General features: G+C 44.0%; 2 protein-coding genes across 4 annotated transcripts in view; both read right to left on the bottom strand.

Annotated features, from left to right (window-relative positions):
• COQ7 (coenzyme Q7, hydroxylase) overlaps window positions 1-12,638 on the bottom strand; it is an 18,366-nt gene extending 5,728 nt beyond the window's left edge. For 2 of the 3 annotated variants that reach the window (XM_036279475.1, XM_036279474.1), the window contains exons 1-6: window positions 12,543-12,638; window positions 8,293-8,471; window positions 7,118-7,232; window positions 6,232-6,371; window positions 5,455-5,523; window positions 4,945-5,023 (exon numbers count right to left, since the gene is read on the bottom strand). In XM_036279475.1, the coding sequence (XP_036135368.1) occupies window positions 4,946-5,023; window positions 5,455-5,523; window positions 6,232-6,371; window positions 7,118-7,232; window positions 8,293-8,471; window positions 12,543-12,597 (636 nt within the window). In that variant the 5' untranslated portion in view covers window positions 12,598-12,638 and the 3' untranslated portion in view covers window position 4,945. Of the gene's footprint in view, window positions 1-485; window positions 772-4,944; window positions 5,024-5,454; window positions 5,524-6,231; window positions 6,372-7,117; window positions 7,233-8,292; window positions 8,472-12,542 lie in introns of those variants that run through there. The other variant, XM_036279472.1, reaches the window with a different exon arrangement.
• Window positions 12,639-20,076: 7,438 nt separating this feature from the next.
• TMC7 (transmembrane channel like 7) lies at window positions 20,077-70,110 on the bottom strand. The gene is made up of 16 exons (XM_036280162.1): window positions 69,983-70,110; window positions 53,843-54,086; window positions 52,144-52,292; window positions 48,981-49,148; window positions 45,922-46,004; window positions 40,988-41,133; window positions 37,250-37,397; window positions 36,154-36,327; window positions 34,246-34,403; window positions 31,917-32,034; window positions 31,499-31,596; window positions 29,463-29,649; window positions 26,873-27,003; window positions 24,129-24,284; window positions 21,074-21,152; window positions 20,077-20,258 (listed from the first exon to the last, which is right to left on the bottom strand). The coding sequence occupies exons 1-16, from the start codon at window positions 70,047-70,049 to the stop codon at window positions 20,193-20,195; spliced, it is 2,172 nt and encodes a 723-aa protein (XP_036136055.1). The 5' UTR covers window positions 70,050-70,110; the 3' UTR covers window positions 20,077-20,192.
• Between the last annotated feature and the right edge of the window lie 1,979 nt (window positions 70,111-72,089).

Here is a 72,089-nt window from a genome sequence, read left to right as displayed (position 1 = left end):
TTTCTTTTATATATATATGCAGTTTATAATGTTTGATTTTGAGGCAAGTATTACTTTTGGAAGGGGAAAAAAAAGAAAAAAATGTACTGTCTTATGTGGCAGATTGCTAATAGTTAAGCACAAAGTAAGGTCAGTTTCTTGTTAATCAACAAGCAGCCTACAGCAAGATGTATCTGTCACTGTAAATACATGTTGGCATTGTTGGAGTATTTTACCATATGCATACATATACATGCATTATTTATTACAAAAAAAGCTTTAATTTTTTAAAAACAGGGCACGTTAACTTTGTATTTAGTTTAAGAAACATTTACCGAGCGTCAGACACTATGCTAAGCTCTGAAGATATGAGAAGGACTAAGATAGTCTCTGCCTTCCAGTTCATGGTCTAGTTCAGTGCTTGTCAAACTTCACTGTGCTTCCAAATCACCTGCGAGTGTGCATATTGGTTATCTATTGCTATACAGCAAATCAGCCCAGAACTCTGCAGCTGAAAACAAACATTTATTATCCAACATAGCTGCTGAGTCAGGAATTCAGGACTGGCTCAGCTGGGTGATTCCAGCTCCGCGTCTCTCATGAGGCTGCAGTCAGACGTTGGCTGCAGTCATCTGAAGGCTTGACTGGGGCTGATGGATTCACTTCCAAGATGTTGCACAAACATGGCTGTAGGCAGGGGGCCTCTATTCTTGGCCACGTGACCCTCTCCACAGAGTAACTGCCTGAGTGTGCTCATCACATGGCGACTGGCTTCCCCCAGAGTGAGTGATCCTGAAAAGAAAGGTGGAAGCTGTCTTTTATGATCTACCAGCCTTGCAGTCACAGTCCATCATTTCCACTATATTCTGTTTGTTAGAAACAAGTCACTAAGGACAACACACACTTAAGGCAAGGAGAATTACATTCCACTGACCAGAGGAGTAGTAAGTAATTTGTGGACATACTTTAAAACCACCACATCTTGTTAAAATGCATATTCTGACTTAGTAGATTTGGGGAGGAGCCCAAAGTTCTGCATTTCCAACATGCTCACAGTTGATACCACTACTGTTGAGCCACAGACCACACTGAGTAGAGAGGGAATCACACATGCAAACAACAATAGCTCAGATCACATCTTTGGAACAAGACTGCTTGTAAAAATAATATCCTTTGTCCTGCTGGCATCATCTTTGGATGGTGTCCAATTTTAAAATCACATTTCCCCTACAAGGTCAGAGCAGTAGAGTAAGGGAAAGACAAGATTACCTTGTTAATACAATAGGACAAGCTGTAATGAAATAAAAACAATCAAAGGGGGATCCATAAAATCTCTCTGGTCTTGTTTTAGAAGCTCTCAGAAGCATACAACATCAGCCATCAATTCTGAAGGGGATGCTAAACAAACAGTAACAAATCTGGGCTTTTAATAAGGATTGTGCAAAGTGCCTTCATATGCCCAAGATTCCTGACTGCAATACTTACAAAATTAGCTTTGATACAAGAGGGCAACAAGTATCACCAGCATCTCAAAAGATCAAGGCTAGTATATGCTCTGTTGGCTTGAAGGATAATATATTAAAGAGAGTGTTTCCCCACTCAATAGCCTGGATGGAAATTTGTGTTCAGGTATCACATAAAACTATATATCCTGTATTGTTTTGTTGCTATGATTTACACACCATAAATTTCACCACTTTGAATTGTTTGATTCAGTGTTTTTTTAGTGTATTCACAAGGTTGTGCAACTATCACCATCATCTAATTCTAGAACCTTCATCACCTCCAAAAGAAACCCTATATCCATTAGCAGTTACTCTTCAATCCCTTAGCCAACCACATCTATTTTCTGTCTCCATGGATTTGCCTACTATTCTGGACATTTCATATAAATGTAATAATACCGTATGTGGCCTTTTGTGTCTGGCTTCCTTCACTTAGCATAATTTTAAAATTATTATTTGTGGTATAATATAAAATTTACAATTTTAACAATGTTCAGTGGCATTAAGAACATTACTGTGTAACCACCACCACCATCCATATCCAGAACTATTTTCATCTTTCCATACTAAAACCTTTAGCCAAGCATCATGTTTTTAGGTTTACCAATGTTACAGCATATATCAGTTCTTCGCTCCTTTTCATTGCTGAAACATATTCCATTATATAGATACAGCACTTTTGGTTATCTATCTATCATCATGTTTTTAGGTTTACCAATGTTACAGCATATATCAGTTCTTCGCTCCTTTTCATTGCTGAAACATATTCCATTATATAGATACAGCACTTTTGGTTATCTATTCATTAGCTGACCAGACGTTTAAGTTGTTTCCACTTTTTGGCTCTTATGAGTAATGTTGCTATGAATATTCATATACAAGTATTTGTTTGAACATGTTTTCATTCCTTTTGGGTTTATACCTAGGAGAGGAGTTACTGTATCATATGGTTAATTCTGTTTAACTGTCTGAGGAATGGCCAGGCTGTTTTCCAAAGGGGCTGCAACATTTTACATTCCCACCAGCAGTGTATGAGGATTCTAATTTCTCACATTCTCATCAACACTTATTTTCATTTTGATTTATTGTCTTTTTTATTCTAGTGGTGTGAAGTGGTATCTCACTGTGGTTTTCTCTAATGACTAATAGTATTAATCATCTTTTCAAATATTTATTGGCCATTTGTGTGCATCTTCTCTAGAGACATGTCTATTTAAATCCTTTGCCTGTTATTAACTGGGCTATTTGTTGAATTGTAAGAATTCTTTACACACTCTAGATACAAACCCCTTATAAATGATTTGCAAATATTTTCTCCCATTCTGTGGGTTGTCTTTTCACTTTCTTGATAGCGTTCTTCAAAGTACAAGTGTTTATTTAGATGAAGTTCAATTTATCTGTTTTTTTATTTTGTTGCATATGCTTTTGGTGTCATAGATACGAAACTGTTGTGTAATCCTAGGTAACATAGATTTACTCTGTTTTTTTCTAAGAACTTCAGAGTTTTAGCATTAAGATTTAGATTTTTGGTTCATTTTGAGTTAATATTTGTATATGCTGTGAAGCAGAGTTCTGAACTCATTCTTTTGCATGTGGATATCCAGCCTATATATTTTTTTTGTTTTGTTTCTAAGCATCAGCAAAAAGCATAGAGAATGGCCTTCTTCTGGTTTTCTAGTAGCATCTTTTCCTTCCTTCCTACCCCCACCCCCCCACTCAGCTGGAAGATTTCGAGTTTTATAGCAAAACAATCTGTACAGACCAGGGGCCCAGAGACTCAGTTCAGATGGGTAGCATCGTTTCAATAAATCTCCACTGAATTTTGCTGAGCAGCACACAGGAGTAGTCTTGAATAACATTATGTAAAAATAACTTCTAAAAAGAGAGTGCAATTTCTTCATTCATGTCCATCAGTAACTACTGAGCACCTATTATGTGTCAGCCATTAAAACAAGGATTCCTGCCCCATGGAGGTTACATTCTTGCAACAAGAAACAGACAAGAAACATAACAAGCAAGTACATTATAAAAATGCTAGACGGTGGCAAGTGCTATGGTGAGAAAAGAGCGCAGAGCAAGGGGGCAGGGAATGTAGTGGGGTAAGTTTGCGATTCTGATAAAGGTGGTAAGGGTGGGCCTTTTTTTTTTTTAATCCTCACCTGAGGACATTTTTCCATTTTTTTTGTTCAGGTAGAGTGGGAGGGAGAGAGAGAGAGAGAGAGAGAAATATCGATGTGAAAGGGACACATCGAGTGGCTGCCACCCGCACAACCCACCAGGGTGGGAGACAAACTGCAACCGAGGTACGTGCCCTTAGAGGGAACCAAACCCAGGTCTCTTGGGACCGCAGGCTTATGCTTCAATCGCTGAGCCAAACTGGCCAGGGCTGACTTAGGTTTTTCATAAATTATTTTAGAATTTGCAGATCATAAAAGATTTCAACACAGTATGAACAGTATAGCCCCTCCACCTTTTTTGGTAACAGACCTAAAGAAAATTATTATAATGCAAATTCACAAGTAATCCACAATTTAGTATAGTCACTAATGGAAGCAACCCACCCTCAATCCACAATTCCCAATAGAAACGATGAGTTTTCCACTTACCTGATGAACTTGCTTTGTGTCAAACTTAAACACCCTTGTGTTTTCAATACCCTTTTACCAGTAAACTCAACATTTTTTTTCTTTAGAGTCCTATTACTTTCTAAATGAGTCATTTTTGATGGTTTAAGAAAAATTAGCTACGGACCAAACAATGACCAGCTTTGCTGTAATCTGAATGCACCTGGTGAACTGTCAGCTTTATGGCATACACAGAAAAAAAAATCAACACTGAAGAATTTTATTTAGAAAAAACAAAAACAAAAAAAACCCTCTTTCACTTTAACAAAATTCACATAACAATAATGTAACCGTGAAACTAGCTAAACTGGCCTTGTTCTGTTCCTAATGAGATGCTACGTTGTTTTTCAGAGATGGCAGAATAAGGTGCAGATCATGCACTCCAACAGTAGGACAACACACTAGAGAAAAAAATTTACCCTAGAATAACCTTTCAAAGTCATCAGGTCAAAATCCATACCTATAAACCCTCACCCCCGAATTCAAACATTTGATGAATGAAAAGCTGTGATTCCCAAGCACCTGCGTACGAGACTCTCGTTTTGTTGAATCAATATAACTCTACAGACATGCATAACTTCCCTGCTTCTTCCTTTAAATGTAGCCCAAAACCCTCAGTGGGGGAGACAGATTTGAGCCTTGCCTTCTGTTTCATTGCTGGTGCACCTTGGAATTAAAGCCTTTTCTTTCCTCAAAAGACGATGCTACAGCATTGGCTTCTATGTGCATGGGGCAGTAAGCCCTTGCTCAGTAATGGTAACTGTACATTTCCTTTCCTGCCAATATCACTTGTTAAATTACTACCATCTTTTATAGACAGGGAAAAGTGCACATACCTTAATATCTTTCTGATAAGTATATCGCCATGCTGCATCCAGCCTGGATGACCCTCTTCAAAACGCCATATCCTATAGCCTGTTGAAGATGACAATAAGCAAACTAAAGGAACACATTCTACGTTCACTTTTAGTTGTGAGATACATGCTTGGCAGGGTTGAGACTTCTCTGGATAAGAAATAAAGTCTAAGAGACAATTCATTTTAATTTGGGGTAAAAAACACCTATTCAAAAGATTAGAATATGCCTCTGCTGCTGCCAAAACATGGAGTCATCTGGTTTCTCAGCAGGAAGGGAAAAGGGGCTGCTAGGGAAAAGGATAAGAAGGAAGCAAGAAATAAGATTCCCAACTGGGAGAATGCTCTTTGTCAAAACAGGGTGCTGGTTTTTTTTTTCCTTTGGCAGTCACTTTGAAATCGCTCTTTCTGGGAACAGAAACCTTTCCAGCCCTCAACCTTCCAAATAAGATGCTCAAAGCACCACAAGCAACAGTAAAGAGGGGTCCTCACCTGTTCTGCGCCGTGTTCAAGGCCTGTGTCATGGTGCTCAAGCTCGTCATCTCTAAATGTCTTTATCACCTGGTTAAATAAAAATAAATCAAAGCTCTCCTGATGTTCTGTCTTATTTTGGCAGCTAAAACTCATATTATTATCTAAGACAGGTAGGTAAACTTTTCCTATAAAGAGACAGAGTCAATACTTTAAGCTTTGTATGGTCCATGTCACATCTACTCAACTCTGCCAGTGTAGAGGGGAAAGCAGCCACGGACATGTGAACTAATGGGGAGAGCTATGTTCCAACAAAACTTTGTTTACAGAAACAAGTGGCCATAGTTTACCAACTTGATTTAGGCTTTAAAAAAGCCAGACCTGCATCTGTTCCTCATCTGTTGTGGAAAATTATCTGAGGGTATCTTTTTATTTTTATTTTAAAGATGTTTAATGGATATTTATTTATTTAATCTGGGGGTATCTTTTAGTTCATTTATTTAATCTGAAGGGTTCATGCTAACAGCATTTGCTCACGGCCTACCAATAATCAGGAAATGGAGAGAACACAGGCCCGGGCTCAGAAGACATGGATTCCTGACCTCTGCCCAAGCATGAGACCAGGGCACACAGCTTCAGCTCTCTGTGCTTTAGTTAACTTGCTTGCCCTTATAATGAGGTGCCAACCTAGATTTCTAAGATCCCATCATTCCCTAACATTCTACTTTTTTCTTCTTACCAAATTGCACGTCTGCCCCTTTCCCCCTTTATCACCCTTCTCAGAGTGTAGTCAAATACCTGAAGAAGCTCCTCATACTTTTCAGGATCCTCCTCCATCAATGTCCTGATCTGGTTGTTGTAGTGATGTGCTATGGACTCTTCCACAGCCACAGTGCAGACCATCGCTCCCTCTCTCCCAAGCAGGGCGGTTCCCACTCCTGGAATTGTCAAATCCAGAGCAGTAAAGGATGGGACTGATACCACTGGTAAGTGGGAGCATGTCAGGTCAGTGCTTGTTAACCTCGGCACTACAAATTTTGGGGCTGGATAATCCCTTGTTGTGGGGGCTGTACTGTGCATCGCAGGATGTTTAGCAGCATCCCTTGCCTCAACCCACTAGATGCGGGTAGCATCCCCAGAAGTGACACCAAAAATGTCTTTACATATTGTCAAGTGTCCTCATGAGCAACTTGACCCCGCTGAAAACCACTGTTTTAGATTGTACCAGGTCATAGTGTCAAACTTTAACTAACGTAGTGAAAAGGATATTCTCTTTTCAATGATCTCCCTAACCTGATTATGGCAAGGAGGAAGTCATCATTTGGGGTGAATATGTCTTTGATTTTCTATACCATTTACTTTTCTCCCTTTTTAAGAGTGAGCAGATCTCTGGTTCAGAACCTTTGTCAAGTAACATTACCTGGCTACAACTGAGTTCGTCTAGCACTTCCTCCCTTCTGTTGTATCTACTTTTACCATACATTTTATTTATAAAACTATGGATTTTAAGATCTATCTTAAATAAATTTAAGCCAAAAAAATGTTTTAGCCATTTTAACTTTAGAAAAATATTAAGTAAAAAAAGGCTGTAGAAGGACACAGCAAAAATTGTGAAGTGGTATTTAAAGGATATGATCATCCCAGACCCTTCAGCTCCCATAAGCAATTCTGGACAGATACGCACCTAGTGCAAACCCCATCACGTTCCAAATGGGCATCAGAACTGTTGGCCGGACCCTAAATGCAACCATCAATTCGCTGAACTTTTTCAAGTGGGCCTTTTCTTGATCCCACATTTTCTGTAAGAACCAGAACAATAAAGGCATGTAGGCATTCCACACAGGCCACCCGCGTATCCCAGGGAAGCTACATGCCCTATCCATGAACTATGGTTCTGCAGAAGCCCCTCAGACCCACAAAGTGCCTATTAAAGGATGAGGAATCATACCCATGAGAAATGAGATGTTTAGCTCATTTCAAAATTAGGAGGGCAGAGTACTAACTATCGTGTAATTTCCTGCCAGGTTGCTAGCATAAAGTATCATGTACATCAAAGGAGAAAGGGAGGATGATAAATGACAGCTAATACATGACTTCCTAATGTCAGGCACTATCAAGTAGTTTTATGTAGGCAACTCATTTAAGCTGCACAACTGCTTTGTGAAGGACAAACTATTATTATCCCCATTATACAGATAAAGAAAGTGAAGCACAGAGAGGTTAAGTAACTTGCCTGAGCACTCAGAAAAGGCAATTTAACTTGTGTTGTGCCTGTTACATGCTAGGCATGGTATCAGCTGCTCTATACCAGTCATTTCTTCCTCACCAAAACCCAGTGAGGTAGGTGTTATGAGCCCATTTTGCAGGTATGGAAATGAAGACCCAGAGGTCATGTGACTTCCACAAGGTCACACAGGCAGTAGGTGGGAGAGAACTGGAATGTGAAGCTGCGTCTGTGTGACTACAAAGCCCAGGTATCTCCCTCTGCTTCTCAGTAAAAACATCTCCACTGAGCTCCACTGGGGGCAGGAGTGCAACCTCTCGGCAACTGTACCTAATATGGTATTTCTCAGCCCCTTTTTCATTACTACCCGCCCCCACTGTGAAAATTTATTACTACAGATACACCATCTATCTGTTTATGTGCTACATGTCCATCTGTGCTCTATACATAAAAATAATAATATGCTTTTCACTCCTCCCTCCCCAATATCCAATTTTCACTCATTTGGAGGCAAACAGTATGTCCCCTGAGAATGCATGACCTAATGTGCTTCCTTACTTGAAGGCCTTGGGGTCCCCACCCCCATTAAGCCCTGTTCAGTAGTCCAGGCTAAAGAGAGAGAAAGCAGTGCTCACCTGAATGACTGGCCCGACACTTGTGCGACCCAGGATGGCCATCTGCCCTGCATAGATGCGGTTTGCTCCATATTCACCTGCATGATCTACCCGGATAATTCGATCCACAGCTGCCTGATTGATATTGTCTAAAGTCATGCCTGAGCTGCAAAATCTGACACTGATTCTTCTTCCATAAGCTGCAATGCAAATGTTTATTCTTCATTACTTTCAAGTAAAATTGAGATGTTTTATTTTACATATAGAAGAAAGGGGCACCTTAGAACAAAAGCAATGAATGAGTTCCCTGCAGGTTGACATGTCTTTTAATGTAGTTTATCCTGCAGCATTTTTTTTTAAAGTAAATTAGTTACCTACAGTCCTGGCTGGTTTTGCTCAGTGGATAGAGCGTCAGCCTGCAGTCCAGAGAGACCCGGGTTCGGTTCCCGCTAAGGGCACATATCTCGGTTGCAGTTTGTCCCCGGCCCTGGTTGGTTGTGTGGGTGGCAGCCACTCGATGTGTTCCTTTCACATTGATGTTTCTCTCTCTCTTCCTCTCTCTCCCTCCCACTCTATCTGAACAAAAAAATGGAAAAATGTCCTCGGGTGAGGATTTAAAAAAAATTAGTTACCTACACCTAAAACAGAAGATTTTGGCTAAATATCTAAATTTCTGGTTTCACTTTAAGTGTACAAAGATCTGGTCATTCTGAGCCTGTCTTCTCCCCAGGTAGTTAATGTGGCAGCTGGCTCTAGACAGGATGATTCTCTAGTTCACCCATCCCTCCTGGCCCACTTCATTCCCAGCTCTGGCTGCACAGAACCTTCTAGGGAGCTTTCAAAACCATGAATGCTCCTCTCCAATCGATTTCTGGGAGTGGGGCACTGATATATTTTAAAGCTCTGTGCACAAATCTTCTCTATAGCCAAGGCTGAGAACTATAGATTTAAGTTCTCTTAAAATACCCACATCCAAGAGCATCTGATTTTGAGAAACAAACTTCAGAACTTAGGTTTCATCTCATTATGGTACGCAACCAATTCAACTGAGTTGTTCTGGCCTTCAAAATGTACATTCTTCAGGAAAGATTAGATTTTTTTCTTTAAAAATCTAAAAGTAACACCTATACTGTATTTGAGCTTTGTATGAAGGCATCCCAAAAGTGTTTTCCCCTAAAAGAAGGGCTTTGTAATGTGTTTAGGTGTGTAAGCTGTTTCACCCCATTTTGCAGCCATAGAAATGGAGACCCAGAGACTAGTTTGTAATGTGAACTTTAACCTGTATTGGTATCACCTTGAGATGTGTTCCAAGGCTGATGTATGCAACCATGTCTTTATTATTTTTTTTATTAATTTATTTATTTTTGTTACAGATGTTTCTCTTTTCCCCCCCAATGATTCCCCCCCTCCCCACCCTGTCCCCACCTTTGTGACAACCATGTCTTTAAGATACTTTTCATATAGGCTAACTTCAACACCCAGAAAATTTTCACTTTGGGTACATCTGTAGTTTGCTCATTTAAAAGCTTGAGTACTTTGGACACAAGGTGACAGAGTAGGCCTGGTGGGATTTGGGGTCGGTCATTCTGCATTTGAACTTTTGGAACAGGTGGAGTTTAAAATGTCTCACTACTAAACACAAGAGTTTGAACATGGAGTTCTGAAGAATAGTGAACCAGCTTTGGTCTACTCCTCTGCACAATCTGCTCCATCTCACTGAGCACATTTGACTCCAGTTCCTAGGCTCCAAGTTCTGCCAGGTATAATGTACTACTACTCAGTTCTATGCCTTCAGAAAATGGGTCACCGTCATTTGTGGCCATGTTTTTAATTTTTTTTTCTTTATTGATTTTAGAGAGGAAGGGAGGGGGTAGACAAACATTGACTGGATACCTCCTTCATGCCCCGCACACACACCACCACACTGGGGATTTGGCCCATAACCTGGGCATGTGTCCTGACGGGGAATCAAAAGGGCGACCTCTTGGTGCATGGTTTGACACTCAACCACTGAGCCACACCAGCCAGGCAGATAGCTATGTTTTTATGTGGAGAACAATTTGAGACATTTGACAAAGTCAAGGTAGCTTCTTGCAAGTTTTTGCCTCCGAGTCCAAGGACTGGTGCTTTCATCAATCTGACCTCCTTGCAGAAAGATGGGGCAAAACATTGCCCCAGGAATTGAAACTGAAAATGATGAGCTGGCTCTATTTCTCGAAATAATCTTGTTTGCTTGTCCCTTCATTTGTTACTCCCACCTCAAAACATGTCAATGGGAAAGAACTAGAAAAACAACCCAATACTCCTTTTAAAAAAAAAAAATCCTAAAAAATAGCAAGCAGCTGGGTACATAGGATGAAGTCAAACACATAGCTGTCTTTCAATGGGTAGGATTATATTTACATTAAAAACCTACTAGACTGTTCCCTAGCACTGTACCACCTTTCCAGATTCAGACACCTAATAAATGATTTGGGGTGGGGAAGTAATGTGGAGGATTGAGTATCACAATATTTGCTATTTCTATCTTTTCACAATCTCTGCAAGGTGTCTTTAATAAGCTTTTTAAAAATATATATATATTTTTTTCCTTTATTGATTTTAGAGAGAAAGAAAGGGAGAAGGAGAGAGACAGAAACATCAATGAGAGAGATTATCGACTGGCCACCTCCTGCATGCCCCCCACTGGGGAATCTGGCCCACAACCTGGGCATGTGTCCTGACCGGGAATTGAACCCTCGACCTCTCAGTGCATGGGTCGATGCTCAACCACTGAGCCACACCGGCCGGGCTTTAATAAGCTTTAAGGGACTACAGAAAAGGCACAGAGCTAGGATCACAAAAATATCATCTCAAATGCTAACTTTGGACAAATCAGGATTGCCATTTCTTACATACATAACTGGTAATAATCAGGTTATTTCCATTTTATGGGAAAACATACAATAATAAAACCTTTCCTACTGAGTTATCACTAAGATAAAATTAGATATAGAAAGCAAATTAACTTTATAAATAAATAAAGATTCTTATTGTGTTATGCCCACTGGCTCAACAAAGCATTACAATTCATGTCCAACAATCCTCTAAGTTTTGCCTGTATTGTCACATGTTAAAAGAAAATAAACTTGAGGCCAGTGCTAGAAGCTCTCCAATGCATTGTTTTATAGTTGTGTTTTCCAAAGTGTGAAACATATACGAATAATATTACCCAGAAGATTTTTAAGAGGTAGATGGGAAGAGCTTATGTGACTTACTAACATACATTAAATAACACCCATGTAGTAAGAGTTATATTCTCTTTTAAATTCTCTTCCAATCCTTTTGACTTGGTCAAGGAGACTGGTCTGTTTACAGCTGACAGATCTTCAACACCCTCCTAACACCTGCTAATCTCCCCTTTTTACCTGAGAAAAAAGGATGGTCTTGGGCAACAGTATCTAATACACTTTAATAGCTTTTTATTTTCAGAGTATTGATTACTTGATTTGGGGCAGGCAATACTGGTTTTCCATAAGGATTCAGTGTCTCTGAAATGATTTAATTTAAAAACGGAACATGGTTATATAATGTATTTAATAATCAAAATCCTGAAGGTAGTACACGAACGACTTTGAGAAAACGACCTCACAACGATTTTATGAGGCAGCTCAGATGAACCGAGACAAGAAGCCAGAACCCACACCCGTGTCTGTCTCCTTACTCCAAATCCGATGCTCCTTCCACTACCCTGATGCTTCGCAAACTTTCCCATGTACAGTTTATTCCAAGGGCTGTTAAAGTGCTACAGGCAGGTATAGCGACCCAATAGGCCGGTGGAGGGACCTGAGAATCTGCATTTCTCACACGCTCGGGGGCAAGGAGTGACTCTGGTCGCGTGACCACACTCTGCCTGGCAAGGCCCTGGGCGAAGGCAATGATGACACCCCAAGGCCTCTGAACTTTCAAAGTCGCCAACTGCCCTCAGCGGAAACTCCGACCACATCTGCAGGGACGTGACGGCACAGGTGTGCAATTCCCCGACGCGTCAACCCTTGGCGGCCGCCCGAGAATCCTTGCGGAAAGCCGTCCCCTTCTCGCCCGGCAGTCCCCCGCGGCGCACCACGGGACCCCTCGCCGCCAGCACCCGTGATTCAGTCTCGCAGTCGCGCTCCGTCGCAGTCCTGTGATGTATGAGAACGTCTCCCCCGTGACTTCTCCGGTTCAAACCCCCGCGAAAATCCCCTGGCTTGCCCGCCCAGCGCAGGGCTGCGGCCGCGCTCCCACCTTACCTGAGAGGGACCCTGCGGCGCCCGAGCGCAGCCGCCACAGGGAGCCAGACGCCATCACCCCAGCGCAACGCCTGGCGCGACCACAGAGCCACTACTCCCCTGAGCGAAGCGGGCCAAACTGCCCTTGGCGCAGACTGATGACGCAGGGAGACGCTGCCCACATTTGCACGGGTGGAGACGCCCCTAGGCCCCTGCTTCCATTCGATTGGTTGGGAATTGCAAATGAAAAGAATTTATTGGGTGTCATCGCTATCAATCACTTAGGAACTTGGGTTGCCATGGAGGTGAGAATGCTAAATTGCTCTTTCAAAGAACTGGTAGGGTAAAGATTTTTTTTAGTTATATATATTTTTTAATTTTTTAAATTACAGTCGACATGCAATATTATATTAGTTTTGGGTATACAACCCCATTATTAGACATTTGACTTATGAAGTGATCTCTTGATAAATCTAGTACCCAACTGACATCATATGTAGTTATTACAATATTGACTGTATTCTCTATGCTGTACTTTACATCCCCTATTATCCAACTACCAATTTGTACTTCTAAATCCCTTCACCTTTTTCACAGTCCCCACACCCCCGCCCCGCCTCGCCCCAACCCCACTCCCATCTCCAAATCCGTAAAGATTTTTCAACTAAATTCCTGGGAAAGATGACCATGAGTAAATTAATTTATTGGCATAACCATTGTACTTTGTGCTTTACCCATATGGAAAAAAAAATTTTTTCTCTATTTTTATCCTACATCCAATTCAAAATAGTAGAAATTGCATGTTGAAATTAAATTCACCACATGGCCAATAGTGTTATCTCTAGGTATCGGGGCTCATAGACTACTTAAAATTTCTTCCCAGTCCTTTTTTCAATTTTAGATTTTCTGCAGAGAACACATATTACTTTTTGTGTCCACTTTACTGTTGTTGCACTTATATCTGTGCAAATTGGTTTCTTGGGGGTTAGGGTGGGAAAAGGAGATTTAACAACATATATCATACTTTTAAAATTGCATATCCAATGTGTCAGTGTAGATTCATCAGTTGTAACAAATGTACCACTCTGGTAGGAGATGTTGATAATGGAGGAGGCTATGCATGTATGGGGTAGGGGGCGTATATGGGAAATCTTTGTACCTTCCTCTCAGTTTTGCTTTGAATCTAAAACTGCTCTAAGAAATTAAGTCTTTAGAAAAAATGTGTTGGAAATGTTTAAAAATACATATTCACTGACAGACCAATCCAACTTCTAGGGATCTATCTAATAGAAATAATTTTTTGAATGTGTAAAGTAGGTATGTGAGGGCAAAAAAGCAAAGATGCATATCTGGAAGGATATATATATATAAAATATTATATATATATTACATATATAATATTATTATATTAATTTAATATAAATATACAGGTAACTTCAGAGGGTTGGTATTGTGAGAAAGGGGCTTTCAATTCTACTTTACACCCTTAGATTAGATAGATATAGATATAGATATATAGATATATAACCTTTTATCTAAGTTACTATAAAATATTTAAGAAACACTGCTCTTGCAAAATAACAAAGTTCCTAGTTGTTTTCAGATTGCTTTAATACACCGCAATCATTTAAAATAATGATGAGCCCTGGCTGGTTTTGCTCAGCGGTTAGAGCGTTGGCCCACAGACCAAAGAGTTCCAGGTTCGGTTCCTGCTAAGGGGACGTACCTCAGTTGTAGTTTGTCCCCTGCCCTGGTTGGGGTCGTGTGGGTGACAGCCAGTCAATGAGTCTCTCTCATATCGCTGTTTCTCTCTCTCTCTTCCTCCCTCTCTCCCTCTCACTCTAACTGAAGATGAATGCAAAAAAAAAGTCCTCAGGTGAGGATAAAAAATAAATAAATAAATAAATAAATAAATAAATAAATAAATAAATAAATAAATAAAATTATGATGAACTAATATAGCTTTTAAACCCAAATATTTAGTGAAAGTGAGGGTGATTTAACATTCTCATGTATAGCTCCTGCAAGTGTAAATCAGACTCTCAAAAGCATTAAAATGCTCTAAGTTTTGCTGTAATCCCACATCTAGGTCCCTATTTCTAAGCAGGAAAAATGTTGACAAAAATTTATGGATGTCTCAGTTATTTATTTTCAGGAAAATTTGGAAACAAAATGTTAAGTAGCAGGGAATGTTTTTTAAAAACTCATTTGTATGATGTTAATATTGTGTAGCCCATTGAAATGTTTATAAAGAACTTTCGATAACAGAAGAAAACACTCATGTTAAGTGAAAAAGAAATAAGAATAGCAATATTTTTTTCTCTCTCTCTTCTCCTCCTCCTTCACTCCCTTGGTACTTTCACAAAAAGAATTTTGCAAAGTTTAACAGTGGTTCTCCATAAATATTGCTTATACATGATTTTTCCTTTTTTCTCTGCAACTTTCAATGTTCTCTGCATTTTCTATAATAAACAAGTATTTTTATAATGAGGAACAAAAATTCGAAAAGAAAAGGCAGATTTTTCCCTAATTCAATCCTCAAAAATGAAAGTGATTATATCTATTTTAATATTTAAAGATAAGGGAACTTTATCCCGGAAAGGTGAAGACATCTGTACAAAATTACACAATTAAGCAAGTAGTAAAGCCACTCCATGTGCCAAGCACATGGGAAGAAAAGGCTTCAAATGGAATTTTACTAATAAAGCAATATTCTATATAAGAAAGAAGATCCATTCAGAAGTTCTATCTGACCTTGCAGTCCTAACCTAGAAAAAGTCTTTCCTCCTCCAAAACTTACGTGTGGTTAGCTGCAATTAGATATGTAGCTGCAGGAATTTAGTTTGCCAATTTAAGCGTTAATTCAAACTAATTGGATTCTTCTCTTTTCCTGGATGAGAATATTTTGTGATTGAGAGAATGTGCAAAGCTTCCTTCCAAGAATCTGTAGCAGAATGGGGCAGAACAAAGAAATAGAGAAATGCTCGCAGGGACTTTCAAAATTCCAGCTCCTTGTGTTTTTAAGGGGTGGGGTTGGGGGCTGACAACAAACTAAGTTTCCAGCAAACAGCAAATTCTTATGGAAGTTATCAGTTGTTAGACAACGGTCTCAAGGTGGGTTTTACTAAATGCTATTCTTGTTAAATGTTAAAATATAGCCCAGTATTTTGCAGATGCAGCTGTAAACAGAATGAGCTTGACAGGAACTCAATGGGTAAATGTAGCCAACAGCAAAGAAGAAATCAATGTATAATTAACCAAACAGTGTATATAGATGGAAGGCTACCTTGGGGAGACAGAGCTTTGATGTGACTCTCTTGTGTCCTTTACTTGTTATAAGTAAATAAAACTACCTTGGGACAACCATATCTGATTGATTAATTTTTAGAAAGAGAGGAAGTTGCGGGGGGTGGGGGGGGGGAGAAACACCAATTTGTTGTTTCACTTATTAATGCATTTGATAGAGGAAAGGATATGTAACAAGAATAGAACTACAGTTGTTTAATGATTATTCACCTTACTAACTACAGATAAAACCCTGGGAGGATAAAGCAGGGCTGTAAAACATAAGATGCCTCAGAGCCCAGATGGGTCCATTACTCAGAAAAGAAATACATTTTGAGAACAGACCAAGGACAGGACATGCTTTGACTTGATCGCTGTGCCTGGACCCTGACCCCCTCTGGGAGTTTGCCTCAGGAATGAGGCCCATTCTCCGGTCCCAGGAACCGCGGAGCTGTTAGTAACATCATAGAAGATTAGTCACCTTGTTATCAGAATTCCAGCTCCTGGAGGCCAGACTGCAGACCCTTCTCTCCCCTTTCCCTGTTACTCTTGCAGCTCGCAGCTACACATAAGTATCTTCCCCTCTTCCTTATACATACAATCAGCCAGTTGGCAGAAAAAGGCAGAGCAGAATTTTCAGGATGACCTGCTGCTCTCCCATACTGCTGGCATTATTGGAATAAATGCTCATCTATATTCAACCCTGTCTCTGCTTAATTTGGCTCAAGTAGTGACAGGCAGCCTCAGACCCATTTAGTGTCTGGTTAGATTCTTGTATGTGCCCTGACGTTGGACTGAACCCACAATTTTAGCTTATCTGGGAGGACACTAACCAGCTGAGCTACTCAGCCAGGGTCACATCTTGTTCTTGAATGGAACACCCCAAACAGTGAACTCCTGGGTTTGGTAGCACATTGATATAATGGAATGCTTTGTAGTCATTAAAAAGAATGTAGCCACTACTTATATGGAAAGATCTTCAAATGTTATTAATGAGAAAAAAGGGAGAAGCTGGGAAATATACATTTCATACATTCACATAAATTTATCTGCTTAAATAAGTATTATAATTTTCTGGGAGAATAAAATAAACATCATTAGCAGTGGTTCCCTCTGTGGGGGTGGGAAAGGGGAGTGCTTGAAATAATCTTGTCTTTTTAGTTTAAAACATACACATACACCGCCCCCTCGACTTCAACAGAGCGAAGGAGTCTTCAAAATACTCATCTGATGATTAAACACTTCTTTTTTCTCTCTGATTCTAGGAAAAGGTAGAGAACAACTTTACAAACTTATAATTTTCTATGCTCACTTGATTATTGACAAGAAGCTTCTGTGAATTCAAATATGCAATCACGCTGAAAAACCTTCAAGACTGTTTATTCAGTAGTTTTCATGCACATTTGTTAGTGAGGGCTGCACTTGAACAATTATACAGACATCACTTGAAGTTATTAAAGTTATCAAAATACATATATAAAAATACTCAAGAGGTATGAAAATTAGCATTGAAAACAACTATATTAGCATATTTCAATATCAGCATTATGATAGGGAAAGAAAACAGCTTGCATCTCTCTTTCCCTCTCTCGCTCCCTCTCTCTCTCTCTCTCTCTCTCTCTCTCACACACACACACACACACAAAACTTGACTATCCTCAGAAATATGGTAAAGGTGAGAACATTATATATATATAAATATACTAGGTAGAAATGCCCAAAATCAGAATTTTTAAAAAGTGAGTGCAATGAACTTTTGTGTACTCAAAATTTCATGATACCAGTTTTTAGACATAGAAAGTCATAAACTTTAATAAGACAGAAAAAGCTTGAGCCCTGGCCAGTTTGGCTCAGCAGTTAGAGCGTCGGCCTGCGGTCCAGAGAGACCTGGGTTCGATTCCCACTAAGGGCATGTACCTCGGTTGCAGTTTGTCCCCGACCCTGGTTGGGTCGTGCGGGTGGCAACCACTCAATGTGTCCCTTTCATGTCGATGTCTCTCTCTCTCTCTCTTTCTCTCTCTGCCCTCCCCCCCCCCCATCTGAACAAAAATGGAAAAATGTCCTCGGGTGAGGATAAAAAAAGAAAGAAAAAGCTTGAAAAGCTCATTGGTCTCAGAGGTACAAAAATATCCCATGTTAATGCTAACAAGGAAAGTAGATGGTCTGAGACAAAGGGACAAGGATACAGCAATGTGTAAACTACAGTAAGTTTGCTTTGCTTCTCAGAGCAGAGTCATTTTTTTCTAATGAGGGGAGGGATATTCTCAAGAGCAGCAGCTTTCTGAAACCTGCACCCAGAGTGAAATTCCAGGCTACCCCCAGGGAAGGTTTAGAGTCAGTGAGAGGGAGGCAGCCTCAAACGGTACATTATAAACTAAAGTACTTTGAAAACGATCTGAAGATATAAAAATGAAACCTTGTTACACCAAACAATAACTTGGGCTTATGTTAAAAAGTTCAGACCTATCATTTTGGAAAGTTTATGATGAGGTATTTATTGCGTACAGGTTTTACTGTAATGGAAATCTTAAGAGGTACTCGGCTAGTTCTATAACGTAAGGGCACTTGTGTTTAAATGTTTAAGCATAAGAAAAACAACGATAGCCCTGAACAATTTGGATATGTGTATTTAAGAAAACTATATTCAGTCTAGTTTCGTACACCTGTACAGGCTGGTCTGATCACCAGGCAGATCTGCAACCCACATGCACACAAACCCACCACTCGAATCCTCAACAGCCTTTTCCAGCCTGGCTTGCAATGTCCAGTGCCCTTTGGAAAGAGAGATCTCAGTGCAGGAATGGAAATGGTATTTGGAAGACTGAGAGGCAAACTTTGCCTCTTACTTTTGATGGCACAGGACTTCTGCCAAGTCTCGGAACTTGGGAGTGGAAGGAATGTGAAGGCTTGTGGATATCCACTTCCTTCAATGCCACTGTCGCCTGAGTAATAAGGCTGCAGCTAAGAAATCACTGCCATCTTGTGGTGACCCCTTCATAAGGCTTAATCTAGGACATTCCGAGAGAAGAACTCACACAGTAGGAACAGCTTTTCTCGTATTACTGCCATGTGGCTGAAATCACATAGCCATCCTCTCATGTTCCCACCACCTGTTCCAAAAACCATGAATCAAGGCTTCATTAAAAAACACCACCGCCACCACCAGCCCTGACTGGTTTGGCTCAGTAGTTAGAGCATCGGCCCTCGGACCAAGGATTCACAGGTTCGATTCTGGTCAAGGGCACATACCTCAGTTGCAGGTCGGTCCCCAGCCCTGGCTGGGGTCATGTGGGAAGCAGCTGATCAATGTGTCTCTCTCACATGGATGTTTCTCCCCCCCTCCCCATCCCTCCCTTCCACTCTATCTGAAGATAAATAAAAAAATATCCTCGGGTGAGGATTAAAAAAAAAAATCAGGTTTCATTTTAAGTCTACAGAACCAAAGGGCCACTACTCCTTAAGGAACACGTCTCAGCCTAAACCCCTAGAACCTGGTTTAAAAGAACTACCCAGCCCTGGCTGGTTTGGCTCAGCGGTTAGAGTGTCAGCCCGCGAACCAGAGAGTCCCAGGTTCGGTTCTCACTAAGGGTATGTACCTCCGTTGCAGTTTGTCCCCAGCCCCTGTTGGGGTCGTGTGGGTGGCAGCCACTCGATGTGTCTCTCTCAAGTCGATTTTTTTCTCTCTCTTTCTTTCCCTCTCCCTCCCACTCTATCTGAAGATAAATGCAAAAATGTTCTCAGGTGAGGATAAAAAATAAAAGACAAAACAAATAAGCTCTTAAAAATATATAGTCTCTCGCCCTGGCCGGTTTGGCTCAGCGGTTGGAGCATCCGCCTGCGGTCCGGAGAGACCCGGGTTCGGTTCCCGCTAAGGGCACGTACCTCGGTTGCGGTTTGTCCCCGGCCCTGGTTGGTCGTGCGGGTGGCAGCCACTCGATGTGTCCCTTCACATCTATGTTTCTCTCTCTCTCTCTTCCTCTCTCTCCCTCCCACTCTATCTGTACAAAAAATGGAAAAATGTCCTCGGATGAGGATTAAAAAAAAAAATATATATATATATATATATATATAGTCTCTCCTCCATTTTTGGTGTAAAAACTTACATGGCTTCATAAGTCAGTTTCTTGGTAGTCACTGAGTGGCTGCTAAACAGGCAAAGACTTGGTTTTGAACCCGGTTTTCTAAGTCACCAAAGCCCTGAGTAGGAGCTGAGTCACATAAATGTGGCCACCGCAGGTACACACATGAAACCACCTTCAGGAAAGGCCCGAACTCCGGAAAAACATTTTTTAAAAATTCCGCTTAACACCCAGGTGGACTTTGCAGGCTCAGCAGGTCACTTTGTCAGCGTATCAACTCACAGCAGCATCTTCGCCATCGGTCTAGTCAGTTCCTCACGTCCCTCTGGGCTTCTGTTAGTTTCTGGATTAGGTAACGCTTGTCACGACTTTCCTAAAAAAAAAAAAAAAGAAATAGATTCAAGAGCACATTCAATATATTTGGAAACAAATATTATTTCGACCCACTAAATTACCTATCAGACACGAGGCTAAGGATCCTAGACACTGGACTATAATGGCCTCCAGACTGGTCTGCCTCTCACTCTTGCCCCCTCACAGCCCCTTGTCCACAGAGCAGCTAATAACCTTTTGAAAATGCATATCAGACTTCTGCTTCACACCCTCCAGTGGTTTCCTATCACGCTCGGAATCCCACCCAAACTTCTGGCCAGAGCCGTCAGGCTGGGCTGTGACCCCAGCCGCAATTCAAGCATCTTGCCTCTCCAGCCACACCACCCTCCCTCCCTCCCTGCCCCCAGGAGTACCCAGCTCATTCCCTCGCTACAGCCTCGCCTGTTACTCTCATCCACCAGACCATCATCGACTCCTTCTCATCAGTCAAGGCTTAACTACAATGTCAGTCATCCCCTCAAAGAGGCCTTCGGTGGCTCACCTGTCACTCTATCCCATTTGTATTATTTTCACAGGAGATATTGCTATGAGGAGTCTTTTTCTTTAACTGCTTAGCAATCTCATCTCCTTCCTTCACCGCCGTATCCCAGCACAGTATGAGGCACAGATAGTTCTTAATAAATATGTTGAAGGAGTGAATGAATGAGGTTGGAGGAGGACTGGTCTGAAGGCAGAGTTTTGGGGGAGTGGTGTTTGAGGGGGCCCGTAGCATTCCTGGGGAAAGTGCCATTTCCCGTTACTTGTCCTGGATGAGCATCCCCAGCCATGACCCTCTGGACCGTCATGCTTCCTTACCAGGGACAGCTGCTCTCGGAGCTGGACGACCACCCGCTTGTGTGCTCCGGCCAGGGCAATGAAATAAAACATAACGAGGCTGCAACACAAGGTGAAGTGGTCACTAGGGAGTTTGTACCATTTGAGGGCCACTAGAAAAACAACCTGACAGGTTTCGCCTAGAACAGTTTTACTCACTAGAAAAAGAAAAGAAAACCAACACCTCTTCCAAGCAGAGGGCATCAGAAAACAGCCAGAGGGGTGAATGATACTGTGGAATCTCTCTGGCCTCAGCTTTCTCATCTGTAAAATGGGGATAATAACAGTAAAACCCAGTGACATCCAGCCTAAGATAATACAATTTTGAATAAAAGCAATTGGCAAATGGCTCCTATTTTCTGTACAGCCCTAAATCTCAAGTAGGAGGTGGATGAAGTTATTGTCTTTGGGGAGTGGGGCAGGTGAATGGAGGGAAACAGCAGGCAAGGTCATTCCATGAAAGGAGGGTGGTTTCCTGTCCAATCTCCCCAGACAGGGCTGAGGAAGTGAGAGCCACTGGAATCATTGATATCAACCATACTCTTCTGGAAGTCCCCACGGCCAAGGACAAGAATGGTCCCCAAAGATGTGAAGCCAGATCAGGTAACCACCACCAGATGGTGCCAGCCAAACCATCACTGGGGTGAACGAATTAGGATGGAGCCGCGGAATCCCAGGATCCTCGGAATCCCAGGATCCACGGAATCCCAGGATCCTCGGAATCCCAGGATCCTCGGAATCCCAGGCTGGCTGGCTGCACAGCTTCCCCAGGTCATTAATCTCATCCAAGGGATCCTGCCTTTAACACATGAATTTTTGTTGCCCACTTCTCGTATTACGGTGGGGTTTCACCGTAACAATGTCTACATCATAGGGTAATCGTGATGATTTCATGAGTTAATACATGTCAGCTACAATCACTTCCAATTATTTGAAGCTGTTACATTCTTTAAAGTCTCCAGGAACACTGATTAGTGAATTTTGAACCAATGCCCTTAGGGGAAATACAGGCTTAGGTTCCTAGGAGCCGGCACAACATTTTTGTCAGCTGATCTATACCTTGTCTTATGTTTCTTGTTTATTGAGAAAGGTTATCAATACATAATCTTGTTTCTGTTTAAAGACATTTATTATTCATTAACACTGAACTTACAGCCAACAGCACTGTAATTCATGACTGAATGAAGCTTATCTAATGTATGTATTTTCTCTGTAAAGTGCATCACAGCCTCCTTGCTCTTCGGAACACTAGACAAGTACTTCAGCACTATGCTTGAGGCCATTTCAAACAGTGAAATCACCAACCAAAGCACAAAATGCAAGAAACATGGCACTAAACAGACTGCGAAAAGGACGTATTTGTGCATGAGAAGCGAAGCAAGACGGCGGTATACTCAAGGCCTAGTTCGACCTCCGCTGGGCAGGCGCATGCTATGGTCTGAAAATGTGTGTCCTCCCTAAATTTACGTGTTGGAATCCTAATGCCCAATGTGGCAGGGTGAGAAGGTGGGGCCTCTGGGAGAAGATTATGTCATGAGGGTAGAGCCTCCTATTTGGATTAGTGCCCTGATATAAAGGACACTAGAGAGCTCCCTGGTCCCTTCTGTCCTGTGAAGACACAGTGAAAAGTCTATAAGCTAGGAGAGGGTCCTCACACAACCACCTGGCACCCTGATCTCGGACTTCCAGGCTCCAGAACTGTAAGAAATTTCTCTTGTTTATAAGCAGACTGGATAAGCCGAGACTGCATGGCAGGAGACTCGAATTTTTCCCTTCTCTATGCATGTCCACAAATGACCAGGAAAACTGCTGTGAGCACCGGAGATTTCAAAAGTCTTTTGGTGGGTGGACACATTAACAGCACAGGAAAAAACTGCACTGGAAGTCGTGAATAATGAGGATCCACTTATTAGAACAATGCCTAGCATATAGTAAGCCTTCAGTATACATTTGTGATTAGAATTACTCAATGTGAATCACTGGGCAGCAAAGACCCCCATCACCCTTGCATTTAACACTTGTCATTTACTGAGCCTTTAATGGCCAGGTCCTCTGCTAAGCACTTTACATGTGTTACCATACTTCCTTCTTCCCACAGCCTTATCAGCTATGTGCCATTCTTTTCTCCATTTTCCAGGTGAGGAAACAGAGGCTCCAAAAGGATATATAGGGACATGATGACCCAAGTCCACACAGCTTACAAGTGGTAGAGCCAAGGTTCAAGTTTATGTTGTTGTTTTTTATCCTCACCCAAGGACATTTTTGCATTTATCCTGAGACAGAGCAGGAGGGAGAAAGGGAGGAAGAGAGAGAGAGAGAAACATCGATGTGAGAGACACATCGACTGGCTGCCACCCACACGGCCCTCACTGGGGTCAGGGACAAACTGCAACTGAGGTACGTGCCCTTAGCAGGAACTGAACCCAGGCCTCTCTGGTCCGCGGGCCAATGCCACTCTAACCGCTGAGCCAAACCGGCCAGGGCAACTTTATGCTCTTTTTTATGCTCAATAATCAGTTTCTTTTTAAAAAAAAAAGCAAGTGATTTTGCCCTGGCCGGTTTGGCTCAGCAGTTAGAGCACTGGCATGAGACCTTCTTAGTCAAGGGCATGTACCTGGGTTGCAGGTTGGATCCCTGGCCCTGGTTGGGGTCATGTGGGAGGCAACTGATAGATGTGCCTCTCTCACATAGATGTTTCTCTCACTCTCTCCCCCTCCCACCCTTCTACTCTATCTAAAACTCAATGGAAAAATATCCTTGGGTGAGGATTAATTTAAAAACAAAGCAAGTGATTTTGTGAATAATCAGTAAAAATAATAGGTAATGTTTATTGGGTTTTCGTAAGCCAGGCATTGGGCTAAGTGCCTTATATGTGGGATCTTACTGAACCTGCTCAATGATCCTCTGAAAAAATTACTATTATTACGCCCATTTTAGAGATGGGAAAGTGAGGCTCAGAGAGGCTCAGTCATGTCTAAAGTGTAGCAGGTGAGCTCCCATGGGAGCTGCTCACGGGGTCCAGGTGGTTCTCACTCACCAGATGATCATGAAGAAAGGCACGGCAAAGGCTTCCGACGTGATGCCGTGGACCAGGGACTGCAGCGAGCCGGGGAAGGTGCTCACCGTCTTGGGAACCACCTCCCAGGTGGTGTTGAAGTTGGTGAACGGCCCACAAGCTTTGGAGGAAGGGATGCTGCCAGGACACAGACCAAGGAGCTTGGGTGAGGCGTGCTCCCAGGCTGAGCCCCTCTTCTACACATCTACAAGGCTTCGTTAACAGTAACCAGCGAGGAGCTGCCTGACCTCATGGCCTTTCAGAATATTCTGGTAAAAAATGCTTACCCTGAAATTTCATCAAGTCTCTAGATGATGAAATCTTCAAAAAATCAAAGATTAACTAAAAACATATAACTGAGAGCAATGGGTAAAATTTGAAAGGTCCTCGTTTTGAAATAAAGTTCTGGCCCAGCCAGTGTGGCTCAGTGGTTGAGCATAGACCCATGCACCAAGAGGTTCCCAGTTCGATTCCTGGTCAGGGCACATGCCCAGGTTGTGGCCCTGATCCCTAGTGGGGGGCATGCAGGAGGTGGCCAATCAATGTTCTATCTCATCGATGTTTCTCTCTCTCTCTCCCTCCCTCTCCTTTCCTCTCTCTCTAAAATCAATACAGAAAAAAAATTTTTTTTAAAAATAAAGCTCTGAAAGGCTCTTTGGGGACAACTGGAGAAATTTGAAAATGAAAGGAATGTGATGTTAGTATTAACTTTCTTAGGTGTGACAATGTTATTGTGGATGCACAGGAAGGAGAATGTCCTCATTTGTAGCAGCTGCATGCTCAAGTATTTAGGGATGAATGTCATGGTGCCTAGAGCTTAATTTCACATGGTTCACCACACACACAAAAATGTATGCACACAGAGAGAGAAAATAAATGTAGTAAAATGTCAACAATTGGGCCATCCAGTTGAGTTTTCACTGTGGCTATTTCTTCAACTTTTCCATAGAACAAAGTAGGGAAAAAATAAAATTATGATGAAAAAAATTAAATGAAGACCTACAAAGAATTGCCTACATTCACATCACAAAGTTCTGTGTAGGCTTCCCACTGCAGCCCTACTTTTACAGATGAAAAAATTTCCTACAAACCACCTAAGTGTTGTCTAAGGAAATGGATGAACAATTCACAATCCATTCGCACAGAATACTAAAGAACCACTGAGACAGACATACACATAGACCTGACTGTCTCCTAGAGAGAAACTAAGTACTAGTGGGAATAGGATTGGAAAATGAATTCCCACCATATACTCTTTTATATTTTATGGATTTTGTGCCATGTGAATATATTTATTATATTTAAAAAGTCAAAGCTAAAAGAATAAGAGTTTACACTTGCTGGCATGGACAAAAGCATAACATAAAATTAAGGGGAAAAAATAAGCTGCCAGGAAAGGATTAAAGCGTTATTCCATATGTATTTCTAAAAAATAAATACATTGTTAATAATGAATTTCCAGAAGTATTCACAGTGGCTAAGAGGTGAAGATAAGGAGTAATTTTTTTCTCTTTAATTTACAGTCCTCCATACCATTTGAATTTTGTATATATAATATATATTACTATAACAATAAAAATATATACATAAGTTAGTTAAAAAATAAAATGTGAGAAACACATTCAAAACATAAGGACTTTAATTTAAAGATGAAGAATTGAAATTCCATGAGAGTGTAAGTCAGGAGTTGGCAAACTACAGCTAGTGGACCAAATTTGACCCACAACCTGTTTTTTATGAAGTTTTATTGGAGCACAGTGATGCTTGTTAGCTTATACATTGTCTATGGCTGCTTACAGACACCATATGGCCCACAAAGCCTAAATTATTTACTCTCCTGCCCTTTACAAAAAAAGTTTGCTGGCCGCTGTGTAAGTGATTACACACCTAGGAAGTGGCATCACTGGGGCTTGAAACCTCAACTTCTGATCCTTAAGTCCTGAGCATTTCTGCTCTTTACAAATTCCACACCAGACCCTGCAATCGTATGTCATATGTTAAAGTCTTTATAGCCCTGGCCAGTTTGGCTCAGCGGTTAGAGCGTCGCCCTGCGGACCAGAGAGACCCGGGTTCGGTTCCCACTAAGGGCACGTACCTCGGTTGCAGTTTGTCTCCGGCCCCAGCTGGGGTTGTGTGGGTGGCAACCAGTCGATGTGTCTCTCTCACATCAATGTCTCTCTCTCTCTCTTCCTCCCTCTGTATCTGAAGATGAATGCAAAAATGTCCTCGGATGAGGATTTAAAAAAATGCCTTTATACCCCCCGCATCTACCTCAATGCTTGGCACACAGAAGGTTAAATAAATGTTTGCTAAGTGCAAACCCTCAACCAAAGGGGCAGGAATATGGGTGACTTCCTGATATTTTCTTGGTTTGTTTTTTTTCCTATACTCCAAGTGTTCTACAACGACCATGTATTATTTTCATAATCAGAAACAATAAAAAAGAAGAAAAGTCTAGATAGGACAGACCCAACTGGAACTCTCAAAAGTAATGGCCACCCAGCAAGCCCAAGTTCTGGAAATGGACCAAGACACTCCAGCCACCAGAGGGAGCTTCCAAAATCAGAGGGCACCTGGCTACGCCAGGAGCATCTTCCTGACGTGAGCTCTGCAGGTGGGAGTCGCACTGTGAGCAAAGCTGGCAGAAAACACAATGGGCCTTTTAATATAAAAGAGGACCATGTCAAGAAGCAGGGAAATGTTTCAGAAAACCAAGGGGTACTTACTGTGCCATGCTGATGGTCAGCGGTATTATTGCCAAACACAGGCCAATCAACAACACCAACAGGAAGAAGAAATTAGAATTGGATGCTCTGAACTGCCTCGGGGAGGGTCTGCAGGTATAAAGAAGACTCATCTAAGGAGAGGGAAAGAGAGGAAAAGTTCAGAGTACAGCTTCCTTGAGGATAAATGAGCACTTTCAAGCATTACAATGGAATTGTAAGTTGGTGTAACCTTTCTAGAGAGCAGTCAGCAATATAGATCAAAGTGAAAAATGTTTACTCCAGATCCCGACACTGGGCTGTAATATACGTATGTGGACGTTATGTAGCCCTTGGGAAGGATGAGAAAGCGAGCCTTACATCCTGCATGGTGCTATGAAATGAAAAGGGCAGATGTCAGCACTCTGTCCTATAGGATCTCATTTAAGTTTTCTTTTTAAAAGGATTCTTTATAGGGGTTTAAATATGTATTAGATGGATCTATAGCCCTGGCCGGGTAGCTCAGTTGATTAGAGCATCATCAGGTTTGATCCCTGGTCAGGGCACATACAAGAATCAACCAATGAATGCATAAATAAGTGGAACAACGAATTGATATTTTCTCTCCCCTTCTCCCTCTCTCCCTTACCGCCTTCTCTAAAATCAATAAACAAAAAGATAAGTAAAATAAATGGATCTACAATACTCTATAAAAAATTAAGAAATATTTTATTTGAATTTTTATAAGCATATTTATTTTTCCTATATATATATATTTTTTATCCTCACCCGAGGATATTTTTCCATTTTTTGTTCAGATAGAGTGGGAGGGAGAGAGAGGAAGGGGGAGAGAGAGAGAAACATCGATGTGAAGGGACACATCGAGTGGTTGCCACCCGCACGACCAACCAGGGCCGGGGACAAACTGCAACCGAAGTACGTGCCCTTAGCGGGAACCAAACCCGGGTCTCTCCGGACCGCAGGTCGACGCTTTAACCGCTGAGCCAAACTGGCCAGGGCTATTTTTCCTATATTTTTAAATAAATATTTCCATTGAAGGAAAGAAGACTTGAAGGAAAGATCAAGTGGGGAGGGGGAGAGAGGTACAATATCAGGCATGATATTTCTCCTTAATACTTTTAAATGCTGTATTACTGGGAGTAGGCATCAAGCTCTTCTAACTTCAGCAGTAGCCAGAACATCTTATGAGCAGAGGGCACTGAGTAGTACCAAGGACACTTGGTGTCCTGTCTGGGGACAGCCAGTCAGTCAGGCCCGGAGTAAGTGTCAGAACTTAGCTCAGCAGCCCTGACCCAGCCCATTTCCCCGCATTATCTTTACTGTGCTGCACACTGGGAGGCCACTAGCCAACCAATATTTTTGGGAAAGGGAAAACGTTCCTATGAGCTTTTCCTTCTCCATTTCTGCTTTCATGACTTCAGCCCATTGAAGTTCCCAAATGAAAGCATCAAAACATTCTTCGAAGGCCAAAGTATCCCGGTGGAAAGACTGGCCCAGTTCGAGGCCCTGCTCACCAGATTAAGTGGCTCTGGAGTGAGAGGAACCCAGATTCAAATCCCAGGACTCACTTATACTGTGTGACCTTAGACCAGTTATTACTTAATCTCTCTGAACTTCCATTTCCTACGTGTTCAGCAGAGTGGCGGCACATGGTATTACTATCATCCACTATTATTATTGTCATCATTAGTATTATTATTTCCATTTCTGAATCCTCAGGCCTTGGCATAAGAGATAATCAATAAATGTTGGGCTTGTTAATAGAGGGTACCTCTGGAAGAAGGAATGAAAGTTATTCTATACCTATCTGTATTGTTTAAATGTTTAATATCAAGCATATATTGCCTCTATAATAAAGAAAAAGATGTTTGGGCCCTGGCCGGTTTGGCTCAGCTGTTAGAGCGTCCGCCTGCGGTCCGGAGAGACCATGGTTCGGTTCCCACTAAGGGCATGTACCTCGGTTGCAGTTTGTCCCCGGCCCTGGTTGGTCATGCGGGTGGCAGCCACTCGATGGGTCCCTTTCACATCGATGTTTCCCTCTCTCTCTCTTCCTCTCTCTCCCTCCCACTCTGTCTGTACAAAAAATGGAAAAATGTCCTCGGATGAGGATAAAAAAAAAAAAAAGAAAAAGATGTTTGGTTCATGAGCCCAGATAGGTTAGACATCTGCAGGGCTTATTCACCCATTAAGCACCTAGTTCAGGCACAATGCCTAGAGCCTGTGAGCTGCTCAAGGACCTACACAAATAATTGAGACCTAAATATAAATTCACCGGCTCCAAAATCCAAACAGAAAATTATAAAATGTAAATTAATAACCATTTGGTTAAACATTACCAAATGTACCACTGTCAACTGATAGATCAATTGCAACTCACCTCTTAAACAGTCATATAAAAACGACACTGAAATCTCAGGAGCAAAACAACACTCAACAAAACTCAAAATTATGAAATGTGAAAATCCTTTTCTCCACAATAAAAAAATATATCAAATAAGGACTGTAAATTTGATACGTCTGAAAGAATGTGCCTGAGCTCCAAACATGCGAGAGTGGTGCTGGGTATCAGCCCACGATCCCCACCTCTTCTTACCTCTTTCACATAAAAGATGATGATGAATTTCAAAGTTGCAATGGCAGGGATAAGGGGTGAGAAAAAGGCTCCGATCCAGCAAATGGTTTGCCCATAAACAATGCCCAGCACGTTATCAGGAATGGCGAATTCCTGCTGGCCCCAGCACTTCATCAGCTTCCAAGAGGAACAGTGGGTCACCAGGAGCCTGGAAACAAAGGGGACAATTTCTCACTTGGACCATCAGCATCCGCCAAGGCCACACAACCACGTCCACAAAATCGGGGCCATTTCCACACAGATCTTTCATGGGAACTGGTTAATCACAAGTCTAGAAGATGCAAAAGATAGTGAATTCTGGAATTATTAAGACCAGGATCTGAGTATCAGATCTACAACTGACCAACCAAATACATTTAGACAGGGCTCATTTTTCTCATCTGGCACGTGAGGGGATTATAACACAAGGTAGTTTGCTGGGTTGAGGGTGATGATAAAAAAAATGGGCAGTATCTGTGCTTTGGCTTGCCAATCCATCACAAAGTCGTGTGAAAATGGCTTGAGGACCTGTCACCTCGCGTGCCACCCTAGGACCAGGGGCCTGAGATAAACACGCAGCATTGTTTACAACAGCATGGCCAGGTATTAGCAAAAATACTGGAAACAACCTAAATGCCCATAAGTAGGAGCTGGATTGACAAATTATAAGCCATGGATACAGTGGAATATTATACAGTCCTTAAAATAAATGAAAATCCATGTGTCCTCCCATAGAAAGTTTATGGTATTTTGTGTGGGAGAAGAAAAGCAAGCTTCAGACCAATAGATAGCACCGTGATCCCATTTAAGGAGGGAAAAAAAATGAACATTTCTAGGAAGACTGTGTGTCTATTTACAAATGTATTTATGCAAATGAACGTTTTTATTTTTAAGGACTATTGGATCTTCCCCAAAGTATTAACAATGACCATCTGATGAGGGGATGAAATTGGGGAGTTAGGGGTATGGTAACAAACAAAAACTCTCACTATTCTCCAGAGTTCTGTTTATTTACATTCTAAATATTTTAAAATTTTAAATAAGCACATAGTCATGTCATATTCCTATAATTGTTAAAAGGAGGGTTTCTTTTTTCATGTTTATTTTTAAGGGCTTACTGGGCCTCTGACATGCTCACAGAATTTGTACATCTGGGTAAAAAGGTCATTAGTGAACAGTGTCTCACCTAAGGCTCAAGGAGATGCTGAGAATAATTTTTAAAATGGCTGGTGTGGCTCAGTGGTTGCATCAACCCGTGGACAAAAGAGCCACAGGTTCGATTTCTGGTCACGGGCATGTACCTGGGTTGCAGATTTGATCCCCAGCCCAGGTCAGGGAGCATAAAGGAGGCAACCAATCCATGTGTCTCTCTCACATCAATGTTTCTCTCTCCCCCCTTCTACTCTCTCTAAAAATCATTGAAAAATTATATCCTCAGGTGAGGATTAAAAAAAATGGCAGCATAGTGATGATAATCATGATGGTGATAGTGTTTTGCTGAGGTTTGAAGTACTGAAGAGTGGAGTATTATTCTTGGTACTCTCTCTGTATTTTCTCATTTAATCCTCACAAGGTGCTGTGAGGCGGGTACCGCTACTGTCTCCATTTCACAGGCAGGAAAATGAGCACAGACCTTAAATCACCTGCCAAGGTCACATGACTAGCAAGTGGCAGTGCTGGGCTTGAACTCAGATCAGGAAATGGGGTGTCCACGGAGGCCTGGAGGGTCTTCCCTGACAGGGCCCGAGGCTGTGCTGATGGGAGGAAGTCATCCCCCCGGAAATCTCATGGGAAGCAGTGCCATTTCCACTCTTTACGCTGCCTTTTGGGGGCACCTAGTGGACTATGGGGTTGACAGCCTGGAGCTGTTTGAAAGTCACCAGATGGTTCTCAGTAGTTTCCGGGGACTGTGACATCATCTGGTACTTTATGGAGAGCAGCTGGGAGAGAATCCTCCAGTTGGGGCAGGGGTCGGAGGAGTGGGGGAGAAAAGGGGGACACCCACCCCTCACACTTACTTTCTAGGAAAATCCACAAAAAGTGTCACAGCTAAGATGATGATGAAGTCGAATATCATCAGCTTGTACATTTCCTGCCCCACTTGGGTCTCCCAGCACTGAAATCAAAGACAGGGAGAGAGAGGCAATGAGACCTGCCTCAGGGCGGAGAAAGCCAGATTCTCAGGCTCCTCCCAGTGCCCTGCCCGGCCCCAGATCCTGCTGCCTCTGGAGGCTCTCAGCTGATGCTCCTCTGAGCGCCAGCACGAACTTGGGGTTTCGAGCCCGTAGAAGTGCCTGGTGTGTCAGAGTCTGCCACACAGTGAGGCAGTGGATCAACTGGGATTCAAACCTATGACTTCAAGGCTGTTCTCTTGACCTTGAGGCTGTTACTCCAAAATGACTCACTCAGCTAGATGCTCTCATCCCCCAGCCTCACCGGGTAGAGTTTCTGGTTGTAGCCACAGAGCTCACAGGAGTAGTTATCACAGGATGTGATCTTGGAGCCCAGGGTGAACACCAGCACACAGATGGTGGCCAGCCGCATGAAGACACACCTGCAGGAAGAGAGGGAAGAAACAGGAAGGAAGAGGAGGCCTTGGGACAGACTGGGCCCTTGGAACTAGGGCTAGGGAGCAGAGAAGCTGCCTTTCTTAAAAGCAAACTCACAAATGGGTAGAGTTTCTGTTTGCAATGATAAGCAAGTTTTAGAAATGGGTAGTGGTGATGGTGGCTCAACATTGGAAATGTACTTAATGCCACTGAGTTGTACACTTAAAAATGGCAAACTTTATACTAATACAGTACCACAAATATTTTTTATTTGTTTCTTTGTTAATCCTCACCTGAGGATATTTTTTCATTGATTTTTTAGATAGAATAAGAGGGAGGGAGGGGAAGAGAGACAGAGAGAGAAACATCGATGTCAAAGAGACATCGATTGGTTGCCTCCCGCATGACCCTGACCATGGCCAAAGACAAACCTGCAACCCAGGCATGTGCCCTTGACTGGGGATCAAACCCTTAACCCTTTGGTCCATGGCCGATGCTCTAACCATTGAGCGAAACCATCCAGGGCATACCACAATTTTTTTAAATGGCAGATAAAAAGATAAGAAAGCTGGGAACTCCTGAATCTATGATGTTGTAGCCACATTTCAGAACATTGTACAGTTCTGAAAAGAACTAATTGAATCTTGTATGTATCCGCTTTGACAGATAGACTTCTGATATATTGAGAAGTGAATAAAGCACATTGCAGTGTTTCATACACATATGAATCTATTTTTAAAAGAAAATGTGTAGCTCTGGCCAGTTTGGCTCAGCGGTTAGAGCATTGGCCTGCAGTCCAGGGAGACCCAGGTTCGGTTCCCACTAAAGGCATGTATTTGGTTGCAGTTTGTCTCCGGCCCCGGTTGGGGTTGTGTGGGTGGCAGTCAGTCGCTGTGTCTCTCTCACATCGCTGTTTCTCTCCCTCTCGTCCTCCCTCTCTCCCTCTCACTCTATGAATGCAAAAAGTGTCCTGAGGTGAGAATTTAAAAAAAAAATGTATGGATGTTGTTATGAGCAACAGAAACTGTGCAGATGGGGCTGCCTGAGGAAGCTGGATTCAAGAGAGGAGGGCAGATAGTACTATTTTTAAAAAGATGCTTTCTAGTATTTGGTTTGTAATAAAAAAATAAAAACATTAAAAAGTGAGTGGTAGAGTCCTGGCCAGTGTAGCTCAGTGGTTAAAGCACTGGCCCACTCACCAAAGGGTCGCAAGTTCGATTCCAGGTCAAAGGCACATACCTAGGTTTTGGGTTCGATCCTTAGTTGGGGTGCATATTGGAGGCAACTGATGATGTTTCTCTCTCACATCGATGTTTCTCCCTCTGTCCTCTCCTCTCTCTCTCTCTCTCAAGTCAATAAAAATACATCCTTGGGTGAGGATTAAAAAAAAAAAAAGATGCAAATATAATCTGAGGCATTTGAAAAGCAGCAAAGATGCTCGTTTCACATGGTCCCCACCTCATCCTCTTCAACTCATTTGTGTTGGCTTCCTGCACCCTGCTTCATGCCTGGCATTTTTAAAAAATGAAACTGAATATTTATTTAAAATGAGAAGTAGTATCACAACAATTTACAAAAAGTCAACTGTAGCACCCGCTGTGGGTGACCTGGCCGGCCACATTTTTTCAGCACTCACTATTCTAACAAATGCTTCAAGTTCCTCCTGCAAGGACTTGTAACTCTCCACCCAAGGCCTACACCCATGGGGGGTAGTAGGTGGAAGTGTGTGGAGTTATTACCTCTGGGACCAGCCATGCTTAGGCGGAAGAGGCAGAATATCTGGTTTGGTGAGAAAGAGCTAAGGTATTTCTCACACTAACTCCCAGTTACCCGCAGGACTGAGCCCCAGCTGCCAACAGCAGCAGCCTGTCTGATAACACACTGTTTATCAGCTGCCTTTCCTTCTCTCTCACTTCCTCACCCCCTTGTTATTTCTAACATCTTCAGAGCCAAGGCCTCCTCCTGGGGCCCCACCCTACACCCTCAGACATCAATGTGTTAATACATGAACCAAAAATATAATGCTGATGATGAGTAGATTCTGAGGTCAAAGAGACTTCACTCACTGTGCAAACTCAAATTAATTCATGGGAGCTGTCTGAACATTAAAGAGGATTCTTGGCTTAGCAAGAAAATATGCCACGATTGATTAGCAATGTCTTCCACAGGCAAGGAAGAGGGCAAGTGGTGATCTGCTTGGTGTGTCTAGACATTACCTGAGGATTGTCAGCCGGATCTCAAAGCCTGGGGAATAATCTTCATAGTGGATGATCCTGGCAAAGATCACTGGGGTGATAAAATTGGCCAGTGTGATGACAATGGAAGGCAGGTACAATATCAAGAGGTTCTCTCCAAAAACCATCTTGTCAATTTCCTATGAAGATAACAAAACTGGTCAAGAGTATAATAAGGAAAATTGCATTACAGATGAGTTGATCTTAAAAGAACTCAACTATATGTATTAGGCCATATACTTTCAACTTGTGCAGTGTTGTATGTCAGTTATACCTCAATAAAACGGGGGGAAAAAACTCAACTATATATGTTTATTAGTGAACAAACAAAACAAAACATACATGCTATTCAACAAGGCCCTTAAACATAAGCCATATCCTTCCTTGGGTGTTCAAATAGAGGAAACATTATCTAGAACCATACTAGAAGAAAAATGGAATTGGATTTATTTAGGTCAGGTATAAAAAACAATCCATGTTTCTATATCAATGGGCAATGTATTTTCAAGACTGTAGCCCCGCCGGTGTGGCTCAGTGATTGAGTGTCGACCCATGCACCAGGAGGTTGCTGGTTCAATTCCCAGTCAGGGTACATGCCCAGGTTGTGGGCCCGATCCCCAGTGGGGGGCATGCAGGAGGCAGCCAATCAATGTTCTCTCTCATCTATGTTTCTCTCTCTCTCTCCCTCTCCCTTCCTCTCTCTCTAAAATCAATAAAGGAAAAATATATATATTTTTAAAAGACTGTAATAATGACTTAGAATAGCCATCCTCTCCTTCTTTAATAATAATAGACTGTTTAGTCACATACATGGCTATTCAGGATCAAACTAAATTTCCCAGCCTCCTTTGTAGCTAGGTACAGCCATCTCACTAAATTCTAGCCAAAAGAATGTAAGTGAAAGTTTTAAGTGCAACCTCCAGGTCATGACCTTGAAGGGAAGGGGTGTGCCCTCCCCATCTTCTTCCCATTGGTTATATGGTAAGCTATCAAGTATCATACAAAAGAGGGCCACACCCTGAGGATGGCAGAGCCACAGGATGGAAGGCATCTGGGCTTCTGATGATTGATTTCATGAAGCAGAGCCACTAGACCAGTGGTTCTCAGCCTGTGGGTCATGACCCCTTTGGGGGTCGAACAACTCTCACAGGGGTTGCCTAAGACATAACATAGCAAAATTATAATTATGAAGTAGCAACAAAAATAATTTTATGGTTGAGGAATTGTATTAAAGGGTTGCGGCATTAGGAAGGTTGAGAACCACTACACTAGACCAACTTGACGTTTTAAAACCACTGTTAGCCCTGGCCAGTTTGGCTCAGTGGTTGGAGTGTCGGCCTGTGGTCCAGAGACCCAGGTTCGGTTCCCGCTAAGGGCACGTATCTCGACTGCAGTTTGTCCCCAGCCCTGGATGGGTCGTGCGGGTGGCAGCCACTCGATGTGTCCCTTTCACGACAATGCTTCTCTCTCTCTCTCTTCCTTTCTTTCCCTCCCACTCTATCTGAACAAAAAATGGAAAAATGTCCTCAGGTGAGGATAAAAAATAATAATAATAAAATAAATAAAATAAAACCACTGTTATTTTAGGTAAACTGAGGCCCCTACTAGTAAGTAGAGGAGTTGGGGATTAAATCAGGCAGTCTAGCTGGATTTAAATATTGTGAACTCCAGGGAGAGTAGGTACCCCAAATACTCTATCTTGGATGCTTTTTATTTCCATTAGAAGTGGAAACTGATTGCCTCTGATTCCTGGTTCTCTGTCATATCAGCCGAATTTATATCCCCATATATAAAACAAGTGCTGATGGTATCTGCCTCAGAGGCTTGCAAGGCATTTAGCATAATGTCCAACCACAGTAAAAGTTAAGTTGACTTTCAACGAGTCCTTACTTTCTTCATGTGTTCTTGCGAGAATATAGTTGCTCTATAGATTGCATAAAAGCATGCCACTAAAACGGCTAGAACAACACAGTTCAAAACCAGTCTCAAAGAGTAAATCCGTATCGTTTCTTCAGGGGTCCTCTCTGCTATCTTCTGCCGTATTCTTTCTTCCTCCAGGTCTGCCTGAGGAGCAAAGACAACTCATTTGTGAGCATGATGGCGAAGGGATATTCAGGGGAGAAGTCTCTGATATCTTCTTACCCTGTCTTTAAGACTTTCCTTAAATATTCATCTTTCCCAAGATACTTTCCCAGATAAAGCCCAGCTAGTTTTCATATCTACTAAACCCCAAAGTCCAGGTAGAACCTTCTATTTAAGATTGCAATTAGCCTGCAATAAATGGGAAAACAGAACTGTTAACCCATTCATGACATTACTTATATGTTACATGCGTTATTTCTTGAAACAGTCAATAAGGTGGGTGGTTTTGTTGTGTGTGTGTGTTTTTATTCTAATTCAATCTGGTCTTTGCTTTTAATAAGATACTTTCGTCTATTTATATTTAGTATAATAACACATTTGACTTGGTTTCTTCTATCTTACTTTATTAAGCTTTGATGTAATTGTCCCCTCCTCCTTTTGGGGGGTAGGTTTGACCACAATACTATTTATTACTCCTTCTCTCCTTATTCATTTAGAAATTCTCTTCTAATTTTTCATATCACTCCACCCCACCTTATCATCATAGCATTCCCTCCTTAGTCCTATTTCTCCTGGTATAAGCAATGTTTATGACGGGTTCTCACGAAATGGAAAGATAACAGGGTGGCAGGGGGAGGGGGAGTACCATCTCCTTCCACTCACAGTCCTGCCCTCCCTTCCCAGCCCGTTTACCAGCTCCATGCTTGGGCCATGCTTGGGCGAGGGCAATCAACCCCAGGAAGATGTTCTCCGCACAAAGCTCTTGAAAACCACAGGGGGGAAACTTGCTAAGCACTGGAGACAGCCTGGCCCCCACCTGGCTCCTCTGCAAGCTGCAAACCCGCCTCCCAAGGCAGGACCTTGCTGGCAAGGAAGCCACCAAGAGAAACCCAGCAGCACTCACCCGGAGCTCGTACCGCAGGCTGCTGTGCTTCAGGTTCGCCGTGCTTTGGTTGGTGATGCAGAAGTCCCAGCCAGCGAAGATCTTGTTGCAGTAACTCTGGAAGTGCTCCTCACTCCGGATCAGGTTGATTTTGAACCCTTCCACTGACCTGACCCCAAAAAACGATTATGCTTCTTATAAGAACAACAACAAAATACAGGCCCATGGATTGGCTTTGTCTAGAATAAAACAGTTCCACGTGGCTGCATTTTCTACTCATTTTGACACGGTCAAGTTCTGGACCACCCTAAATATATGTAGCAGCTCATGGTTAAAATCATTTTCTTTCATCCATCTAATGGCTCTTCTCACAGCTGGAATAAAATCCAAACTCTCTAACTGCCTACATGATCCTGCATGATACCATCATTCTTCCCATCAGACCACTCTGCTGATACTACATTGGCTTTTTTTTTCCATTTCATAAACACACAAACCTCTGCTCCTGCCTCAGGGCCTTTGCACTTGCAGTTCCTGCTACCCACTGTGCGGAGAATTCTTCCCCTGCTTCTCCCTATGGCTGCCTCCTTCCCATCTTTCAGGTTTCAGCTCAAATAACCCCTCCATGGATTCCCCACCACCCCATCTAAAGTTGTGACTCCCACTTCAAGTTGGTCTCTTTCATTTCCTTCAGAGCAATGAACCTAATCTGCAATTATCATACTTACCTGTTTACCGCTCACGGTCCCTAGCCCCGACTAAATGTTAAATTCCTTGATGACAGATACCCTGGCTGCCTCGCCACCTTTATATCCAAAATGCCTGGACCATAATGTGGTCACTACCAATTGATGGATAAATGAATGAATAAATGACTCTAAATAATAAATTAACCCAACATTTAGTGAGCACCTGTTCCAATCAGATGTAACTCTTGCACATTTTATAAATGTTATTCAATCAAATGCTTTCATGGAAAAAAATACATCCTGGCACTTGATGATACAAACACACCAAATACCACATGCTGTAGATGAAATGAGGTGATTTTAGGATTTGCCAGTGAGCTGTGAAGACACTAAAAAGCAGAAGGAATTATAGACATCAGTCATTCTGCCAGTGGTTCACAGCAGAGAATTATCAGAATCATCTGGGTGCTTTTCCAAAATGCAGACTCTCAGGTGGGTTGACACCCTGAGATTTTCAATTAGTAGGTCTCAGGTGGGTCCAGGGATGTGTTTTTGATAAAGCTCCATGGTGACTCTGAGGTCCACCCCAGGTGAAAACCTCTGAGTTAGACCAAACCTACATTTGACAGATGAGGAAGCTGAGGTCCAGAGAAGAGAACATTTTTTTGCTAGGACCAGAGAGTTAGTGGCAGAACTGGGGCCAGTTGATGATGATGGTTTTAATTTCATAAATGTTTACCAGGTGTCAGGCCCAGTGCTAAGTTCTTTACCTGCCTCATTTCGGTGAATCCTCCCAACAACCAGATGCATACATCTCACAGATGAAGAAAATGAGTTTAAAGAGGTGATGTAACCTTCGAACCTTGGTCTCAGGACCCCAAAATCCATGCTCTTTGCCACCCCAGCACTTCCTCCTCCAAGCGTGGGCCTTTCCTTATTACATTATACCCAGCCCTCCCTCCAGGCTTGCCCAGGGAGTCACTATTTAGCTAATGAAGCTTATTCTTCTTTAGGGTCCCTTCCAAGGCCCTGGGAGCACCTCTAGCAATGTGTTCATTTGGTCTTGTTATTTTTATATTTTATGATTTTAAAAAGAGCCCGGCCGGTGTGGCTCAGTGGTTAAGCATCAACCCATGTGCCAAGAGGTCACTGGTTCTATTCCCAGTCAGGGCACATGCCCAGGTTGTGGGCCAAATCACCAGTGGGGGGCATGCAGGAGGCAGCCAATCGATGTTCTCTCTCTCTCTCTCTCTCTCTCTCTCTCTCTCCCCCTCCCTCTCCCTTCCTCTCTCACTAAAAATCAATAAAGAAAAAAAAAAGTTAAAAAGTTGCTAAGGAAGTACATCTCTAAAGTTCTCACTACAAGAAAAAAAAAAAAAAAAAAAGATAGTTTTGTATTCTCTGTCCTAAAGAGGGCTCCTCTATACTGTCTATGCAGGTCTGTGTAACTTGGTCTGCCCCAGCATCCTTACCAAGCGGCAAAGCCAGGACCCCAGTCAACCAACATTTCTTTACCAAGCATCTCTCTGCCCCTCAGAATGAGCCACTGCTCCTTCTTGTCCATACGCTGCCCATGTGGGTGGGAAATGGACACACACCAGGTAATTTTCATCTCATAGCCTCTGACTCAGGATATGAGTGTGCATCTGGGAACCCTGGTCTCTGTGGAGGGCAAACTCAGTCTCCAGCATCTTGGTTTCTTCTAGTCCAGTGACAAGGAGTTTCACAGCCCCCAGAGTAAGAGAGGTGCCCATCATAATCCTGTCTGCCAAGCAACCCCCTGGGGCAGAGACAGAAAGCTGTCCATCAGAAATGTGTGTTCCCCTTCCATAGTACAGTGTCAGTGCTGGGAAGGGGCTTCTGGCCAGGGATAACATTCTCAGCCTCCCCTGCAGGCAGCTACGGTCATGTGACCAAGCTGTAGTCAATGGAATGTAAGTGATGAGTTTCACTTCAGGCCTGGCCCATAAACACCTTCCATGGGATACTCCTCCATGGCCGTTCTCCCTTCCAGCTGCGAGAGGAACATCAAAGCTACACGCTGAAGATGGCTGAACTTCGGCTCACCTGAGTCCCATAATAACTAAGATGGTGTCTACCACGCCAACTTGTGCCCCACTCAGAACTTTATGTAAGAAAGATACACAGCCCGGCTGGTGTGGCTCAGTGGATTGAGCATCATCCCATGGACTGAGAGGTCCCGGTTCAAGTCCCAGTCAGGGCACATGCCTGGGTTGGGGGCTCGATCCCCACAGAAGGAGGCAGCCGATCGATGTTTCTCTCTCACATTGATGTTTCTATCTCTCTCCCCCCTCCTCTCTCTCTAAAACAATCAATAAAAATATATTTAAAAAAAGAAAAAGAGATACACAACTTCTATCATGTTTGGGCCATTGTACTTTTTTGAGAAGTTGTTAGTAATTAAAATAATATTCCTTGCTTTTCTCTTTTTAGCCACCCCCACTAAACCACTTGTCTACTGGGGAAGTGCCATGTTCTCATGTGATCCCAACCCACTGGCCACAGCTGAAGGGTCAGGGTTCGGCACCTGAATGAAGCAGAGCCAACAACTCTCTCTACAGGATTTCTGAACCCGTGCCCCAGAGAATCTACGCAAGGAAACTGCCACCAGGCGAATAGAGATGAAGGAGCTCTTGCTTTTGGATATTTCAAAGCCATGCCTTTATCCTTGTACCTCCTGTAATTAGAGTTTCCTCCCTTCCTCGCTTCTCTGAGCCGCTCAGCTCCCCTTTGCCCCAGTTAGTCAGAGCTGGGTTTCTGCCACCTGCAATCCCAGAGGGACCTGGTTAATTTACACACCAGATCAAAGATAAGGCTGTGGGAATGGCACTGGCAAAGGTGCGCAGCGACCGAGTGAAGATCTCCGGGCTGCTCCTCCAGCTCGTCGATCCTGCTTCACTACCTCCACGGCTTCGCAGTCTCCAAAACACACAAATCCCTCCCCGACAACGCCCGCCCCTGGACGCTGTTCATTCAGTGGCCAATGGCCTCCGGTAACCTCCACCATCAGGATCATTCAAACAGAACACAGTGATAAGATAAACTTTACCTTTTCACTATCCAAAGAAGGCTCAGGGCTAGGTAGGCAATCGTGCTTAACAAATAAGCCAGAGGTAGATCATAGGTGAAATTCTGAAATCTCACTCCGTCAATGGTGTAATGTCCATAGAAGAGGCAGGTCTCCTCCAAGAAACCCTGAAACAAAATCACCGGCACGAAGTCAGACTGGTAAGTTCACTGCAAGGAGCTAGGAGACCAGTCTCTATCTCAGGAATTCACATTCAGTGTCGTTGTTCATCTGTGAATTCCCAGATACTGGAACAAGCCCAGAGATATAAAGGGTGCTCAGTGTTGGAGGAATAAAGCACAGATAAAACCTGAGCATTAAAAATAAACAGGTCTATGATCCAAAAATGAAATTAAGAGAACAATTCCATGTGCAATAACAGCAAAAATAATAATAATATACTTAGGAAAATATTTAACAACTGAAATGTAAATCTTATGTTCTTAAAGCTATGAAATACTGTTTAAAAAATTCAAGAAGATCTAAATAAATAAGGAAACATCCCATGTTTATGGGTCAAGAAACCCGTGGTAATACTTCCCAAACTGATCTACAGATTCAACACATTCTTATCAGAATCTCAGCCAGTTTCTTTGTAGATAGTGACAAGTTAATCCTAAAGTTCATATGCAATTGAAAAGGACCCAGAATATCCAAAACCATATTGGAAAAAAAAAGAACAAAATTGGAGAGCTCACAAATCCCAATTTCAAAATTTGCTGCAAAACAATAGTCAAGACAGGGAGGTAGTAACATAAGAATAGAACATATTAGATCACTGGAAAAGAATTAAGTCCAGCCCTGGCTGGTTTGGCTCAGCAGTTAGGGCACTGGCCCATGGAAGAAAGGGTCATGGGTTTGATTCCCAGTCAAGGGCATGTACCTGGGTTGCAAGTTCGATTCCGGCCCTGGTTGGGGTCGTGCAGGAGGCAACAAATTGATGTGTTTCTCTGACATTGATGTTTCTCTCTCTCTCTCTCTCTCTCTCTCTCTCTCTCTCTCTCTCTCTCTCCTTCCCTTCAACTCTATCTTAAAAAAAAATCCAAAAAACAAATAATGGAAAACTATCCTCAGGTGAGGATTTTAAAAAACAAGAACAGAATTAAGTCCAAAAATAAACTCATACATTTATGGTTGTGTTTTTTTTGTATCCTCCCCGAGAACATTTTTGCATTTTTTTGTTCAGATAGAGTGTGAGGGAGAGAGAGAGAGAGAGAAAGAGAAAGAGACATTGACATGAAAGGGACACATCAAGTGGCTGCCACCTGCACGACCCAACCAGGGCCGGGAACAAACTGCAACCGAGGTATGTGCCCCTAGTGGGAACCGAACCCAGGTCTCTCTGGACCTCAGGCCGATGCTCCAACCGCAGAACCAAACCAGCCAGGGCAGTTCATTGGTTTTTGACAAGAGAAAAGAATAGCCTTTTCAAGAAATGGTGCTGAGCCTGGCCAGTGTGGTTCAGTGGTTGAGCGTCAATTCATGCACCAAGAAGTCAACGGTTCGATTCCTGGTCAGGGCACATGCCCAAGTAGTGGGCCCGATTCCCAGTGGGGGGCATGCAGAGGCAACCAATCGATGTCCTTTCTCATCAATGTTTCTATCTCTCTCTCCCTCTCTCTCAAAAATCAATAAAGAGCCCTGGCCAGTTTGGCTCAGCGGTTAGAGCATTGGCCTGCAGTCCAGAGAGACCGGGGTTCGGTTCCCGCAAAGGGCACGTACTTCGGTTGCAGTTTGTTCCTGGCTCTGGTTGGGCCCTGCGGGAGGCAGCCACTCAATGTGTCCCTTTCACATCAATGTTTCTCTCTCTCTCTCTTCCTCTCTCTCCTTCCCACTCTATCTGAACAAAAAAATGGAAGAATGTCCTCGGGTGAGGATTAAAAAAAAAAAAATCAATAAAAAGAAAAAAGAAATGGCCCCGGCCAGTTTGGCTCAGCAGTTAGAGCGTCGGTCCGCAGACCAGAGAGTCCCGGATTCGGTTCCTGCTAAGGGCACGTACCTCGGTTGCAGTTTGTCCCTGGCCCTGGTTGGGTTGTGTGGGTGGCAACCACTCGATGTGTCTCTCACATTGATGTTTCTCTCGCTCTCTCTTCCTCCATCTCTCCCTCCCGCTCTATCTAAACATAAATGCAAAAATGTCCTCAGGTGAGAATAAAAAAAAAGAAGAAATGGTGCCGAGACAACTGGATAAGCACATGCAAAAATATGAACTTGAACCCCTCTTACTCCATATATAAAATTTAAATTAAAATGGATGAAAGACCTAAATGTAAGAGCCAAAACTATCAAACTCACAGAACAAAACTGAGGGCTAAATCTTCATGACCTTGGATTTGGTGATGGATCCTTAGATATGACAACAAAAGAAATAATAGCAATAAAAGAAAAAATAAGTGGGACTTTACCAGAATTTAAACTTTTGTGTTTCAAAAGACACTATGAAGAAGTGAAAAGATAATCCAGAGAATAGGAAAAATATTTGTAAATCCTATATCTGATAAGGTACTTGTATCTAGAAAATATAAAGAACTCTTATAACCTAACAATAAAAAGACATATATCCAATTAAATGTGGGAAGAGGAGCCAGACAGACATTTATTCAAAGAAGATATACAAATGGCCAATAAGCACATGAAAAGATGCTTAATATCATTAGTCATTAGGACAACACAGACCAAAACCACAAAGACATAGACCTGGCCAAGTAACTTAGTTGGTTAGAGCATCGTCCAATACAACAAGGTTACAGATTTGATCCCTGGTCAGGGCACATACAAGAATCAACCATTGGCCCTGGCCGGTTTGGCTCAGCGGTTGGAGTGTCGGCCTGCGGACCATAAAGTCCCAGGTTTGGTTCCCACTAAGGGGCACGTACCTCGGTTGCAGTTTGTCCCTGGCCCCAGTTGGGGTCATGTGGGTGGCAGCCACTCCATGTGTCTCTCTCACATTGATGTTTCTCTCTTCCCCCCTTTCTCCCTCCCGTTCTATTTGAGGATAGGTGCAAAAATGTCAAGTGAGGATTTAAAAAAAAAAAAAAAAGAATCAACCAGTGAATGCATAAGTAAGTGCAACAACAAATTGATGTTTCTCTTTTTCCCTTCCTCTCTCTCTCTAAAAAATTAATCAATTAAAAAGAAAAAACAAATATATTCCACTTCACACAAACCCCATGGCTATAATAAAAAAAGTCAGGTAATAGCAAGTGCTGACAAGGATGTGGAGACATCAGAACCCTCATAAAGTGCTAGTGAGAATATAAAGTGGTGAGGCCACTTTGGAAAAGTCTAGCATTTCCTCAAAAGGTTAAACATAGGGCTAGGGTTACCATCTGACCCACTGATTCTGTTCCTAGGTAAATATCCAAAGAAGTAAAAACATATCTCCATACAAAAACTCAAAAAATCATACATGAGTTTTCATTGCAGCATTATTCCTAATAGCCAAAGATGGAAACAACCCAAATGTCCATCATGAATGAATAAATAAAATGTGGTACTTCCATACAATGGAATCTTATTCCGCCATAACAAGGAATGAAAGACTGATAGATGCTACAACATAGATGAACCTTTAAAATATCTATGTGGGCCCTGGCTGTTGTGGCTCAGAGGTCAGAGTGTCGGCCCATAGACCAAAGGGCTGTGGGTTTGATTTCCAGTCAGGGGCACATACCTGGGTAGCAGGTTCGATCCCTGGCCCTGGTTGGGGTTCTGCAAGAGGCAACCAATCAATGTGTCTCTCTCACATCGATGTTTCTCTCTCTCTCCACCTCCCTCCCTTCCTCCTTTCCACTCTCCCTAAGAATCAATAAAAAAAATGTCAAGTGAAAGAAGCCAGAGACAAAAGACCACCTATGATATGATTCCATTTATATGAAATGTCCAGAATAAGCATTTCATAGAGACATAACGATTAATGATTGCTTACGGCTCATAACAGGGATTAGGAAGTGACAGCTAAAGGATACGAAATTTCTTTCTGAGGTGGTGGAATATTCTGAAATTGTGGTGATGACTGCACAACTCAGAGAATATACTAAAAACCACTGACATGAACACTTTAAATGGGCGAATTGTATCATAGGTAAATGATATCTCAATAAAGCTGTTAGCAAAAAAAAAAAAAAAAAAAAGTGACTTCTGTGAACATAGCACAGAACAGTCCCTGACTTCTTATGGAAAGAATAACTGATCACTCAAACTCCTCCTTGGATGGCAGGGAAGTTCCAGGAGAGGGAGAAGAGGACACACAGGAAAGCTTAAGGAGAGCAGCAGTAGAGGTGGCTCAGAGATGTTCACCACAGCGTTGTTTATAAAGAAGGAAAACGGAGGTTATCTGAATGTCCATCAACAGAGGCCTGGCTACACAGTGAAAAATCCACATTCTAAAATATTAAGCAAGACTTTGAAGTGCATGAGAAAGGGCAAGAAGGCTAGGAACCATAGTGTTCAAGGTTCGGTGATGTCTGGGGAGGGGTACTGTCATGTTTTACTCTATAAATTCTACATGTTTTTATGACAACCATGTATTCTTATATTAATTAAGTAAAAATTTTAATGGAAAAAAAAATGTAGAAACAGAACACTCCATCTTCTTTTTAACTCTCCCGAATGCAGGGCACACAGGCCATAAAAACTTGCCCAACAACATGAATCCTGTTTATATTTCCCTGGGGCTGATATCAGGGTTGCCATTAATCTCCCTCCAAATGATGTAACGTTACAGGGGAAAGGTTCACTGGGCCAGGACATTATCCTTGCAGACTAGGTCACTGCAAATCCTGTTCCTTTTATTGGTTCTTGTGTCAACACAGGTTTGGCTCTCACTGAAGACATTCAGGAAGCTGATGTTGAAATTAACCTATTTTCAGGATCTTGAGGGCCCAAATACTCCGAGGATTATGTTAAATACTTACAGTGCCAGAGAGCAAGTCTATGACATAACTGTAAAAGTAGATGAGTCCAGAACTACTTATTGGATATAGCGTGCATTGAACATCTGTAAAAAAAAAAAAACAACATCATCAGTGGAAACAGTTTTACATAGTCTCTATCACTTGTCTATTACACTTTGTGTAGATATGCACATATGTATGCATATACACATTTTGATGTACTTATATATTAGTATATTTGTATAGGGATGTGTTTGTACGTTCATGACATCTGTCAGTGGCCACTTTTGCGCCACAATGGCAACACTGAATAGTAGCAACTGAGACTGTATGGCCTGCAAAGACAAAAATATTTATGATCTGGCCCTTTATAGAAAAAGCCCTGCCAGGCTTTTCATTTCTCTAACATGCTGAGTTACTTCCCAGCTCTGGACCTTCGCAGATGCTGTTCCTCTGCATGAAGATGCTTCCTTGAGTTCTTCAACAGCTGCCCTCTCCTCACCCTCTTGGGCTTGACCTACATGTCCGTGCTTTCACAGAGGGCTCTGGGGACCCCTCAGCCTCCAGTGTCCTGGTGTCCAACCTCTCAGGACTTGATCCCTTCCATTTCCCCATGGCCCAATTCATACCTTCTATACTTGGTGTGGTTCATTTCTTAAAGCCCACCTTCTGTTAGAATGTGTTAACACTGTGGATGCAGGTGGACTGTTCCCCATTCTAGCCTCAGGACCGGGCTCAGGGTCCAGCACACCGTATGTGCTCAATAAACACTTGTTGAAGGAATGAAGAAGGGAAGGAAGGTGAGAAAGGAAGAGAAAGACTTCTGATCCTTTTATTAAGTGACAGAGTTTACTAGGAAAGTTAAAAAACAACAACAACAAAACGGTGTGTGCAGGGGGAGGACCGTCAGAGGAAATATTAATGAGAAAGAAGGGGTGCACGCTGACCACACTTAGTCCACTGCATTTTCTACAGGAGGCAGCTCCTCTACGACCAAGGCCTCCCTAGAGCTGAAGGGAGCAGTGACCGGGCAGTTGAGTCTAGTGGTTAAGTGCCCAGGGTGCGGATTCACATGGGAGACAGAATGGCATTCAGTGTTTCTAGAAAGAAATAACACTAAACAAACAAACAAACAAAAAAAAACCCAGCTGCCATTCATTGAGCACTTTCCATAAGCTGAGCATTGTATTAACTTATTTAATACTCACTTTTAAAAAAAAATTTCTTTATTGATTTTAGAGAGAAAGGCAGGGAGAGGGAGAAAGAATAGAAACATCAGTGAGAGAGAACATCAATTGGCCGCCTCCTGCATGCCCCCCACTGGGGATTGGGCCCACAACCTGGGCATGTGCCCTGACCAGGAATCGAACTGGTGATGTCTTGGTGCATGGGTCGACGCTCAACCAGTGAGTCACACCAGCCGGGCTAATACTCACTTTTAAATTATGAGTATTGCTGCCCTGGTCAGTTTGGCTCAGCGGTTGGAGCATTGGCCTGAGGTCCAGAGAGACCTGGGTTTGGTTCCCGCTAAGGGCACGTACCTCGGTTGCAATTTGTCCCCGACCCTGGTTGGTTGTGCGGTTGGCAACCACTCGATGTGTCCCTTTCACGTCGATGTTTCTTTCTCTCTCTCTTCCTCTCTCTTCCTCCCACTCTATCTAAACAAAAAATGGGGGAAAATGTCCTCAGGTGAGGATAAAAAAAAATTATGAGTATTGCTTAATTATTTACACATTTTTATTAAATTCTATGTCTGTGTTAAATGACAGAATTTATATTATTGTTTTCTATCATTTGAACTTTAAATAAGTATTTACTATTTTAATGAGCAAAGTATTAAATAGTGAGGTGTTATTTGAATAAGGAAATTAATCATCTCATTATTTAAATTATGACCAGCATTCTATGGATAAGGAAACTGAGGCTCAGAAAGTCTAATCAACTAGCAGAGCTGGGCCTTGATGCTGAACCCAGGACTTTCACACAGACTGACAATCCCCAGGAGAGGGGGTGGTGGGGAAGAGATAAACCACAGAACTTATATGCATGTATGCATGAACAATGGACATGAACAACAAAGTTGGGGACAGGGCGGGGAAGGAGGGGGAGGGTGGAGTCAGTGGGGGGGAAAGGAGAAACATCTGTAACAAAAATTAATTAATTAATTTTAAAAAAAATAAAAAAGAGAAAATGACAATGTAGCATCTGGCATACAGTAGGCACTCAACATGAGTGCCAGAGCCCTGAGCTCATTTTTCTCATTTTATTCTGAAGTGTTACAGAATTACGACAGAAACAGTACGAGGAGGAGGGATGTTCGGGCCACAGGAGTGATTGCAGAGGAGGGCTCAGCTAGGGAATGGAGTTCTGTGACAGAAGCATGAGGCGGCCACTGCTAACCCCGGCACGAAACCTCCTCCTAGAGGGTCATCAACTTATCTGTAGAATGACTGAAACTCTCCCCATCGGAATAAAAAAAATGCCCAGAAGATCTGACTTACGCTGAGAATTCAATAAGAAAACACAGGTCCAGCACTTGCCATTGGCTCAGGGTTGGTGTTTGATCCATGGCAGCCCGAGCGTCACCATTATCGGAGATGGAAGTCTTAAGTGTGTTATGTTTGCTAAACATCCCACTATCCGACCCTGCGGTTCTCCTCCCCAGTGCCTTGCTGATCTCAGGAGTGGCCCAGCGACTTGCTTTGGCTAATGGGGTGTGGCAGAAATGACATGTGTTGTCTTCAGGCACAAGCTTTAGGAGTCAGGACATTTGCCATGGCTCTTTTTCCCTTGGACATAGTGACTGTCAATAGTTCACAAAGAGTTTGCGCATCAGCTTGGGCTCCAGCATGAAGATAACATGGATAAAAGCCACCACCAAACAGTGATGGATATGTACTGTGAGCAAGAAAGAAACCTTTGTGGATGTTCGGCACTGAGAGTTACAGGGTCCTTTGTTTCTGCAGCATAACCTAGCCCATCTTGACTAATATAGTAACTCAAGATTAAGAATATAAAGATCTAAAGAAGGAAGCATTGTAACCAGGTAACACTCTTCAGGGAAAATCAGGTGGACTCACCCGTGTTTTTGGATGGAATGAGCACGAAGCTGCTGTTGGTGATCCTGTATTCGGTAAGCAGGATTGGGAGCAAAACCAGCATAAAGATGATCAGAAATATCACCAAATTCAGCAACACCAGAAATCGCAAGAAGGAGAAATAGGACTGAATCCCAGTGCCAAATTTCCCTGGAAAAAAAGAAATCCAGACATCACTGACCAGGAGTATTGGCCCACTACCCTCCGTAGATTTTTTGTTTTGTTTTGTTTTTGTTAATCCTCACCCAAGGATATTTTTCCACTGATTTTTGATAGAGTGGAAGGAAGGGAGGGCGAGAGAGAGAGAAACATTGATGTGAAAGAGACACATCAATTAGTTGCCTGCCTCCCACACGACCCCAACTGAGGCCATGGATTGAACCTGCAACCCAGGTGCATGCCCTTGATCAGTAATCAAACCCATGACCCTTTAGTGTATGGGCTGACACTCTAACCATTGAGCCAAACTGGCCAGGGCTACCCACTGCCGAGTTAATCAGCCACATAGAGCTGAAATATATATGGGTCAATTTGAGGACAGGTGACATCGTCACAATACTGAATTTTCTGATCATGAACATGATATACTTAGGTTCTTTCTATGTTGCATATTTTTATATGCAGAATGAGTCATATCTTTATGTATATCTATAATTCCTAGGCAGTCAATTTTTTTATGTTATTGTAAATTGCATAAGTTTTAAATATTCATTTTCTAAGTGTCAAATACAATTGGTTTTACAGCGAGATATTAATTCTAGCAACTTAAAAAAAAAAAAAAGGCATTTTATTTCTTCCTTCCCATTCACTATGCCTTCCGCCTATCATTGTACATGGGCTAGAACGTCCAGGATGATGGGGATTAGAATCAGTGTTAATTAGCACCTTTCTCTCGACCTCAGTCTCAGGGAAAGCTTCCAATATTTCACCGTTAAGTGTGATGCTTGCTGCAGAATTTCTATAGATATATTTACCAGATTAAGAAAGTTCCCATCTATTTCTTATTTGCTAAGAATGAGAATTGAATTTTCTCAATTATATGCCTTTGTTGGGATAATCATATCCTTTTTCTCCTTATTCTGTTAAGGATTGCATTCATTGATTTTTCAAGAAGGAAACAAACTTTCCGCCACATAATGATTAAATTATTAAGGAGAGTCAGAAAGCATTGAAGAGTGGGGTGTCTGCTGATTCTTTGTGGGGACAAAGAACTTACCTTCTGAGACTGAAGGAGTAAGAAACCCGCAATCTGTGGTTCTCTCTCAACCCTGCAACCTTGCCAGAGCAAGGGGCTTGACTACCACGCCTTCCCTTCCTGCCAGACTGCCTTGCCAGCCAAGAAATCACAGGAGTGGAATCACTGAAGAGAAAATCAAGGTCCCGCTTCCCCAGGGAGAAACCACCCTCCGATACACAAGCCGCTTTCTGAATGAAAATCTCCAGAAAGGCCACCACGTAACAAGAGAGGCGAGGTGGATACAACCTTAGCCTCTGAAGCCTGACTGCCCGGGTTCAAATTCTGGGTCTGCCTTGCCTTGTCCTAGCCGTGAATTTACACAAGTATTTGTTATTATTATTATTTTTTTTATCCTCACCCAAGGACATTTTTCCATTTTTTTGTTCAGGTAGAGTGGGAGGGAGAGAGAGGAACAGAGAGAGAGAGAAACATCAATGTGAAAGGAACACAGAGTGGCTGCCACCCACACAACCGACCAGAGCCAGGGACAAACTGCAACCGAGGTAAGCGCCCTTAGCGGGAACCGAACCCGGGTCTCTCCAGACCGCAGGCCGATGCTCTAACCGCTGAGCCAAACCGGCCAGGGCAAGTATTTGAACTTCTCTGAGCCGTGGCGGTGATAAACACCTATATGAAAGGATCTTGTGAGGACTAACTGAGATAATATGAGTACATGTTTAACCCAGGCCTAGTTCATCGTGAAGGCTCAATACAGGTTAGCTTTTATTACTAAATTTTACTCCAAATAGGATGTTCACTTAACTTTCAAAAGTGGATGTTGGACGTTCTAAGTTTCTGAAATTTTGTTGCCTACAGTTTCTTCTAGGATTTTTATGGATTCATGAGTCACATTTAAGTCTTTTATCCATTTTGAGTTTATTCTTGTGTAGGGTGTAAGTTGATGGTCTAGTTTCATTTTTCTGCATGTAGCTGTCCAATTTTCCCAGCACCATTTATTAAAGAGGCTGTCCTTACTGAAGTTCTAAGTTTCTAATGAAACTCCTTAGAAATATGTTTACATTCTCTCAATAAAACAACCACCAAAAAGGTTGTTCATTGAACAGATTACCAATGATGCCCTTGGGATAGGATTAGTGCCTAGATAAGAAGCCGCACTAGTGTGAGAACTTCTCTCCCCCTCTCGCTCTCTCATGCAGCCTGCACAAAAAAAGAGGTCATGTGAGGACACAATGAGAAGGTGGCCTGACCTTGAACTCGCAGTGTCCAGAACCGTGCAGAAAATGAATGTGTGTGGCCTGAGCTCCCCAGACTGTGGCACTTTGTCCTGGCCCAAGCTTCCTAATGCAACACTGCATCCCGCGGTCACCATGATGGGGACATTGGGATTTTTAGTATCTTCAGGGTCATGGGCACCTCTGGCAGTGTGGGAAATGAACCACATCTCAGAATAATGCTTTATAATATTTTTTTACTGATTTTTTTTAGAGAGAGAGGGAGGGAAGAGAGAGATAGAAACATAGATGTGAGAAAGAAACACCAACTGGATGCCTCCTGCACACAACCCGGGCATGTCCCTGACTGGGAATCAAAGCGGGACCTCAGTCCATGGGATGATGCTCAATCCACTGAGCCGTGCCGGCCATGCTCAGAATGTTTTAAATGCACATATAAAAACAAAACAAAATTGTGATGGAATAACACATGGGCATCTTCATCCGCACATCGAATAACAAGATCTAGTGGCAAATCTAAAAGCTGCTATAATTTCAAAGTAGTGACGAGCATACGTGGTTTCCAAGATAACTGCACAGGCTGAGCAATCCTGTGGCCTTGCTCATATTCATCATGGAAGGGAATGCTAGATTTCAGCTAAAAGTCAGTGAAAATGCAGCTGTGCTCTCCCCAGGCACCGCCGTAAAGGAGCATGCGCAGAGTGTGCTGTGGTACCTCCTATGCTGCGAATGTCCTCCCGCCACAGCTCCAGGTGGGTTGTCATCTCACGCGCTTTCTCTAGGAACCTCTTCCAAGACTTGCTGCTATAGCGTTTCCACTGGTCCCACTCAGATAAATACTTCATTTGGGTCTCCTGAATGTCCCTGCATTAAAACACAAGCATGACAATGACTGGGGTACCACTGCCAAGCCTTAGCATCAAATAAAACCCCAGGAGAGAGGAAGTGCAAACCCTGGAGCACTCACAGAAGTCGCTGGTGGGGATATAAAATGGTGTGGCCACAAAAGCAGTGTGGCCATTCCTCAAGAAGTTAAACCTAGAATTAACAAATGACCCAACAGCTCCACTCCTAGGTAGATACTCCAAAAGAATGGAAAGCAGGGTCTGAAACAGAAACTTGACCCACGATGTTCATAGCAGCTCTATACACAATAGTCAAAAGATGGAAACAGCCCTGGCCAGTTTGGCTCAGCCCACTGTCCGAAGAGTCGTAGGTTTGATTTCTGGGCAAGGGCACATACCTGGGTTGTGGGTTCGATCCCTGGCCCTAATCAGGGTCATGTGGGAGGCAACTAATCGATGTGTCTCTCTCATATCGATATTTCTCTCTCTCTCCCCTCTCCCCTCCCTTCCACTCTATCTAAAGAAGATCAATGGAGCCTGGCTGGTGTGGCTCAACGGTTGAGCATCGACCCAGGCACCAAGAGGTCGCTGGTTTGATTCTCAGTCAGGGCACATGCCCAGGTTGTGGACCAAATCCCCAGTGGGGGGCATGCAGGAGGCAGCTAATTAATGTTTTCTCTCATCGATGCTTCTCTCTCTCTCTCCCTTTCTTTCTCTCTAAAATCAGTAAAAGAAAAAAATTTTTTAAAGAAAATCAGTGGAAAAATATCCTCAGATGAGGATTAACAACAACAAAAAAGATGAAAACAAACTGTTTATCAACAGATGAACAGATAAACAAAATGAGCTGTATCCACACGATGGAACATTATCCAGCCATAGAAAAGAATGAAGTACTGATGCATGTTACACCAGGGATGAACCTTGAAAATATTCTGGACTGGCCTCAGATCACAAGAAGACTTGCAGGAGTCTGCTCTGCTCTTGGATGCCAGCTGCTGCCATGCGAACAAGCCTGAGCTAACCTGCTGGAGGATGAGACCATTCCAGACCAGCCTACAGCCAGCTGACCCCAGCCTAGATGAGCAGAGCCACCTCTCTGAACCCAGCTGGCCACAGATACATAGTGAGCCCAAATGGAGCTAGAATTGCCCAGCGCTGACTTGTAGACTTGTGAAATTGTTGTTTTAAACTACAAAGTTGCGGGGTGACATTACGCAGCACAGCCACCTGGTGCACCCACACTCCAGACTCTTTCCCTTTCCACTGGCTAGATGCAGACAAAAGTGAAGCTTTAGGAGGGTTGCAGAGCCACAAGATGGAAAGAACTTGGTCCCTAAATGACTGCAAAGTCCTCCACTGACCTGATCCAGGACTTTTATGTGAGCAATATAATTCTAATAAACTGGAGCTTTTACATGTTTGGGTGTCTTTGTCACGGCAGCTTAGCTTACCCTAAGTAATAAAGTTTTGATCACGTGGGCTCTTGAGGAAATGCATGCTATGCATAAAAAAATGCACCTCTGCCCAAACCTACATCAGATGCCTCTAGGTGGCTACTGAACAAACCTTAGCCTCCGCTTCTCAGAGATGTTCAGTGCATACTTCCGAATCGACTGGCTATCGAGGTTTTCAGTGATCCCTTCCTCTAGGTGGAAACTGTACGAGTCTGTCGGCTTCAGCAAAGTGCCACTTTGCTTGTCTCGGGAAGGGATGTTTGTCCTCTTGCGTGCAGTGGACTGGTAGCTTGGCAATTCTTGGAGGAAATTCACAGGTGGAGAAGAAAAGCCACCGGAGTCCAAAGAGAGGTTCTCTGGGTAGGAAAGAAGAAAAGCATCATTCACCCCCAGTGAACCAACAAATATTGTTGGAGCCAAAAACAAAAGTTGTATAGGAGACTTGGACCTCAAAGACCATAACTAAACCTTGCAGACAGCCACTAGCCTGGGCCACTGACAAAAGCGTTTGTAGCTTAGTTATTTATTTACCAGGATGGTGCTCAGGACAATGAAGTCATCTGCGCATGAGTTCCCTTTCAACAGATGTGTTTGCAAATATGCTTTAAGTTACATGACATCTGAGTGCTAGTGTTTGGCTGCGACCACTAGCTAAATGTGCAACTTTAGGCAGTTATCTAAATCTCTGTTCTTCATTTGTCAAATGAGGCTAGTAATATTTGCCCCCACTATCCTCACACAGTGTAGGGTGGAATGATGTATGGAATGAAACACTGAAAAGGAGAAAAAGGCACTGCGTTAAGAGCTTCACATGCACTCATGGGGTCCGAACTGGCCCCGTGATCTGCTTGGACCAACAGAATGCAGTGGACATGATGCTATGCCACTTATAACCTTGCAAATTTCTGCTACTCTCAGGACCTCAGCTACTGCCATGTGGACAAGCTCAGCTAAGAGGATGAGGCCATGTGGAGCACGGATGATCACCCCGCTGAGACTATCCTAGCCCAGCCTATAGCCAGCCAATGCCCCACTGACCACAGACAGTCCATGTACTGGAGATGGGTTTATTGTTATCCCCATTTTACAGATGAGAAAATAAAATCATTGATGGGTTCCCCAGCCCCTTGCCCAGGCCATCGAAGTCCTGCATGATCAGACTCCTGCCTGCCTCTCCAGCTCTTCAGGCTCTTTGCCCTCCAACCACACATTTTTTAGGGTCTTTCCAATACTAAAATGTGTTCCCTCCTCCTCAGAGCCTTTGCATAGGCTGTTCCCTCTGGCTGGAAGGAACTTGCCCACCTCTTTATCCTTTTAGCTCCTACTCAAATGGCACTTCCTCGGGAAACTGTCCCTACCTCAGTGCACTATTACAGGTGTCTTGTTACACAGTTTCCCACACTGGTGGGTCCTTTACAGCACTCATCACATCCTGTAAATACATACGTATTTGGGTGACCATGTGAGCACATCTGTGTCCCCCAGCGGACCCAGGACCTAGCACCGTCCTTGGCTCAGAGTAGGAGTTCATAGATACTTACTGGGTGGATGGATGAATGGATGGCATTCCTAATTCACCCGTGTTTACAGAGCTGGTGAGTAGGGGTGCTGGAAACAGAACCAGGCCTGCCTGGCTCAAAAATCTATATTTGCTCTATTACATCAGGCCACAGCTGGAGGCCATGTGAAGTGGTCTAAGAAGGGAAGTTTTTCTGTTGAAGGTGAGGGACACCACCTTCGGGATGGGTGTCATGCCTGAACCGATTTTAGTTGTGGGAAGACCAGTCTGAGTGGAGACAGACAGGACACAAGGAGAGAAAATAGGAAGCAGCCATAATTAACTAAGCAATTAACCCTACAGGCAGCAAAGCGTCTATGGTTCAATGTTAGATGCTAAATTGCTTGGGTCTGAATCCTGGCTGTGTCAATTATAGCTGTGTGTCTTTGGGAAAATTATTTCACCTCTCTGAGCTTCCGTTTCCTCAACTTTAATACACATTCATTCAACAAATATACCTACCATGTGTCAGATCTGGAACTAGGGCTACCACAGAGAATAAAGCAAATGCTCTCCTCATGTGGCACTTGTATTCTGAGGTGGGGGCAGGGGAAATCAGACAATAAATAGGATATACATATTTATGCCAGGAGGTGATAAGTAAAAAGAGAACACAGAGTGGGGGAAGGGGGCAGAGGTGATACGCAGGGTGCACCGTTTTTGATAAGCTGGGGTCAGGTATGGTCTCTCTACTAAGGTGTCACTTAAGCTGAGGCTGAATGGAGGGAAGGTGTTAGCTCTGTGGATATTTTGGGAAGAGCATTCCAGAAGAGAAAAACAGCAAGTGCAAAGGCCCTGGGGCAGGGATGTGCATGGCATGTTTGAAGAAGAGCACAGAGACTGTGTGGCTGGAGAAAAGTAAATGAACAGAACAAAAGTTTCATTGGTGGCCCCAATGAGCTACACCAGCCCTTCGTTGCCCCCTCCTCTTGAATCTGGGCTCGATCTGTGACTGAAACAAAGGACATGACAGAAGTAACACTGCCAGATGCAGACCCAAGACTTAAAAGAGCTTGAAGCTTCCATTCCTGCACTCTTGTGAGCCTAGGGCTGCCATGTAAGAAGTCAGACTAAACTGCTGGGACAACCACATGGAGAGGAAGAGGCCCCATCCTCCAAGGAGGAGAACCAAGGTCCCAGGCTTATGATCCTGGAGGGCTATTACATCCAGTCCCCAGTCCTCCAGGTCTTTCTCACCAGGCACTGCCATGGGTATTAAGAGGCCCTGTGGACACTCGGCCCCAGCAGACATGACATGCAGCAGAACAAACCGTCTCCTCCATGCTCTGCTGTTTTCCTGAGGCCCGAGGTCAGCAGAAACAATAAAATGGTTTTAGCCATCACGTTTGGAGCAATTTGTTATGCAAAAATAGGGACAGGGAGAATGGAAAAGCAGAGGCCAGAGAAGTGGCCAGGCCAGACCCAGTCAGACTTTGTGGGCTGTGCTGTGACCTTGGATGTGGCAGATGGGAAACCATTGAGAGCTATGGGCCGAAGCATGTCATAATCTGACTGATTTTAAAGGATCACTCTGGAGGCTGTGAGGCCAAGGACGGAACCCACTTACGAGCATTAAGAGTGCATATAGAGTCTAGCCGGTGTGGCTCAGTGGTTGAGCATCGACCCATGCACCAGGAGCTTGCAGGTTCGATTCCCGGTCAGGACACATGCCCAGGTTGTGGGCCCGATCCCCAGTGGGGGGCACACAGGAGGCGGCCAATCGATGTTCTCTCTCATTGATGTTTCTATCTCTCTCTCCCTCTCCCTTCCTCTATCTCTAAAATCAATAAAGAAAAAAAATTTTTTAAGTGATCATATAGTGTTCAGTCCAGTGCCTGGCACGCAGTGGACTCCACACAGGTCCACACAGCTAACGGGACAAGGAGGGGCTCCTGGGCAGGGGCAGAGGGAGAGCTGGGGAGGAGGGAGCCAGCCAACGCCTCGCTCTGAGCTGGAGTCTGACGGTGCAGAGCTGTAATCTTCGCCTCTCGGATGGGCTTGTGCAGACACAGTGGAACAGCTGTCCCTCTGCAGATGACACACAGCCACGCTTCTGGAGCCCGGCCAGCCGCCAAGTGCAAGCCTGCCAGTCTCCCCAGAGCTTCCCTGTCCCTGCCCCAGCACATCTTGGAGATATGACACACTTCTGATTAGTAATGGTGGCTCCCTAAAGTAAATCAGAGGAGTGGCGGGTGGGTCCTGGAGGCTGGAGAGTCCCAGTCCAGGCTGGAGGCCACTCCTTCCTCTGCGGGGCAACAAAGGGCTGTTATTAACCATGAACAAAGGTCTTTAAATATGGAGCGGCCTGACCTATTGAATATTCAGCAGCTGTGGGGTCAGGGACAAAGCACTAGAGCTGGAGCCTGTGTCGGCTTGTCACCCACCAGCCAGGCCACCCCAGACAAGACAATGACCGTCTCTGAGTCGTCTATTTCTCATCTCCAGAACTGGGGATGTGACCCCATGGACCTCATCGACGTGATTGTGAGGACAGAGTTACTGCCTAGGATTCATTGAGCACTTACCTGTAATAGGCTATTTGAGGTATTCAATACGTATCACCACACTTCATACTCTGAACTACCCTTTGAACAGAATTATCCCATTTTGCAGATGAAAAAACTGAGGCTTGGAGAAGTTCAGTGCCTTTCCCACTCACACAGCTATTAAGTGTTGGAACTAGGACCCTATCAGGATCGTTAGATGCCAAAGCTGTGGACGCCAGGAAACAAGTCGATGGGCCATGGATCTGAAAGTGTTCCATCATTACTAAAATGCCATATCAATTAAAGTAATGATTTGATTGTTCTCGCACACGGTCCACAGGAAACATATGTGCTATTCACATTAATAACAACAGTCCCTGGTGGAAAACTAGCTTTTAAAAATGGCCATCATTGAAGAGGAATGATTTTTCCTTTTCAGACATTAAGGGAAGTTCTCCATCTTCAAATTAAAAAAAAATTTCACAACCATACCTTTGAACACGGGCATCATTATTTTTATAACTATGATCCACCTCCTCTCGTTTTCATTAAGAACTTTTCAAAGCATGACAGCATCTGGTTTCTCGTGCCAACCTGCAGAGGCAGGCAGCAAAGGGTCCTGGCTTTGCAACAGGAGGCCGAGGCCCAGAAAGATGGCAGCTTCCCAAGGCTTTGATGTCCGGCAGATTCCTGACAGGGGCAGGTCACGTCACACCTCTCTGAGCCACAGTTTTCTCATCCCCAAAGATAGTAAGAATGTCTCTTTAGTGCTAACTGGTTTTGCTCAGCGGTTAGAGCATCGGCCCTCGGACCAAAGAGTTACGGGTCTGATTCCGGTCAAGGGCACGTACCTTGGTTGCGGTTCATCCCCGGCCCTGGTGGGGTCATGTGGGAGGCAACCAGTCAATGTGGAAACTCCGGATGAGATGGGACCTTCTGGGTTATCCAGTCCTGGCCTCTTGCAAGGTGCTGTGGGAATTAGTTTGGTTGCATGGAGCCCCTCTCTGCATGGAACTCAGGGCTGGGCGCTGGGACTCGGGAGAGGATGAAGGTTTGCAGACTCACTTCCTGCCTTGATGAGCTGTCACTCACTTCTTCAACCAGTACGTATCTCCTAAGTGCCCACCCCACTGCACACATCCCTAACATTATCCCATACCCTGTCCTAATTGTCTACTTGTATGTTGTCTCTGACCCTCTCCCTCCCCCATTATTCTGTAACCTCCATGAGGGCACGGACCTCTGAATGAATGAATCATGAATGAATGAATTTGGTGCTGGGGATACAGGATTACCCACCAGACAGATCAGAGTATGTGCTAAGCATACCAGCAAAGCAGGGGCACCAAAAAATTAGAAAAATATTTAAGGAATGTAAGCCTTTAACATTATTTTTTCTATATGGATGATATATTTTTTTCACAATTAAAAAGTTTTTGCCCTGGCCAGTTTGACTCAGTGGTTAGAGCGAGAGCCCGTGGACCAAACAGTTGTGGGTTCAATTTCGGTCAAGGGCACGTACCTCAGTTGCAGTTCAGTCCCCAGCCCTGGTGGGGGTAGTGCAGGAGGCAACTAATGGATGTGTCTCTCTCACGTCAATGTTTCTCTCTCTTTCTCTCCCTCCCACTCTATCTGAAGATAAATGAAAGAGTATCCTCTGGCGAGGATTAAAAAAATAGAAAATAAAATTTTAAAGGAGGAAAGAAATGCTGGCAAAAATATTAACATATTGACCATATATTACATTTTTTCTATTTCAAGTACTTTACACAAACCAACCCAATTAGAAATGTGCTTTACTATTATTGCTCAAGAAATATCAAATGGCTCGTGCTAACCCAGTTTGATATTATTACAAAAGGAATGTGGACATCAAGTTTAGAACATTCTGGACTTCTTTCTACTTATATTCTATGGTTTGGCATTGTTTTTATTTTGGATGCTAACCAGAGGTAGGATACCTGAGTCATTTGTGCTCACAGCTACCTAAGAGTCTTAACCAGGGGCTCACAGTCCAGGAACTCTAGTTAAAGCTGCTGACATCTCCACCAAGTGCTCAAAAACCTCTGAAGCCAGAGACTCGTCACTGCCCTACCCTTGGAAAGGCTACCCACCCGTCCACCTGTTCATTCACATACTCGAAAGCATTTACTGAGCAACTGCTATGTGCCAAGCACTGTTCTAGGACTGGAACACAGCCCTGAATATGACTCATGGGTTCCCCTGCCTTTATGGGACTTACATTCTAGCTAGAGGAGACAGTAAACAAGAAAGAGAAATATATATCAGGTAGCAGTGAGTGTGTGGAGAAAAACAAGGCAAGGATGGGTTTGAGCAAAGCTTGAAGGAAGAGAAAGAACCACATAGTTAGTTGGGAGAAGAGCAAGTGCAAAGGCCCTGAGGCAGGACCATGCCCACCAGCTTGAGGAACAGGAAGGAGGCCAGTGTGGCTGGAGAAGAGTTAGCTGGGAAGGGAGTATTGTAGCAGGAGGTCAAGGCCACCAGGACCTATGGGCCAAGGTGAGGCCATGGCTTTTACTTAGGTAAGGTGGAAACCATGAGGGGTTTTGAGCAGAGGAATGACATGATCTAACTCAGATGTAACGGGATCTCTCTGGCCAGTCCCGTGGCTATTTCTGTCCTTGAGCTGCTCAGCTGGCATGGCTATGTCCCATGCCAGGGCATTGTGTGTCAGGCTGCACTGTCCCTCTGCAATGGTGGAAATGTTCTATATCTGCACTGTCCAACAGGGTAACTACTAGCCACACGAGGCTATTGAGCAACTGAAATGTGGTTGATGAGACTGAGGAAAAGAATTTTTCATTTTATCATTCATTACATTTACATCTCCATAGCCACACGTGTGTTGAACAGTGTAGAGGGGCCTCATTCACAGGAGCCCAAAGCCTAGTCTGAGAGGGGAGGAGCCAGGAACTTTGGGAGCCTCCTCTATCTGCCAGATTTCAGAACTTCGGGGCTGGGTGGACCTGCATGAATCACGGCACCTGGCACCTGGGTGGGGCCTGGAGACTGCTGGGTTCAAGGCTTTATAAATAGATGAGCAATCAGCTCACAGGAGCAGTGACTAACTGGGTGATCAGAGCCAGGCTGGGCCCAGGACCCAGGTCTCCTGGTTTTCAAGCCAGCGGAGCATCCGGTGGGCTGTCGATGGAGGGGTAACTTTGATTCTGTCTATTTGAGGAGGTAACATCACAGAGTGGTTAAGAGCATAGCCTCCAAAGCCCGCTGCCTGGACTCAAATGCCAGCTCCTTGCCACCTGTGTGACCTGGCAAGTTTCTTACCCATTCTGTGCCCTCAGTTTCCCACATGTTAAATAGGGGCAGAGCCCCGCCCTGCACAGCCATCCTGAGGCTTAGACAGCCAGGCTATATAAAATGCTTAGAAAACAGGTCGGGAAACCTTTTCTGTAAAGGGCCAGACAGCAAACACTCCTTACCACACGGTCTTTGCCACAACGACTCAACTCTGATGTAGCAGGAAAGCAATCACAATCCATAAATAAATGGGCATAACTGTGTTCTAATAAAACTTTATTCATAAATACAGGTGGCGGCCTGGATCTGGCCTGTGGGCTGTACTTTGCAGAGCTCTGGCTTAGAGCAGTCCCTGAACCCTGTGCTATACACGAGTAGTTACTTACTCATGAGCTGACTGTAGTTATTGTGAGCCCTAAAAAAGAAGACATCTACTGAGAAGGACTCCTGGGGACTAACTGGGCTCAAATTGGAAAAAACAAAAACAAAACAGAAGACAAAACAAACGTAGGAGCCCAGCTGTTTCTACACAGGACCTCTCATGCAAACTGCACTAAACTGCCCGCCTCTGCACTTCACTGTCTGTCTGCACTTCATTTCCACCATCTGAACCAGGCCTTATAAAGCAGTCCCTGCAATCTTATTTCAACCAACAGGACTGAGGTTTTCCCCATCCATTGGAGATGTGCAGCTCCAACCCATCAGAGAGGCTCTATTTTAACCAATCAGGACAGAGCCTTTTGGACCAATCAAACTGTGAAAATTGGGAGTCCTCATTTGCCAGAGGACAGACCAATCAGGGGCCAGGGTTGGGGACTGCTGTCCATATAAGCCAGCTCCCCTCTGGCTCAGAGAGCACACTTTTTCTTTCCACTAAACATTGAAGAGTGTGTTTCCCTGGCTGCGCGGAAACAATGAATGTATCTCACCAGAGCAAAGCGGGGCGGAGCAGGCCAGCTTAGACCAAAGCACAGTGAAGCAGACCAGTTTGGAGCAGACCAGCCTAGTGCAAAGACCACCAGCGAGGAGCAGAGCACAGCTGTCCAGCCAGATAGGGGCTTGGCCCAAGGGCCACCTGGCCCTAGGACTGCCTCACAGCTGTGCTATTTTCACAGCTGTGCTGTATCACAGTTGAGCTGTTTTGCACTGATTAAAGTTTCCTTCTTCACCACACCCCAAATAGAGGATTCCTGTTGGTGTTGAACTGGAGCCAATGACCATCAGTTGACATGATTTACTGATGAACTTCATGTACGTGAAGAATTACAGTATATTTGCAGTGGGGGATCATGTTGCTATGAACCAATTTACTCCTTCTGTGGCATGTTTATCCTCCTTGGCCAGGACCTCTCTAAAAGAGATTTTCAAAGTTCCTGGAAGTGACAATACATGACAACTAGTATTACCATGTGCTGTGGATTATGCCAAACTCTTTACATGCTTACCTCCTGTGATTCTTACAATGACTTCACATATCAGTGATTTTGCTATGTGGAAAGTTCAGAGAAAATAAGAACTTTGCCCAGGCTGACCTAAGGTCTGAACCCTTGTTAGCAAGTCTACTCTGACACCCCCCTTGTTAGCAAGTCTTACTCTGACACCCCAGCGCTTAGTGTGGGGCCTGGCACATGACAGGTGCTCGAATAAGTATTTGTCGCATGAATCCATGGATGCACTGGCTCTAGAGTCACAAGAGAATGTCCTTCTGTTTCAGGAGGTTGTCAGGTAACTTCTCAGAGCCTCGGTTTCCACAGGGATAAAATGGACAAATAACACCTACTTCATTGAGTTGCTATAAGGAATTCAAGAACGTTACACATTTGAGCCCTGGCCGGTTTGGTTCAGCGGTTAGAGCGTCGGCCTGCGGTCTAGAGAGACCTGGGTTCGGTTCCCGCTAAGGGCACGTACCTCGGTTGCAGTTTGTCCCTGGCCCCGGTTGGTCGTGCGGGTGGCAGCCACTCGATGTGTCCCTTCACGTCGATGTTTCTCTCTCTCTCTCTCTCTTCCTCTCTCTCCCTCCCACTCTATCTGTACAAAAAATGGAAGAATGTCCTTGGGTGAGGATAAAAAAAAAAAAAGAACGTTACACATTTGAAACCAAAATCGAACTGCTGACCTGGGTCTACTGGGTCCTCAGGGACGGGTTCCTGCTGGCCTGACCTCATCCCATCACCCCATCTCCTCCTCTAAGCTGCAGCTGGGGGCCTCCTCAAACACACCAAGGTCACGCCCACTCCAGCCCTCTGCTCTTCCTGTACCTCTCTCTGAACGCGCTTTCCACCTGCACTCCAGAAAGTCACCTGCACTGACTCCTTTACATCCTCTGCCTCGGCTCAGAGGTCCCCTCCTCAGAGAGGCCTTCCCGACCACCCATCCAAGCAGGTCCCCCCTCCTCCCTCTCTATCCCATCACCTGTTTGTTTCCTTCCCAGCAGTTCTGGTTAGCTGTAGCTACCCTATTTTTTTTAATGTTTTGATTGATTTTTTTTTTTTTAGAGAGAGAGAGAAACATCAATCAGCTGCCTCCTGCATGCCCCCTACTGGGGATCGAGCCCGAAATCCAGGCATGTGCCCTGACCAGGAATGGAACCGGGACCTCTCCGTCCACGGAATGACGCTCAATCCACTGAGCCACACTGGCCAGGCATGTAGCTACCCTATTTTTGTTTTTATCTGTTCAGTGGGTGTCTCCCCTGCTTTGTGAAAGCGGGTCCCTGGCCAGACTCTTTCACCACCAGACCCCACCCCTGGTGCACGGTTAAGGCTCATGGTCGGCTCCCTTCCTTCTCCTTCCAGTGGGTGAAGGGGGAAGGTCTGGGTGGGTCCCACACTCAAACAATGCTCCTTTAAAAAGCAACCAGATTACAACACAGGTCACAACACCGAAAAGTCATTTCCCCCTTTTATCCCTCTAAATTCTCCACTTCCTAAAAGAAACAAAAACAAAACAAAACAAAGCCATTGACGGCCTCTGGGCCTAATCTGGGCCTGAGTTGCTGGGCAGAATTCAGCCTCTTCCAGACAGAGAGGAAAAAATAAGCCAGATGGCTGGCTCACCAGAGAAGCATTGCAGCCTGAAGATGGGCTGTGCAATCTGCAGCTGTCCCAGACCTACAGAAGGTCCCGCCCTCTGGGACACCTTTACGGCTGATGAATGACCTGAATGAATGGGCTTAGCAGATAAGGGGAAAAGAAATAAACACTGCAGGTCAAATGGTCACTTGAAGTTTAATACACTCTGCTGGACTAAAACAGCCCAAAGAATAGTCGTTTAACTCTATAAACATCCAATAGCATATCTCCAGGCACACAGCACACACAGTCATCAATCATAACATTAGGGCTAGAGAAGACCCAAATAATAATAACGCCAACAGCTACCACTCAAGTGCATAGCACCTGCCCGTGTGCTGCAAGATTCTTGACATGCTAATCTCCTTACATCCTCTTAGTGACCCTAGCCGAGGGAGCATGATTATCCCAACTTTACAGATAAGGAAACTGAGGCTCAGAGAGGTAACAGGATATGCTCAAGGTCACACAGCTGATAACTGGCCTAGTTAGAATTCACACCTAGGCCAGGCGGCCCCATAAAAATGACCACCAGAGGTTCTCTTCATTTATCTTTAAAAACAAAACAAGTCCGGCTGGTGTGGCTCAGTGGTTGAGCATCGACCTATGCACCAAGAGGTCGCCGGTTTGATTCCCGGTCAGGGCACATGCCCAGGTTGTGGGCCAGACCCCCAGTGGGGGGCATGCAGGAGGTGGCCAATCGATGTTCTCTCTCATCGATGTTTCTATCTCTCCCTACCTCTCCCTTTCTCTCTCTCTAAAATCAATAAAGAAAAAAATAAAAACATAAAAGGCCACATATTATATGATTTCATTTACATGAAATGTCCAGAATAGGTAAATCCAAAGGGACAGAAAGCAGACTGGTGGTAGCCAGGGGCTCGGGGGAAAGGAAACAGGGCTTACTGGGCACAGGGTCTTCTTTGTGGTGATGAAAATATTTTGAAACTAGACAGAAGTGATGGCTACCCAACAATTCAAATGTACTAAATGCCGCTGAACTGTACCCTTTCAAATGGCTGAGTCTGTTATGTGAATCATATTTCAATTAGAAAAATAGTCACTGCGCACATGTTAGCTGAGGATGACCTGGTATGAAGTACTCAGTGACTGCAATATCAAACACATTTGGCAAAGGGGAAAAGCCAAGCAGAGTCATTCTATCCAACAAAGAACATGCCAGGCACCATGGATCCGAAGGGCCCAGGGGTGGGCAAAGTGTCTCCCGGTGGGGTCTGTGCCTCTTGGAGGAGGTGACATTCAAGTTGAGATCAGGAGTGTGAGGAGCTGGCCAGAGAAAGAGCAGGGTGACAGGTGTGTCAGGCAGAGGGAACAGCGACTGCAAAGACATGAGGGGGAAGCACGGGGAGGGACTAGGGCATGGCTGGGGCCTAGGCGACAAGGGGAGGCAGCAGGCATGGGGGCTGGAGAGGTAGGCAAGGACCAGTTCAGATGATAATCCTCTCTAGGGGCCCTGGATCAAGGTGGTCCTCCACCTTCTACTCCTACCAGAACCTCCACTTTGTAGATAGGGAAACTGAGGCTCAGAAAAGGAAGTAAGTTGCTCAAGGCCACAAGGCTTATAAGAGGGTAGGTCAGTGTCTGAACCCCATCCCTATTCTTTTGTTTTATCCTCACCCGAGGACATTTTTGCATTAATCTTCAGATAGAGTGGGAGGGAGAGAGGGAGGAAGAGAGAGAGAGAAACATCAATGTGAGACAGACACATCGACTGGTTGCCACCCACACGACCCCAACCGGGGCTGGGGCCAAACTACAACCGACGTACGTGCCCTTAGCGAGAACCGAACCCAGGACTCTCTGGTCCACGGGCCGACGTTCTAACCACTGAGCCAAACCGGCAAGGGCCCATGCTTATTCTTAAAAACAAAACAACTCGAGAGAATTGAGAATACAGTTCAATGGATACTTTCACAGGGTGAGGCCAGGATCTGTATGGGCACAGAGTCCAGCCTGTGGGAGAAGAGGTAATCAGGGAAGGCTTCTGGGGGGAAACAACACCAGACTGGAAGAAGAGAAGAGCAGCATGTCCTATAAAGAAGTAAGGTAGCCCAGTGTGGCTCAGTGGTTACAGTGTCGGCCTACGGATCAAAGGGTCACAGGTTCAATTCCCAGTCAAAGGCATGTACCTGGGTTGCAGGTTTGCTACCCGGCCCTGGTCAGGGCACATGCAGGAGGCAACCAATTGATGTCTCTCTCTCACATCGATGTTTCTTTCCCCCTTCCTCCCTCCCTTCCACTTTTTCTAAAAAGCAATGGAAAAAAATATCCCCAGGTGTGGACTAACAAAAAAAAAGTAAGGTAGCCCCAGCAGGGTGGCTCAGTTGGTTGGAGCATTGTCCTGTACACCAAAAAGGTTACAACTCGAGAGAATTGAGAATACAGTTCAATGGATACTTTCACAGGGTGAGGCCAGGATCCAATTTTGTCAGGGCACATACCTAGGTTGCAGGTTTGATCCCTGCAACTGATTGATTCACCCCCCCACCCCCCCACCCCCACCCCCAACCCCGCCTTCCTCTCTAAGATCAATAAACATATCCTCGGGTGAGGATTAAAAGAAGTAGAAGAAGTAAGGTAATGGCCCCCATGGGAGACAGAATGGAAGGAGCTTATAAGGCTCAAGAAGCAACTTGCAGACCATCAGGAGGATGTGGGGGAGATATGGGAGCTAAGACAGGGACCACACCACAAAGGGCACCCCTCAACTAATATTCACTGAAGGCCTACTATGTACCAAACACTGCTAAGTATGGGGGCAATGGTGAGCCAAACAGGCCCAGCCCCGTCCTTCTGGAGTTTACCATCTAGTAGAGGAGGCAGAGACGTTCATTAACAACAACAGTTAACACTCCCATGGTCCCATGGCAGCCAGTCTCCAGGATGGGCCCCGCTGACCCCTCTCTCCCCCAGTATCCTGACATCACGCCTGTATATCGGCTCCTTCCACACTGAACGGGGCTGCCCCACGTGACCAATGAAACACTGCAGAAATACCACAGCGTGATTTCCGACACCAGATCATAAAGGCATTACAGCTTTCGCTCTGGGGGAAGCCAGTCTCCGTGTCATGATGATACTCAGCAGTCCCCTGGAAGGTCCATGTGGAAAGGCACTGAGGTCTCCTGCCAACAGCCAGTGTCAGTTCCCCATCAATGTGAGCAAGTAATCTTGGAAGGAATGTTCCAGCCACAGGCACGCCTTCAGATGACTGCATTCCTGGCTGACACCATGACTGCCACCTCAAGAGAGACCCTGAGCCAGAACCACTTAGACAGGTCACTCCCAAAGTCCTGACCATCAGAAATGATAAGATAAGGAGTATTATTGTTGTAATCCATTAAGTTTTGGGATAATTTGTAACACAGCATAGATAATGAATACAAACATTAAGTTCTTTATATAAGTCAACTCTCTTAATTCTTATAACAAACCCTGAAGTAGGTACTATCATTGCCTATATTTGATGTACAAGGAAACGGAGGTGCCAAGCAGTTAAGTGCCTTGCTCAAAGACAAATCCAGTAAATGGGAAAATGAGGATTTGCATCCGGGAATCGGAGTGTAGACTTGCAACCACTACAGTATAGCTGCCAGTGTAGCTGTGAGTACCCTCCCTCCCTCTCTTTATTAATTCATCACTATTTAGCATCTATTATGTGCCAGACACTGTTCTAGGTCCTAACAGAACAAGACAAAGCCTCTGCTTATCACGGCACCCATATTCTAGAAGGAAAGACAGCTAATAAAAACGGAAACAATCAAATTAGATGACTTCAGATAATGGTAAGTGCTTTGAAGGAATAAGCAAGGTAATGAAGTCAGGAAAGCAAGATGGGAGTAATTCTTCAGACAAGATGACTCCAGAGGTCTGCCTCTCTAGGAGGAGGAGGAGGGCACCATACAAAGAGCAAAGAGAAATGTAGTCGAGGCAAAGAAAACAGTAGATGCAAAGGCTCTGAGGCAGAAATAATCTTAATATGTTGAAGGAATGGGAATGTAGCCAATGTAGCTGGAGCAGGATGGGTTAAGGGTGATGAGGGCCTGGAGAGGGGGCTGGTGTCAAATCACCAGGCCTTGTTGGCCACCACAGAAAAGTCTGGAGTTTATACTCAGCAGTGGGAAGCCACTGGAAAGTTTTAATTTTGAAGGGGAGTGGTATGATTTGTTTTATCATTCAGAAAGAGGCACAAGGCCCATTATGTAAACCAGATCCCCTTTGTCTCCTGCCCACCTCCAATTGTACTCCCATGATAAATATAAAGTGTAACAGTTTACAAAGTGCTACAAAGTTTTAAACATGTCCCTTTTTAGCCTTCCACCCATACTGATGGGTACAATGTCAAAAAATATCATCTGTCCAGGGGTGGAGGAGACTTTAGAAGGGCCAATTATTATACTCATAAAAAGATGCTTAAAATACCATTTAACACCCAATAAAGATCCAGAAAAGATTCATCTCACACCCTGTGTATAGGAAACCATGACTGGCATCTTAAATGTGATTGACTATGCTAACTATAAATAAGAGGACAATAAACAGAAACTAACTTTAAAAAATCCTTGAATGGCCATTATTGAAAGGTTAAAACTGAGTTGATGCCAGCAGTATTAATAATGAGCTAGAGCCCTGATCAGTTTGGCTCAATGGTTAGAGCACAGGCCATGACTAAAGAGTCGCGGATTCGATTCTGGTCAAGGGCACAAATCTCAGTTGCAGTTTGGTCCCAGCCCTGGTTGGGATCATGCAGGAGGCAACCAATCGGTGTGTGTTTCTCTCTCTCTCTCTCCCCTCCCCTCCCACTCTGTCTGAAGATAAATGGAAAAATGTCCTCCAGTGAGGATAAAAGTAAATAAATAAATAATGAGCTAGAAAGAATTCTCATCAAACCCAGTCTGAGTTCTGATTCCTTAGCAAGTTCCCAGGGTTTGGGTCCCTTCTGGATGTCTTACGTTTTTCTTCTTCTTCATATTGAGACCAATCCAATCATAAGGGACTAATGACCAAATCTACATTTACGTTTTACTGCAAATCCTTGTAACAAAACCACTGTTCTCAAATTGAATTAGAGAAGACTGCAGATAAAACTCAGAGTACGGTATTGTGTTTTGTCAAAGGCAAATGTGTGATACAAATGCTGCAAGGAAGCCTGCCTGAGTGCTGTCAACTTGTCTATCTTGACTGAGTGGTGGTTGTACATAACTTGTAAAAACTCACAGAGCAGGACACAACTTTCACCCAAGAATAAAGAAGCAAGCAAACAACAACAACAACAAACATTATAATGCTTGGTTGGTTACCATTTATTGCGCTTTTTCTGTACTAGGCACTTCACACGTTTTTCTCTCAACTAATCCCACCAACATCCTATTCCCATTTTTACTGCTTAAGAACCTGAGGCTCAGAGAAGGCAAGCCACTTACCAAAGATCACACAGCAGTAAACAGCACAGGCAGAATTCCGTTCCAAGTCCACCTAATTATAAACCCTGAACTGTTTGGGGGCCGGCACCTCCTGCCAGAATGTTAGAACTGGCAAGGATCTGAAAATCGTTTCATTCAACAGATAAGGCTATTTGGAGACTAGCCTGGGATCCCTCAGCCAGCAGCTGTAAGGCAAAGCCTCCACGGTCCAGACTCCCATTGTAGTGCTCCTTTGCTGGGGCATGCGCGCCTCTTATCTGGGTGAGGATGGGATGGAGGAGGGAGAACAGGAATAAGAAAGATCGCTTTTCCCAAAGACGGGTAGGTGGGGAGAAGGCTGGGCCCTCGTCACGTTCCGGGAAGCTCGCGCACGCCGTGTGCCCACCGACGGCTAGAAACACCATCCCCCCGCCCTACCTGGATGCATCAAGGGCTGCCTGCTGGGCCCGCCGGGCGGGAACCCACTGGCCCCGGACTCGCTCATGGCTGCACTCCGCGCCCGGGAGAGGCCGCGGGAGACCCGCTCCGGCTGCCGCCGCCGTCTCCGCCGCCACCTCCTGGCCTTTCCTCCCGGAGCCGGGATTCCAGGTTCCGGCGTGGACGTCACAGAGGCGGGCGGGGCGCGGAGACTGCTCTTCCCACGCCCGCCGCGCTGGACCACTCGAGCCGCGGGCGCGCGGCCAGGATGTGCTGGCAGCGGTGGTGTGCTGTGAACCCCGCCGCATCCAGGGGTGGGGGGCGTGGCTGGAGGTCCCGAGGGCTCCATCCAGCGGCCTGATGAGGGGCGACCTCCCAGATACCTCACTAAACATTTTTAACAGTATAATAAAAATAACCAAGCGGCAAACAAGTGTTTCTACTAAGTTACCATCTGGGTACAAAACGGGGTGGAGGCGGGGCGGAGGGGGAGGGGAGAATATATTTATACATGTTTGTAAATGGGTAAGATCTCTCTCGAGTTCCCGGGGAGCTGGATGGCTAGGGAGAAAGGTGCCAGAGAGGGTGTTCCCTCTGCCGTGTTTGTCTCTTAAATTTTACACCGTATCCACGTTTCATCTCTGCCTGTATACATCCATTCATGTACAGTTTAAAACATATAATTACAGCCCTGGCCAGTTTGGCTCAGCGGTTAGAGTGTCGGCCTGCGGTCCGGAGAGACCCGGGTTCGGTTCCCGCTAAGGGCACGTACTTCAGTTGCAGTTTGTCCCGGCCCTGGTTGGTCGTGCAGGTGGCAGCCACTCGATGTGTCCCTTCACATCGATGTTTCTCTCTCTCTCTCCCTTCCTCTCTCTCCCTCCCATTCTATCTGTACAAAAAATGGAAAAATACCCTCAGGTGAGGATTAAAAAAAAAAAACACATATAATTACAAGTAAATGCCAAATGAATAAATGTAATTGTATATACATTTGTATTTAAGTAGTTGCCAAATTAAATAATGGGGAAGTGTCCTGTGCAGAAGAATTCCAAGTAATATATATATATATATATGGCTATTTCAAGGAGGTGGAACTATACGGATGTTTTGAGGAGGATATTTCATCCTTTAAGTGTGAGCTGCATACAGTGACCACCTTCCAAAGTGGGTAGTATGGAAAGGGAGGGCGGGCAAACCTGGATAATACCTAACAAACACTCTCAGGCAGACAATCAAGGTCAACATCAACAGTCCTAAGTCATCTTGATATGAGTTCATGAGAATGACACTTCACCTATGGGGGTCTTTCTCCCCAAAACCCAACACTCCAGTCTGATCATAAGGAAAATACCAGGCAAACCCAAATCAAGGGACATTTTACAAGCTACCTGATCAGCTCCACAAAACTGTCTGTGTCATCAAACACAAGGAAAGTCTGAGAACTGTCACAGCCAAGAGGAGCCTATGGAGACATGACCACATAAGTATAATGTGGTATCCAGGGTGGGAATGTGGAGCAGGAAAAAGTAACAAGTAAACAAAATGAAATGAAGTGTGGACTTCAGATAATAACAATGTGTGGATAGTGGTTCATCTATTATGAGAAATGTACCATACTGATGTAAGATAGTAATAATCAGAGAAACTGAGTCTGAGTATATGGAAACCCTCCACTATTCTCAAAATTTTCTGTAACTTTAAAATGATTCCAAAAAAGATAGTTTATTATTTTTTAAAAAGTAATTGCCTGGCTCAAAATAAGGACTTTTTTTTTTCTTTCTTTTTGTTAAATCTTCACCTGAGGATACTTTTCCTTTATCTTCAGATAAAGTGGGAGGGAGGGAGGAAAAGAGAGAGAAACATCAATGTGAGAGAGACACATCGATTGGTTGCCTCCTGCACAACCTTGACCAGGTCCAGGGACTGAACTTTAACCAAGGTATGCACCCTTGACCAGAATTGAACCCACGACTCTTTGGTTTATGGGTTGAAGCTCTAACCGCTGAGCCAAACCAGCCAGGGCAAGACTATTTTCATCACATGAAAGGTACGGTCGCTGGGTTTCCAATAGGAAGCTAGTTTCCAATTACTCCCTGAGTGAGTTGGG

The sequence above is a fragment of the Molossus molossus genome, unplaced genomic scaffold (genome assembly GCF_014108415.1).
Source record: "Molossus molossus isolate mMolMol1 unplaced genomic scaffold, mMolMol1.p scaffold_m16_p_3, whole genome shotgun sequence".
NCBI classification, from domain to species: domain Eukaryota; kingdom Metazoa; phylum Chordata; class Mammalia; order Chiroptera; family Molossidae; genus Molossus; species Molossus molossus.
The sequence above is the reverse complement of the archived record's forward strand: the minus strand, read 5'-3'. Positions and strand labels throughout refer to the sequence as shown.

Bases quoted from the DNA above. Each gene is read 5' to 3' on its own strand.
- TMC7 (XM_036280162.1), bottom strand. From the start codon at position 70,049: ATGAGCGAGTCCGGGGCCAGTGGGTTCCCGCCCGGCGGGCCCAGCAGG. The intron at 34,404-36,153 runs GTAAGGACTCGT...TTATCTTCATAG, and splicing joins CGCAAGAACACATGAAGAAA to GAAATTGACAAGATGGTTTT. The intron at 31,597-31,916 runs GTGAGGCTGGGG...CTTTGATTTCAG, and splicing joins ACAACCAGAAACTCTACCCG to TGCTGGGAGACCCAAGTGGG.